This window comes from Sus scrofa, chromosome 17 (genome assembly GCF_000003025.6).
Source record: "Sus scrofa isolate TJ Tabasco breed Duroc chromosome 17, Sscrofa11.1, whole genome shotgun sequence".
NCBI lineage: Eukaryota > Metazoa > Chordata > Mammalia > Artiodactyla > Suidae > Sus > Sus scrofa.
The window spans coordinates 14,924,204-14,977,800 of record NC_010459.5 but is presented as its reverse complement, the minus strand read 5'-3'; the positions used below and the strand labels follow the sequence as shown (position 1 = coordinate 14,977,800).

The 53,597-nt window shown below is 38.7% G+C and overlaps 1 protein-coding gene across 1 annotated transcript; it reads left to right on the top strand.

Moving 5' to 3' along the window:
• LOC100513319 (ankyrin repeat domain-containing protein 26-like) lies at positions 5,335–52,950 on the top strand. The gene is given in 17 exon segments (XM_021077547.1): positions 5,335–9,525; positions 12,609–12,913; positions 14,970–15,124; positions 17,688–17,861; positions 19,901–19,934; positions 20,805–20,877; positions 26,602–26,745; positions 26,748–27,559; positions 29,264–29,416; positions 32,266–32,336; positions 32,680–32,773; positions 35,019–35,131; positions 36,760–36,889; positions 43,392–43,555; positions 44,852–45,090; positions 51,409–51,454; positions 52,627–52,950. Coding segments are annotated over 15 exon segments (2,478 nt in total). The 5' UTR covers positions 5,335–9,521; the 3' UTR covers positions 44,904–45,090; positions 51,409–51,454; positions 52,627–52,950.

Genomic DNA, 53,597 nt, shown 5'->3' with positions numbered 1-53,597 from the left:
AGGGTGTGTTTCTCGTTCATTGATTTACATGCGGCTGTCCAGTTTCCAGCACCTTGCTGAAAACTTCTTTTCCCATTTTATTTCTTGCCTCCTTTGTCAAGATTTGACCATGGTGCTGGGTTTATTTCTGTTCTCTTTCTGTTCCATTGGTCCGTCTGTTTTGGTACCATACCACACTGTCTTGTGATGGTGGCTTTGTAATATGCCTAAAGTCTGGAGAGTTATGCCCCTGCTTGGTTTTGGTTCCTCAGGATTGCTTTGGCAATTCTGGTCTTTTGGTTCCATATAATGTTTGAATTGCTTGTTCTGTGAAAAATGTATGGTATTTGATAGGAATTGCATTGATCTGAGATTCTTTGGAGTGTGGCCATTTTTACGATATATTTTCCATCCAGGAGCATGAATACTTTCCTTCTTTGATATTCTTAATTCTTGATTATGTTTGATAGTTCTCAGAGAAGTCTTTCACTTCCTTGGTCAGGTTTACTCATACAGTTTATTTTGGGGGGTCATTTTAAAGGTTTGTATTTTTATTCCTTTTCTATATTTCAGTTAGTATACAGAAATGCAACAATTTCTGAATGTTATCTTTATCCTGCTACTTGCTGAATTGTTGTCAGTCAAGTAGTTTTTGTTGATCCTTAGGGTTTTCTATAATTATCATGTCATCTGCATCAGGAAAGTTTTACCTCTTCTCTTCCATTTGGGTGCCTTTATTTCTTCTGTGTGTCTATGCTGTGGCTAGACATCCAATACGATGTTGAATAACGTGGTGAGAGTGGGCATCTCTGCCTTGTGCTGGTTTTTCAGTCACATCCTTAACCCAGTGCCCCATAGCTGGAACTCTGAGACCAAAATCTTTTTCAGGGGATTAAGGATCTGGTGTTTCCATGGGCTGTGGCATAGGTTGCAGATGGAGCTTGGATCCAATGTTGCTGTGGCTATGGCTAGGCAGTAGCCAAGGCTCTGTATCCCTGGCCCAGGAATTTCCATATGCCGCAGGTACACCTCCCCAAAAGGAAGTTCTTAACAAGTTCATAAGAGAACCAACCCCTAAAACACCAGTGCCTAATAATAAACTGATGAGAGTACTAGTATGGGTCATAATAGATGGCCCAGAACAATGCTGTCTTAAATGTTCAGCAGCAAGAAACAAGGAGAGGACTCCATGTAGGTAACACCCTGTCAGGGCAGTTTCATGGAGGAGGAGGTGGGGAAGGGCAGGTGGGGTCCACACAACCAGGTGTGACCAGGAGAGGACCCTGCTGAGCAGTCAGGAATCCAGTGGACAGCTGTCCTGCCACAGGGATGAGACAGGAGGAGCCCAGACATTAGGATAGATGGCTGGGTGGGCAGGATGTGGCTGTGGCTGTGGGTTTTGCTGAGAGGCTAAGACTGTTCACCTCAGTTATTTGTGCAGTACCCACCTCTTACCCTCTAGTCTCCTCTAGGAGGAGCCAAGATGCTGAGCAGTTGGGGGGGGGGAGGGCCCTCCAGGGAAGACCTGAGCCTTCCTCACCTTGGTCAGCTTTTGGTGATTTGTTGACATTTTGATTATTGTCATATTTTCTGGCACAGGGCTAGTACAGTCAACTGGTTTTGGAAAGCTGGTGGCTAAGGAGGAGCGGTCCCAGGGTTTCTCTAGACAGGCATGGCTTTCTACATCCCAGGGGCAAATTCCATCCTGCTTGTGCTGGTAGGATCTACAAGCTAAGAATGGTTTATGTTTTTAAGTGGTTGAAAGTAATTTAAAAATATTACTTTGCAACACATGAAAATTATGTGACATTCACATTTCATTATCTATAAATAATGTTTTTGGAAACACAATTATACTCCTGTATTTACCCTGTCTGTGGCTGCTTTGTGGCCACAATGACTGGGATGATTAGATACAACAGAGGTGAAATTGTCAAATCTAAAACACTGATCTCTCTCTGGCCTCATTTGCCAGAAGTTGCCAACCCCTGCTCTAGAAAAGTGGTGGTGGTTGATCTTGTTTTTCAGGTGTGCTGGGAGTTACACTCTAAAAGCAGTTAAACTTTTAGTGAATCTTGCCCCTTGAAATAAACCTCCGTTGTGTAGCGGTAAAACTGGTTGCATCACTCTCAGTAATCTCAGTTGGAATGAAGCCTAAACCACGAAATGTGCGATTATTACCTCACGAAGAGGGAAATCCACCTGCTGCTGTCTTTTTCTCATCTCAGACACAACCACAACTCTAGCACCTATCTGAATTAGGGTCAACTACAAAACTGCTAGATATTTCCAAGTCTCAAACTAGGGCATCATGAACCATAAAAGTATTTATTTTCAACTCTGGAGACTCTCTTGACTGTGCCGGTATGTGCAAAGAGAAATGATCATGAAGAATTTCACATATAGTCATGTTCCAAGAGAAACTCAGGAGTCGTAAATTATAACTGACACTTGGAGTAAAACCAGAAAAATGTCACTGCTATTCAGAGCATGTAGTTTCTCTTCAGTACTCTACATATTCTTTGCCTGCTCTTTCAAGTCCATCTTCATGACAGAGACCTTGGAGGGAGTTCTGTAAGGTTCAGATTCATACTTAGCATCTGTTGAGAAAAAGAATGAATCCTTTATCTAAAATACTTCCTGTTAACTAAATATAAATTAGGTAAGAAGAGCTGAGACCTTTAAACGTGTTAAGAAAATGAAAAATATCTATATTCAACTATAACACAAAATACACCATGATTATTTCATCATTCCCCCACCCCCGCCCCTGGTTTCCTTGCTGAGCTAACTGCTCTCCAGGCTGGGTATCAGAGCTTCTGGTTTTCTCATTTCTCACTCATTTACTTAACAGCCAGGGCTAAGGTACTGTGACAAGCATTGGAATTACAAGGGGAAGGAGACACAGGGCCACCCTGAAGAATCCCACACTATAATCTGGGAAAATAGACCAACAGGAAATTTCCACATAGAGTCATAAGTCCTATGAGGGTGCAAAAAGGGGCACAGTTGGAACACTCAGAAGGGACATCCAGCTTGGTGTTAATATTGACAGCTTTTTGGTGGAGGTGATATGGAAGTAGATACCTGAAGGATAAGGAAAAATGGGTAGAGCTGTTTGGAATTGTAAGCTGTCTATCTGACTGGATGCCAGCCAGAGGAAAGGGGCAGAGGAGGGGAGGAGGGCAATCTGACTTGGGTGTTTTATTCCATGCTAAGGAATTTGGAATTTTCCTGAGGGCAAAAACTAAACCAAAGACAAAGTCAATGACAGGAAATGCAAATGTCACCCAAATGAACTCTGATTGCCTGAGCCTCTCTCTCTCTTTTTTTGATGCATGAACTCTGCCTGAGCCTCTCTCTCTCTCTCTCTTTTTTTTTTTTTTTTTTTTTTTGCCTTAATCACTACCAGAAACTTGAGAAGTTGGTGAACCCCATGCTTTCTGAGGACAGTGTCAGAGTGCAGGCGACAGGTCGATGGGGACGGCAGAAGTAGAAGAAGGATATAGCCAGGAAGGAAAAAGAAATATCTAGACTTTTTTGGAAGCTATGGAACATAGTGAATAAAGGAGTAATAAGAATATTTTTCATGATGAATATTTACGTTCACGTTTTTCGTGAGGTAATAAGAAAATATTTAATGCAGTATCTGTTCTGCAAACAACTGAGGTGCCATTTACTGTTTACAGTTGATTTCAGAAATCCTTATCTAAATTTAATTCATAAATGTTGAAAACATACCTTCTGCTAGTCCTCTGGTTCAATTTTCTTCCCACTCCTGGTAAATGTGAAATAAGTCAAATAGTATTTAAAATGTTTAGGTTAAGAGACAGTATCATATAAAAGACATATAGCTTATGAAATGTGGCCTATAAATAATACTTTTAGAGAGTTGATCTAACTTAGAGATTGCTCAAATAGAAAATTAGTCACATGAATAAAATAAAATAAATTCCCACTTATTTGGATTGTAGATAGTAGAGAACATACATACGTAATGCTATTAAGATTAATCTGATAAAAAGTAATATATATATTGGTCAACCGAATATACATAATTTCAGAGGATGCTGTTTGATCTTTCTGGTATCAGGGCATTTCAACAAATGCTTTACTTTGCAATTTTTAGGAAAACTGGCCTTTATAAAAGTTTAATTAAGGAGTTTTCCTTAAAATGAGCTCTCCGTCCCTCTACTTTATGGAACTAAGATTTTAAGGCATGCCCTATGTCAATTAAGAACTTGTCAACACAGAATCTTAAATCCATAAAATGAAGTGCCATTTCTGTTGCAATGGCATGTGAAAACTCTACTGGCAAAAAAATAAATAAACATGAAAATAAAAATCTGCTTGAAGAAAGGAGAAGAGGAGCTAAAACCAGTTTTCAAACTGGTTTCGGACTCATGGCTTTCTAGAATTAGAAACAAGGAAAACAATACAGGATTCTTTGATTCTTTACCTGTAATTTTGTTTCATTCTAGAAATTAGGGCCAGTTTTCGGCAACATCAAATGATAGCTCTCTACTTCATTTTGTAATGTGTGGGAATATTTCAAACTATATTACAAGTTTCTCTACCTGGAGTGTCCTTTTTAAGGTTTTCTTATGAAAGGCACTCTCTCACTAAACAGTGTCTAAAATAGTATCCTGAACCTAACACTGTGCTGATAGTGACAACATGACAGGCAACACCCTTGGTTTAGCTAACATAGGTTCCAATATTTTTAGAATGTTTTCCATAACATTTTTCTTACACAGCATTACAGAGAGCCGAATAAATGAATAATGTGACAACTTACCTAGATAGATCTTGTGAAAGCCATAGCTTCTAACAGATAAAGGGAGAACACTTTATAGAAATAATTTATATTACATTAATAGACACTATGCAAAAATGTAGATCACATTTATACAGGAGTTGAATTAGGGAGACCAATGTAAGACTATGATTCTTTTCCACCCAGAGCTCTCCTAAATATGTACTTTGGAGACCTTGAGGTTGATATCTAGGGCAGGATGGTGTTCAGGTGAAGGAAGATGTTTGAATCCAATGTTAGCAAAGAAACACACCCACAATGTTCTTTAAATGTTTCCATTTAACAAAAAAAGAAAGCTGAGAACATTAGATAGGAAGAGACTGTATCTGCAAGTTATAATTCTAAAGATTTTTAACTAGAAGGATTCCTTCCTAACCTGTAGTTTCAAACAGTGTCCCACAGAAAAGGCATGGGGGCACTGCAGCATTGAGGGGCAAAGAAGTCTCATCTTCAGAGGCTCCTTCCCTCCTTTGGCTAAACAGCTCCATGCTTGTCTTGTTCTGTAATAATTATAAGACACAGTTTCATGGCGGATTTTTTGCCACTTCCTCTGTGAAAAAATAGTGCCTTGAGACTTAAAACTGCGATTACATTTGGATTATCAATTAGATCTAGATCTTCAAGGAACATATCTGGCGAAATAAAAGCCTGACGATAATAAAGACTATGTCGGGTCATGATAAACAAGAGTTTGGTGTAGAGATGTTTGACTAAGTACAAACCACTTTGGATAGTCAAAGTGGCATGCATTGAGTACCTTTATGGCAGTATTACCTGTTCTAAGGTGACAGCTCTGAAAAGAGGTAAGAAGGGCCTGATCTCTTAGACATAGGCAGCTGCTGCAGAGTGGTGCTGCGCCCTGCTTGGAGTCCAAAGACACAGTAGCATCCTGGTTCTATCACTTACTAACTTTGGGATCTTGGAAAAGCTTGTCCAACCTCTTTGAGTGTCAGCGACCTTGTTCATAAAAATGGTACTGATTCCTGCCTTTCAGGTAAGTATCGTAAATGGATGTGGTAACAAATGTGAAAACACATTGTGCACTGTAAAGGTTGCAGTTAAGTAATGTAAGACAACGTGATCACAGTGGCAGAGTTCCTGTTACGGTGTACGGGTTAGGGATTCGGCCTTGTCTCTATGATGGCACAGGTTTGATCCTCCCCTGGAAATCCATATGCCTTGGGTATTTCTGAAAAGAAAAGAAAAGAAAGAAAAGATCACAGTGGCAATTAGCGGCTTCCTGAATGTTGAGGGTATTTTTTGTTTGGGTATTTTTTGGGGGGGGGCATGTTTGCAGCATGTGAAAGTTCCCAGGCCAGTGATCAAATCAGTGCTACAGCAGAAACCCGAGCTACAGCATTAACAAGCCTGATCCTTACCTCACTGTGCCAGAAGGGAACGCTGAGGATACCTTATCCAACCTGAAGGAAACTAAAATGATAGTGGTGTTAAGAATGGGAACGTTAGAACAGGCATCTTGACTTCTAACTTGGGCTGTGTTAGGTTTCAGTAGACTATGACCAGAGATTTCCTACAGGTAAATATTGCTTTGGTACTTGAGGCCCTCTCAAGATCTTAAATGTTTTGACCTTAAACAATTCCTACAATGATCTGTTTCTACTCAGCAGGGTTTATACTCCATGGTTCCTTTTCAGGCCAAGTAAGTTATTTTAACGTTAAATGTTTTTTCTAACCTTGGAAATATTTCAAATTTATAGCGGATATACCTCTTAAAGAGCTTGTTTAGATCTATGTATTTTTACAATATCCTCTTCTTTTGGTTGAAATTGAAAAGTAGGGTTATGTGTTAATACTTTGTTGAGATGTGCGTGTAAGTCAGTATTTTGTTAGTGAAAGTTTTTGCTCTGGCTTTCCATGGTCTTGTTTCCAAAGTCAGTTGTCAAATGAGAATAAAAGATCGTCTTGGTCTGGAGAGCATATGTGTCAAGTTTTCTATTTAAAGGTTTGTGTTTTCCATCCATGCTTCTGTTACATTGAAAGGAGGAAATTACAAATATTCAGTAGGAAACCCAGGTACTTTCTTAGAAAGAGATGAGGAAATCTTTATGCAGCTCATTATCAATATTAATTTTAACAGAGTATCTCTGAGAGTCTTCCACAGAAGTATGCTGATCATTTACCTGGAGCTGCAGGTCAAATAGGTAAAAATAGAGTAAATGGAGAAATAGAAGGTAAGAACTGTATTTTGTAAAAAGACATTTGACCGAATGATGATTTAAACCAGGTATTTTGATATCTTCTTTTTTCAAACATTATTCTGTATTGGTGTTTTATGACTTGCATGCTTTATTTCCTTGCTATTTATTATTTGTTTATTGGCTGCACCTGCAACATAAGGAAGTTCCAGGCCAAGATTGAACCTGAGCCACAGCAGTGACAAACCTGAATCCTCAAACACTAGGCCACCAGGGAACTCCTGATATATTCGAATAGCCAAAGAAAACACCTGTTGAATGCGTGGTGAAGAAAAAGACCAGAAAGGAAAGGAAGTTGTTTGGCTTCTCAGGTGTCTGTCAGCAACAGTTTAAATTGAGAGTCCTGTTTAAGTAGCTAAATGAGTAACTCCATTGCAGGATGCTCTACAACCTAAGGGAAGTCAGGGAATAGGGAAGAGGAAGAGAGAAGTAAAGGATGAGTGAGACAGAGATTGCAGGGAGGAAATGAAGGAAGAGGAAGCAGGAGGCTGTGGTGGAAGGCAGCAAAGTAAAATATTTGTACACTATTTCCTAGAAAAAGGAAGGGAGGGTATTTGAAATGTGGCATGAATATCCAGCAGCAGAACCTGTCAGAGAAGAACAGCAAAACATTCCCACTCTTACTGTCCTGATGGTTAGAAGGCATCCAGGATGCAAGTCCTTGGTCGAGTGTTATCCTCCGCAGGTGGACATGGGCATATGTGCTCAACTGTAAATGTATATACATTAATGTCATAGGAAATGCTGCTGCTTTGTGGGATGGTGTCCTATGGACCACAGGAGAGAATTGGTAAGAATAGAACAGGGTGCCTTATGGAGAGATCGAGGAAGCTGTCGCATGATAAGGAGTCCATTTGAAATTTACAACTTCTAATGCAGATTGAGGTTTCCTGAAGTGTTACAGTAAGGACCTTGAGGCTAGATTTCAGAAGGATGGTTTAAGTTGAAGTAATATAGAAGCAGACTTAGTATAGACCAGACGTTCTCAAGTTTTAATGAGTGAACTTGCACCTCATGAAAAGTGTACCTCCCAAGCAGCAGATGTTGGACTCTGCATTTCTAACAAGCTCTCAAGGGATGCCCAGGTCGCTGGATTTCAGGCCAGACTCACAGTCGCCAGGGTGTCATCTTGGATTAGAGAAATCTGGGAGAAATGCCATTGGATAGTTCAAGACATGACTTGATCAAGGAAACGTGTCATTTTGTTTTTCTTTCTTTCTTCCCTTCTTTTTTTGGCCTTGCCCCAGGCCTGGGGAAGTTCCTGGGCCAGGGATGGAACCTGTACCAGAGCAGCGACCCAAGCCACTGCAGCAACAGTGCCAGGTCCTTAACCTGCTGGGCCACAGAGAACTCCTGTTTTTCCTTCTGACCATGTTTATAGCCAGAAGGAAGCGAGGAGTTGAAGTGGAAATTATCCATGTAGAACACTACTGCCAAGCCAGAAGGATAAAAGACATGGTGGGGATGAGCCATCAAAAGCAAAGCATGTAAAGGGGAAGAATTCAGACCACAGATCTAGAGATTGTCTTTGAAGAGGGAAGGACATAGTGAAAGGAAGGAGGGAGGAACGAAAGGCATGAAGTAGACGATTTTGGAGGAAACTCGAGAGAATACCTTATAAATGGCTTTAGTGTATTTGCACGGAAACGAAATAAGATCATCGCTGCTCCAAAGAATACTGGAGAATCGGGGTAAACCACAGCCACTCTTCATAACTGTTTGGCATCAAAGATATATGCTGTATAGGTATTGATTTTATGCACATAAGCTTCATTTGCATATGGAAGCATTGGCAATTGTTTTTATTTTTTTATTTTTTTTTATTTGTATTTTTTTTTTTTGGTCTTTTTGCCTTTTCTAGGGCCACTCCTGTGGCATATGGAGGTTCCCCGGCTAGGGGTCTAACCGGAGCTGTGGCCGCCGGCCTATGCCAGAGCCACAGCAACACGGGATCCGAGCTGTGTCTGCACCCTACACCACACCTCATCACAATGCCGGATCCTTAACCCACTGAACAGGGGCAGGGACCGAACCCGCAACCTCATGTTTCCTAGTCGGATTTGTTAACCACTGTGCCACAATGGGAACTCCTGTTTTTGTTTTTAAAGATAGCTATTTTTGTTAATGCAGCTGTTTCCCCAAAACCCTTTTCAACATTAGCATGTTAGACCAAACCAAGTTGATTTTGGAAATGAAAGAAGTTAATAGTGTTCATTCCATCAATGCTAAATTTGGTATTGTCAGTAAATATAAACCTGATCTTCAAATAAAAAAAGATCTTTAAGAATGCTGTAGCAGAAAAGAAAATCATGAACTTGGACGGGGAAAAAATTAAAAAAAAATTAAAAAAAGAATGCTGTAGCAATTTTGATAATTGTATTTCAATATCAAAAATTTCATATATGTCATTTCTTAGATGTGTGTTATATACCTTCTTGCACGAATGGATCAAGGAACATTCTGATGGCTGAAGCAGAGGATCCAAGAAATGGAGGCATACCAGAAACCCCATGGGTATGCAGAAAAATGAGGTTTTTTTGTTTGTTTGTTTGTTTTGTCTTTTTTGCTATTTCTTTGGGCTGCTCCCTCAGCATATAGAGGTTCCCAGGCTAGGGGTCGAATCGGGGCTGCAGCCCCCGGCCTGTGCCAGAGCCACAGCAACGAGGGATCCGAGCCACATCTGCAACCTACACCACAGCTCACGGCAACACCGGATCGTTAACCCACTGAGCAAGGGCAGGGATCAAACCCGCAACCTCATGGTTCCTAGTCAGATTCGTTAACCACTGCGCCACAGCGGGAACTCCAGAAAAATGAATATCTTTAAGAACTGTTATTCTACAAGTGTTATCTCCAAGCTGACCAACTCAGAACACCTTCTCTGATGAGAAATGCATTCAACAGTCATATTTTTATGACTGGCTAGTATTCCATTGTGTATATGTACCACATCTTAATCCATTCATCTCTCAATGGACATTTAGGTTATATCCATGGCTTCACTGTTGTGGATAATGCTGCAGTGAACATAGGGGTGCATATATCTTTTTTAATGAAAACTGTGTCTGGATATATGCTCAAGAGTGGGATCGCTGGATCATACAGTAGTTCCGTTTTTATTTTTCTGAGGAGTCTCCATACTGTTTTCCATAGCGGTTGTACCAATTTACGTTCCCAGCAACAGTGTTGGAAGTTTCCCTTTTCTCCACACCCTCTCCAGCATTTGGTATTTGTAGACTTATTCGCGATGGCCATTCTGACTAGAGTGAGGTAGTACCTCAGTGTAGTTTTGATTTGCATTTCTCTATAATTAGTGATGTTGAGCATTTTTTCATGTGGCTGTTGGCCAGCCATATACCTTCTTCAGAGATATGTGTGTTTAGGTCTTCTGCCCCTTTTTCAATGGGCTTGTTTGCCTCTTGGCTGTTAGGTTGTATGAGTTGTGTGTGTATTTTAGAACTTAAGCCGTTGTCAACTTCATCATTTGCAACTATTTTCTCCCATTCTGTAGGTTGTCTTTTCCTTTTTTTTTAAATGATTTCTTTGCTGTGCAAAAGTTTGTCAGTTTGATTAGGTCCCATTTGTTCATTTTTGTTTTTATTTTTATTGAGTTGCAAGAAACCGTTTGTACGGTTGATTTCAGAGATTCTTTTGCCTATGTTCTCTTCTCGGAATTTTATGGTATCGTGTCTTATGTTTAAGTCTTCAAGCTTTTTGAGTTCATTAATTTTTTTGCATGGCATGAGGATGTATTCTAATGTCATTGGTTTACATGCAGCTGTCGAGTTTTTTTGCTGGCATCACTTGCTAAAGGGATTGTCTTTTTCCCATTTTATATTCTTGTTGCCTTTGTCAAAAATTAATTGTCCATATGCATCTGTGTTTATTTCTGGGCTTTCTGTTCTGCTCCATCTGTCCATATACCTGATTTTGTTCTGGTCCCTCATTGTCTTGATTACTGTACCTTTATAATGTTGTCTGAAGGTTATGCCTCCTGCTTTTTTCTGTCCCCTCAGGGCTGCTTTGGGAACTCTGCATCTTTTCCAATTCCATATAAATTTTTGGATTGTTTGTTCAAATTCCGTGAAAAATGTCATGGGTAAATTGTTAAAGATCAGATTAAATCTGTAAATTGCTTTGGGTAGTACAGCCATTTTAACGGTATTAATTCTTCTAATCATGGGGTATCTTTCCATTTCTTTGAATCCTGTTTAATTTCCTTGCTTATAGTTTTCTACTTCTCAGCCTGAAAAACTTTTAATCTCTTTTTTCAGATTTATTCCTGGGATTAATTTTCAATGGTGTGATTTTGAAAGTTATTTTTATATTGATTTTATAGTATATCATTGTTAATGTGCAGATATGCAACTTATTTCTGAATGTGAATCTTGTATCCTGCTACATTGCTAAATTGGTTGATCAGTTTGAGTATTTTTTGTGTGGAGTCTTTGGCATTTTCTATATAGAGTATCATGTCATTTGCCTATAGTGACAGTTTTACCTCTTCTCTTCCAATTTGGATACATTTTTTTTCCTTTTGTTTGTCTGATTGCTGTGGCTAGGAATTCCAAGACTACGTTGAATAAAAGTGTTGAGAGTGAGCTTACTTTGGGCTTATTTTCTTATTCCAGATTTTAGCAAGAAGGCATTGAGATTTTACCTGTTAAGTATTATATTTGCTGTGGTTTTGTCATCAATGGCTTTCATTGTGTTAAGATATGTGCCTCTGTACCCACCTTGGTTGGTGAGGGTTTTTTTTATCATGAATGGATGTTGGATGTTCTGCAGTGCTTTTCCTGCACCTCTTAAGATGATCATGTGGATTTTGACTTTTCCGTTGTGAGTGAAATGTATGACATTGATTGCTTTGGGTTATGTTGAACATCCTTGTGCACCTGGGATGAATCCCACTTGTTCATGGTGCATGATTTTGTTTGTGTGTTGATGGATCCACCTGGGCTAAAATTTTGTAGAGAATTTTTGTATTTATATTTATCAAAGATACAGGTCTATAGTATACTTTTTCAGTATCTCTTTATGATTCAGGTATTATGGTGATGTTTGCTTCATAGAATGTCTTGGGAATGTTCCTTCTTCTTCAGTCTTTTAGAAAAGTTTAAGAAGAATGGGTTTAAGTTATACTTTGTATGTGTTCTGTATTTCACCTGTGAAGGGATCTGTTCCTGAACTTTTTTGTGAGGAGTGTTTTTATTACATATTCAGTTTCATTTTCATTTGTAGTGATTGGTCTGATTTAGTTTTGGCGGGCTGTATGTCTCTAGAAAGTTGTCCCCTTCTTCTGTGTTGTCAAATTTGTTGGCATATAATTGTTCATAGTATTCTCTTATGGTTTTTTGTACTTCTGCAGTATCCATTGAGATTTCTCCTTTTTCGTGCTTCATTTTGTTTATTTGAGCTCTTTTTCTCCTCTTCTTGGTGAGTCTGGCCAGAGGTGTGGCAATTTAGTTTACCCTTTCAAAGAACCAGCTCTTTGTTTTATTGATTTTTTTCAATTGCTTTTTGAATCTCTATTTTATTGAACTTTATGATTTCCTTCCTTCTGTGACTTTAGGTTTTGTTGGTTCTTCTTTTTCTAGACCTGCCTCAGTCTAGTGATGGCAAAAGCCCTTTTGATTTGCCACTTGCCCACTCCAAGGAGATGAACCGCATGATTCAAAGAAAAAATCATGATGTTTCTGCTGTTAAAAAAACTTCTAATGAGATCACACCAGTACAAGATTGGTCCAAGAAGCCGTGGCATGCAAGTAATGTCTGTGCTAAAGAAAGTAAAAGCATCAGACCCAAATTAGAAACTTGGAATTTTCAACCAAATAGTAACAGAACATCCAAAATATATTTAAAAGAAGAATTACAGCAAGATGTGCAAAGGTTTAAGAATGAGGTAGGCATGTTACACGTACAGTTCCAGGCTTTGGACAAGAAAAAAATCAACTGCAAAAAGGTTAAGCTTCATTTGTATTGACTTTTTTTAAATCATTATCAGTTTTCCAATCCATTCTGATTTTCCACTTATGAAGATAACTTCTGTATAAAACAAGGTCATCCAAATATGTACTTGAGTGGAAAGAAATTATTTCTGCCATCTAAATAACAGGAGTTCTGGAACCTATTTTCATGGATTTTTGTTCCTTAAACCCAAGTCTCTCTCTGTCAGTCTTCCATGTGACTGTGAAACTATTGTAGCAACCATGTGACCTTCTGAGCCAGAATAAGCACAAAAGAAGTTGCTTAAGAAATATAATAAGCTGGAGGTTTTTTCCCTTTAAAATGTTGTGGCTTAAAAATAAATTGCATTTCCATAGAATGAGAAGGAATCAGTGACTGAGAGAAGGGACATAAACATGTATTTCCACTAAATTAATCTCTTCCTTGTGCTTTAATGCATGCAAACTTATCTGCTTAACTTAGTCCCTCAGTACTTAGAATTCCCACATGGCCACTTTGAAATATTTTGAATAACAAATGCTTGTACCCTTACATGTTACATAATTACCACTTTCAGGTGTTTCTGTTGAGTCAGACCTTTACCTTATGTTGTTTCACAAAATACAGTAAGGTTTGCTACATTTTACTCCCATATGAATTTATCATATAGGTAGTGTAAACCCTCAGCAAAAAAATTCAGTGTTCATCTCCAAAAGAGAAAACTGAGTATTGAGTTACATTGAATTTTTTTTTCTTCCAGCAATAGATTTTTTTTTAATTTGTTTGGTTGTTCTTTTTTATAAGAGGTGCATTGAGTTTTGAAGATAGACAAACATAGAGATATTCTCCTTTAAAAAATAAAGGAGATGAGCCCTGCCCCAAGGAAGACATTAAATTATTTTGCCAAAGTCACACTTTTAACTTAGCTGATTAATTTGATGAGTTTATTTGGTAAATTATCAGATTTGATGTTACAGAATTATATCATCTCTTGCTGCTATGAAATGCTAGGGACTCTCCATTAGGGCCTTTGGGCAAATCATTTATCTTTCTTGGTTTTATTCCCATTATCAGTAAGTAGTGGGGCTAAAGTAGATAATTACTTCTGTACCCTCTAGCTGTCAGATTTTATGGTTATTGAATATGAAATTGGGAAGCATTACTCATTTTCCACAATTCCATACTGACTAAAAGTTCATCAGTTTCAGTCTTACTTGTGTTTTGGCAAACGTTGGTTCATGTATTTTGGTGAACATCATCACTCTTGATGTCCCCGGGACCCAAATAGAAAAGAATTGTGGGAGTTCCCGTCGTGGCGCAGTGGTTAACGAATCTGACTAGGAACCATGAGGTTGCGGGTTCGATCCCTGCCCTTGCTCAGTGGGTTAAGGATCGGCATTGCCGTGAGCTGTGGTGTAGGTTGCAGACGCGGCTCGGATCCCTCGTTGCTGTGGCTCTGGCATAGGCTGGCAGCTACAGCTCCGATTCGACCCCTAGCCTGGGAACCTCCATATTCCGAAGGAGCGGTCCTAGAAATAGCAAAAAGACAACAACAACAAAAAAGAATTGTAAAATGCATTGGAGGAAGCATAGATTTAATGTGGAAAGAAGAATGTTTCCTTTTTGTTCCCAAGTGGCACAGCCTCTAAATCTGGCTGATTCATAGAAGATCCAGGTGGGAACGACAGAAGAAGACAAATTCTGTGTCCTGGCCTTGTTATTTCTCTGTCTCTGCCAGTCAGATGGGGAAGACTGGATGTGACTGAGAAACATAACACAACCTTAGAAAGCTCTTTTTGAAATTTTGGAAATTCTATTTCTTTTCCTCAAACCAAACAAAATAGAATTTACAAAAGTTACCATGGCTTGTAATGAGAAAGTAAACATAAAAATATTTTTAGCAGTTAAAACTAGAGCATACTCTGAGGTGAATGACAAATAATGATGACAGAAAGTTCTTTATGGTGAATAAAGTAGTAACAGTCATCCTCAGTGTCAAACTTTCATGAAAGGTTGAGAAAGAAAAGAAGCAGCACAGAAGCAACATGATGGCAATATCAGAAAACAGACGTGGCGCTGATGATGACAGTGGATTAATGCAACAGAGAGAGAGAGGCAAAAGTAATCACCAGTGGTTTCCTACTGTGGAGAATGAAGATTCTGATAGGTAACTACCTATATCAGTATTTAACAGTAGGTTATTGTTATTTTCTTGTAAAACCCATTGTATTTGAATTAATGTTCATGATTGACAAATTTTATCCCTAATGTGACTTTTAATATTCTTGTGCCTTAGCCTTCATATTAAATTGTTTAACACTCCACCTTATTACAGTATTAGAGTATTCTGTATTGACTATATCCTGACCTTTTCCATGAGTTGTCTATTTAGAGACGTTTAATGTTACTGGTTAGCATCCTTTCATTTCAACTTGAAGACTCCTTTCAGTATTTCTTGTGAGGCAGGTCTAGTGGTGATAAACTCCATCAACTGTGGTTTGTCTGGGAAAATGAATCTCACCTTGATTTTTGAAAGATAGCTTTTCTGGATAGAGTATTCTTGATCGGCATTTTGTTTTCCTTTTAGCATGCTGCACATGCCATCCTACTCTCTTGAAATCCATTGAGGCATTTAGTGGGGTTCCCTTATAATTTAAAAGCTTCTTTGCTCTTACTGCCTTTAATATTCTTTGTCTTGGACTTGACAGTTTTATTGTAATGTCTCTTGGTGAAGGTTTCTTTATGTTGAGTTTGGTGATCTATGAGGTTTAGGAACTTGGCCGTCCAAATCTCTCCCCAGGTTTAGGAAGTCCTCAGCTATTTTTTTCTTTAGGTAAGTTTTCTGTCGCCTTCTCCCTATCTTTTCATCTGCCTGTCTTCACCTTTCTCCCTATCTTAACTGCATTAATTCAGGAAGTGTTGCTTTTGGTGGTACCTGGTAATTCACATAGGCTTTCTTGACAATTTTCATTCTTTTTTACTTTGTTCTCCTCTGATTGGATCAATTCAAAGTTCCTGTCTCTGAGCTCAGAGTTCCTTTCTTCTGCTTCGATTCTGCTGTCAGTGCTCTTGATTGTGTTTTGCCTTTTATTCATATTCTTTAGCCCCCAAATTTCCACTTGGTCCTTTTTAAACATTATTCTTTCTTTCTTTCTTTCTTTCCTTTTTTGTGTCATTTTAGGACTATACCTGTGGCATAAGGATGTTCCCAAGCGAGGGGTGTGATTGGAGCTGCAGCTGCCGGGCTATGCCACAGCCACAGCAACGCCAGATCCCAGCCACATCTACGAGCTACGCCACAGCTCACGGCAATGCCGGATCCTTGACCCACTGAGTGAGGCCAGGTGTTGAACCTTCAACCTCACGGTTCCTAGTCAGATTCATTTCCACCGTGCCACTGTGGGAACTCCTAATTATTATTATTTCTATCTCTTTGTTAACCTTTTCATTTCATTTATTATTTTCCTGATTTTGTTGAGTTGTCTTTCTGTGTTTTCTTTTAGCTCCCTGAGTTTCCTTAAAACTGCTCTTTTGGCTCTTTATCATGTAGAACGCAGATCTTCATGTCTTTGGGATTGGTTAGTGGGCCATTATTGTGATCCTTTGGTGGTATCATGCTTTCTTGATTTTTCAAGTTCCTGGAAGTTTTGCGCTGCTGTCTTTGCCTTTCAAGTAGCAGTCACCTCTCCTAGTCTTTAATAAATGCCCTCCCCAGTGTGTCCAACCTTGTGTTTTTTGCCCCAGTGGTGTGCTGGAACTTCTCTGCTGGAAACATGGATTTCCACCAAGGCTGTCTAATCTATGTAAAATGTTTCATGTGGGGCTTCCTGAAAGTGTCTAAGTGTGGCAGGAGCCAGTTCATGGGTCAGGCTGGGTCCAAGGCTGGAATGTGCTCTGTTTGTCTCTTACTCGCTATATAAGGTGGGCAGGACTCTTTCCAGGACCTTTGGTGTCTTCTGATAGATCCTGTAACTTCCACGAAGCCATTTTTGTCCATGGATGGATTCCCCATTTTGTGTGGCGGGGGAGCAGGATGAGGAACCTCTTTTTGTAGCCATGATGCCACTGTCACCCCAGAATGTGGATATTATAAAAGTAATTTTTCCACCTCAAGACATTTCCTTGATTGCTTTTTTCAGGTTATATGTGCCCTGTGCTATTTTTTAAAAATCGTTTAAATTGAGCATTATTATACTTGAAAACAAAAGAAAATATAGTATACATCTAAATATTACTCCCATGTCTGAATCATTTGTTTTAACCATTGAACTCCAGATTTTTAGTGTAACATTTGAGGTTCTTCAGAATGTCTTTCCAGACCCATCTCTCTACTTGTGTCCATGTATTTTGTGCTTTACCTTCCAGGTTCCTTGGAAACACCTAGATGTCATGTTCCTAATCGTTGTGCTCACATTCTAATCTCCAAGTAGAGAGCGTTTCTACCATTTCTTTTCCTCAGGATCTCCTCTGATTTCACCTCCTCTCTAAAACCTTCCTTACAATCCCTTACAACTCTTACATATCACATTGCATCAGAATTGTAAACTGTCTTTGAAGCAAGAGTTGTGTTTCCTTGAATATTGTTGGTACTTCATCGCAGGTTTTTTTTTTTTTTGAATTAATAAATTGCTTAAGGTGGATAAGAGTAGGAATTTTATTAAAAAATTTTTTTATTCTCTGTGGGTCAAATTATTAGAAAACATTGGCTTTAAAATGGATTTTTTTTAAAGCGGCAGTTCTGGCATGCATATGAAAGAAGTATGGAAAAATGAAAGAGAAAAATGGTCATCAGAAGAACCTGTGGTTCCACCAATATTTGAGAAGGCTGATTCACCACTGACTGTTGATTCTCTCCACGTGAATGATGGCAGACGCTTAAGTGAAAGAGATCAGGATGATGGCAGGTAAAATTGACAGATTCTTTATTTCTAGGTGAAAAAAAGATTAGCATTGACTACTTTTTCTAGGAATGGAATAGCATAATATAATATACAGGCCAAGGCAAGAGAATTCTCAACTATTTCACTTGAACACTGCTGAATGGCTAACTTGAGGACGAGGGCCTTTGACTGGAAGTAGTTGCAATGGCCCCACGGAAGCCACACTGGAGTGAATATGAGTAAACAGCTCCTTAGAGAATATTGACTGGGAAAAGGGGTAGAGAACCGTATGATAACTGAAGAGGAATGTGAGTTCACGGGCGTTTTCTTTCTTTTCTTATGTTAAGATGGGTCTTTTGTGGGTGTTTTGTATGTTGGAAATGATCTGGTAGAGGACATTTGCATTTGCCCCTGAGGAAGCGTACTGATGGTATGCCATTGCCTTTAAAGTAGTAGAGTAAACCAACTGTACACAGTCCTTCTGTTCATGTCGTTTAATGCTAAGGATTTGTTCACTGGATGTGAATGTAATACTCTTAAATAATTGAATATGCAGATGATTACTTAGAAGTTATATATATGTATTAAAATTATATAAGCATCAATATACAAACATCTAGGCCATCCTGAATAGGATTTAATCATTCCTTGATGATTCTAGATATTACAGGGTCCTCGATGGTATCATCATGCATTACTGTGATTTTGTGAGGTACTCTAAAACATCAGACTCTGTTAACTGCATAATTGTTTAGATTCTAGGGAATAAGGGACGATTTTGTTTAGATACAACAGACAAGTAAACTATGTAACAGTCTATTGCAGATGACTCCTTTTGGATTATAAAGTTCTAAATGACAAAAGCCGTGTTTCCTGTGCCAAAACTGTCTTTGACACATATCATTTGCTCAATAAAGATACAGTAAATGCGTGAATAAACAGCTCAATGGGTGAATGAATGCCCATTGATGAACTTCTTTTGAAAAAGTAAATCTTCATTGAAAGTAGATCTCTAGGAGTTCCTGTCATGGCGCAGTGTTTAACGAACCCAACTGGGAGCCATGAGGTTGCGGGTTCGATCCCTGGCCTAGCTCAGTGGGTTAAGGATCCGTCGTTGCTGTGAGCTGTGGGGTAAGTCACAGACGCAGCTCGGATCCTGTGTTGCTGTGGCTGTGGCATAGGCCGACGGCTACAGCTCTGATTAGACCCCTAGCCTGGCAACCTCAATATGCCGTGGGTGCGGCCTTAGAAAAGACAAAAAATAAAAAAATGTAAAAAATTAAATAAAGAAAGTAGATCTCTAATACTGCCTAGGTCTAAAGTCTTTATTTTTAAAAACATGAGCAAGATTCAGAAATGAGTTGTAATTATAGCTAGACATGGCATAATAATGTAGATTCATTTGCTATCATGTGACTTTAAAACACTTAAAAATAAATGTTACTGTCTCAGCCTGCTCTGAAACACAAGTGTTGAAGGTTTCCTGGGTTTGAAATCTGGGTCTGTTCCTAAAGAGCTCTTCGGGCTTGGGCAAGTTGCTTGGCCTCTCTGTGCCTCATTTTCTCTCCGTGTAAAGTACCCATTGTATCACCTCTCTCCCAGAATTGTTGTGAGGATTAAAATGCCTTTTAGACCTATAAAGGGCTTATAATAATGCATAGTAGTTGCTTAGTTAGTCCTTAAAAAATTAATACCGTGATTTTTAAAAGGGTTTCTTTCAGAAAAAGTCTTAAGTGATACTTTCCAAATAAGTGAGTGCCATAAAAGCTAGTTTTTATTTAAAATGACAGCGAAAACCCCTATTATCCGTCTTCCTATCACGTAATGCAAGTAATGTTCTTACTGTTTTTCTTTTGTCAGCTTGATCTAACATTAATGCTTTTGTTAATATTATTATTGGTATGTTTGCTTTGTCCTTAAATGTTACTGTTCATTTTATAGAAATCCCTTTTGTAGAATCTTTATTGCCAATGTGATGATTTTATATAAAAAATGACTTTAGGTATTCTTTGTATTTTAAGTATTTAATATTTGCCTGAAAAGAATGGTTTGTTATTTTTCAGGCCTATAAAGAAAACACCTAATGAAAAGAACAAGGTATCGTAAAAAATTAATTATAAAAAATATGATCCTGTAGTAAAAGGTAGTTGGTCAAATGTATGGTGGAGGGAGTTGCTGTGTGGTCCAGTGTGTTAAGGATCCAGTGTTGGTGCAGCTGTGGCATAGGATATAGCTGAGGCTCAGATGTGATACCTGGCCCAGGAACTTCCATATGCTATGCATGCAGCCACAAAAAAAAAAAAAAAAAGAAAGAAAAAAGAAAAAGGGTGTAGAGGAAAAGTAGAGAGGAGTTCATTTGCAGCCCAGCAGGTTAAGGACTCAGTATTTTTATGGCTACAGCTCTGGTTGCTGTTGTGGCATGGCTTTGATCCCTAGCCGGGAATTTCCACATGCTGTGGGCAGGATAGAAAAGGAAGAAAGAAAGAAAAAAGAAAAAATAGAAAAGCTTGCTTTGTTGCAGAGACTTTTGTTTTGAACAAACAGTTTAGGCATTCCTGTTGTGGCTCCGTGGGTTAAGGCCCCAACGCTGTCCCTGTGAGGATGCAGGTTCAGTCACTGGCCTTACCCAGTAGGTTAAGGATTCCAGCATTGCCACAAGGTGCAGCATAGGTTGCAGATGTGACTTGGATCCCTGTTGCCCTGGCTATGGCAGAGGCCTGCAGCTGCAGCTCCCATTTGACTCCTAGCCCGGGTACATCCATATGCTGTGGTGTGGCTGGAAAAGCAAACAAACAAACAAAAGTTTAGAAACCCTATTAATAAATGTATCCTTTTCATAAAAGTTATTTTAAAGAAGTATCTTATGTTTTTGCTTTCATAAAATATGGATATTTATCATCTCTGTACACCTATTATTTTTTTATAAATATTTGGGAGACTTTGTGAAAGATTATTATTTATTTGTAGGTCAAAGAGCAAATTAATTCTGTGGATGACCTTGAGGACTTAACTCAGTTCCCTGAAACGGCTTCCAAGGATCGTGAGTTGCTTTCCTCTAAATCTATGAATGCTATGTTGCTAATTGAACAACTTGGCACGGAGTGTAAAAGTAGGCCTGTTGTATACATAGAAAGCCTTTTTGTGTATAGTGTAGTAACACACACACAGCTTGTCTAGTACTGCGCATGGGCTACAGGTATGTTATTGTGCTGTCCGTCTCACAAAAATGATTTGTATTAATACATAATGAGTTATTATATGCTCTCAGGCAAAGGGCTGTGATAATTCCCACTCACTGCGCTTTTGTGATTCTCCTTTTCTCCTGGGCCTTCACCCAAGGTCCGGTTATCATTTCCCTCCTAGAATACTGAAGTACATGACTTCCGTCATTTCCCTCCTAGAATATTTGGGTAACCTGAGAACTTTTTTCCTTGCCAGTCCATCTCCTGAAACCTTGGTCTCTACTGTAACCATAATTATTATGTATTTTGAAAATGTTGGTTTTGTCATGGTACCCCCTTGCTTAAAATCCAGTTGCTGCTTCTCTTTGCTGTCTGGTTAAAGCCACAATCCTTTAACTTTATCTTGTGCCCGTTTTATACCCTTCTTTCCGCATGAATTTTAGAATCAGCTTGTCTGTTTCCTTAAGAATCATCTGCTCATCTATTGGAAATTAGTTTCGGATTATGTTGAATTGACAGATTCATTTGGGGGAGAATTGACTTCTTAACAGTGTTGAATTTTCAACCCTTGAACATTTTTTTCTCCATTTATAGTGATCTTCCTTGATTTTCTCAGGAATATTTTGTAGTTTTTAGTGTACAGATTTTTTCCATCTTTTATGAGAGTAACTGGATTTGTTTTTTCTCAGTGCAGTTGTAATTAGTATATTTTAAACTTTAATTTCTGCGTGTTTATTCTGATTATAGAATTAGAGTTGGTTTCTGTGCATGGATTCTGAGTGCTCCAACTTTAGTGAACTCATGCATTATAAGTCCTAGTGGATTTTTGTAGATTCTCTCAGATTTTCTAAGTAAGCAAAGGTCGTCAAGGTTTTTCATTCGTAAACTACTATCTGACTAAAGATAGTTCATATTTAAGACTTGCAGCCAGCACATTCTCTGTCCAGCTAATCAGCGCTGCCATTGAGCCATGAGTACATAACCACAAACAACAGGTAAATTAGTGGACATGGCTGCAGTTCAGAACTTTATTTACCGAAGCAAGCAGCCTGGCCCACAAGGTGGAATTAACTAACTCCTATTATGTAGCCATGTTGCCTGCTGCTTAGCAGACTGTTTTACTTCTTCATTTCCCCTCCAGTGCCTTCTGTGTCTTCATTTTGATCCATTGCACTGGCCAGAAATTCTAATATTGTGCTGAATAGGAGTAGAAGGAGCTCTTCCTGTCTTGTTCCTTAACTCCTGGGAAGATCATTCAGTTTTTCATCATTACATATGATGTAAACTGTGGGATTGTGGTAGATCTTTATCAAATAGAAGTTCCCTTGTATTCCCAGTTTGATGGAGGGTGTTTATCAGGAAAGGAAGTTGAGTTTTGTCACCTGCCTCTTTTATCTACTGTTATGGTCCTAGGATGCTTCTTTTTTAGTTGGTTCATATGGTGATTAACATTAATAGATTTTTAAATGTTAAAGCAACCCTGCATTCTTAGGCTATACCTAATCTGGTCATGATAAATTATCCTTTTAATGTATTTTCAGGTTTAATTTGGGGATTTTTGGGGTTTTTTTGTTTGTTTGTTTTTGTTTTGGTCTTTATTAAGTGCTGCGCCCATGCCATATGGCAGGTCCAGGCTAGGGGTCAAAGCAGAACTCCAGTGCAGGCCTATATACCACAGCCACAGCAACGTGAGATCTGACTGACTTCCACAACCTGTGTGTCAGCTTGCAGCAATGGTGGATCCTTAACCCACTGAGTAAGACCAGGGATCAAACCCACATCCTCATAAGATATTTTTCTCATTCTTAACCCACTGAACCACAATGAGAATTCCTGCTTATTTTTAATTTAGAATGTTTACCTCCATTTTCATGACATAGTTTTCTTTCTTCTAATACCCTTGTCCGCTTTTGTTTTCAGAATAATGCTAGTTTTATAGAACGTATTGGAACATATTTCTCATCTTCATTTTTTGAGGGGAGTTTATGTGGAATTAGTTTTTTTTTTTTTTCTTTCTTTATTTTGCACATGGAAGTTCCCAGGCTCAGGGCAATGCTGGATCCTTAACCCACCGAGTGAGGCCAGGGATCAAACCTGCATCCTCATGGATACTAGTTAAATTTGCTACCACTGAGCCACAACAGGAATTCCTGGAATTGTTATTTCTTACTCAAATGTATGTTAGAATTCATCAGTGTAGCTATTTGGACTTGGAATTTTCCTTGTGGAAAGGACTTCAACTAGGACTTTCATTTGTGTTTTAGATTCAGGGCTCTTTAGCTTATTTTTTTCTTCCTCCCTCTTCCTTCCTTCCTTCCTTCCTTCCTTCCTTCCTTCCTTCCTTCCTTCCTTCCTTCCTTCCTTCCTTCTTTCTTTCTTTCTTTCTTTCTTTCTTTCTTTCTTTCTTTCTTTCTTTCTTTCTTTCTTTCTTTCTTTCTCTCTCCTTTTAGGCCCCCACCCAGGGCTTATGGAAGTTCCCAGGCCAAGGGGTTGAGTCAGAGCCACAGATACCAGACTTTGCCACAACCATAGCAACCCTGGATCTGAGCCACATCTGCAGCTGACAGCAGCGCCAGATCCTTAACCCACTGAGCAAGGCCATGGATCAAACCTGTTCGTCATGGATACTATTCGGTTTCTAACCCACTGAGCAAAAATGGGGACTCCTATTTTTTCTTTCTTGATTGAGCATTGGTAATTTCTCTCTTTCAAGCAATTTACTCACGTCATCTGAGTTTTCAGTTTTATTTACATAATGTTTATAATATTACCCTGTCATTCCATTGCTATTTGTAGAATCTGTAGCAATATCATATTAGCCATTTTGGAAATTGTTAATTTGTGCATTCTCTCACTTTTTTTTTCCCCTCACCAGCCCGGCTTGATGTTTATCACTTTTATTCATCCCCTGAAAACATGTGGTTGCATTGATTTTCCACATTGTTTTATTTGTTTTCTTTCTCATTGATGTTTATCTTTGATCGTTATGATTTCCTTTCTTCTGCCTTCTTGGGTTTGCTTTGCTTTTTTTCTGATTTTGCATGGTCGAGGTGAAGGTCATTGATTTGAGACTTTTCTTCCTTTGTAATATAGACAAGCAGTACTATAAATTCTTATGTAAGTAAGCAGCATTTCCTAAATTGTAGTATGATATGTTTTCATTTTCGTTCAGTTTAAAATACTTTGCAATTCCTCTTTTCATTGCCTCTTTGACTCGAGGGTTATTTAGGTGTGTGTTATTTAGTTTCCGAATATTTGAGTATTTTCCAGAGATAGGTTTGTTCTTGATTTACAGTTTGATTACTTGGTAGTTAGAGAACATACTTAGTATGATTTCGATCCTTTTACCTTACTCCTTTTGTTAAGATTTATTTTTACGACCTAGAATAGAGTCCTTTTTGGTAAGTGTTGCATAGCCACTTTTAAAGAATATTGATGTTCAAGTCTAATATCTGTGTGCTGATTTTCTGCCTGTCCTTTCTCTCACTTAATTGAGTGAGGGGTAATGAAATCTCAGACTATGATTGTGAATTTGTCTGTTTCTCTTTGCAGTTCTCTCAATTTTTGCTTCGGTTTTTTTTTTAATTATTTTCATGTATTTTTTATCAATTAATTCACTTTTTGGCCCTGCCTGTGGCATAAGGAAGTTCCCAGGCCAAGGATAGAACCCACATCACAGCAGCAACCCAAGTCACTGCAGTGACAATCCCAGGTCCTTAACCCAGTGCACTGCCAGGGAACTCCCTCTCCTCTCATGTTCTGACCTAAGATCTCCATCTGCTTTGCTTTCACCAAACTCTCAGCATCATCCCTTCCACTTAGGGAGCCTGGTGGCCTCCACTTCAGTTCCTTCTCCCTGTGTCATGACCTGGAAATTCTCTCAAGGCAGTGAGATGGGGTGTTCTTTGGGCTAAGTTCATGTGTTTTCAGGGATCATTGTCCTTCATTGCCTGAAGCCCTTTGTCTTGAATATCATTTTTAGTGTATTCTGTTTGTTTTGCTTTTGCTTATTTCAGGTCGGAGGGGAACTTGGTACCTGTTCCTCTGGCTAGAATCAGATTGCAGGAGCATGTGGGCATGTGCTGCAGACTGTCTGCAGTGTGCTTCTTCCTCCTTTGCTCCGTGCTTCTTGCTCAGCCTTCTTGTCTCAGTGTAGCCATCTCTTCCTTGGGGAAATCTTCCCTGACCTAGTCTACATCAGGTTCTGTGATATGAGCCTAGACCTCTCTTGTCTTATAGGACCTATCTGCATTTATCGTTATGTGTCTTTCTCTTCTACTAGACTTTAAGCTAAATAAGAGCCAGTCATCTTATCTGTTTTAACTGCTGAGCTTCATAGCCTGCCTTCCACGTCATAGATACTCGGTATGTATTTGTTCAAGGTACAGATGAGTGAATGTACAAAGTCCTTTATCTACAAAAATTACTCATATATTTTATTTCTCTTTTTCTTTTCTTCTGAATGCAGATTCTGTTAGCTTATTGAAAAATCAGGAGTTTGCAGGCAGATCCAAGGCACCGCAGTTGCAGGTAACAAACCTACATGTTTGCACCGCTGAGACACTGCCAATCCCTTTGAGCCCCAGCGGGAACTCCAACAAAGTAACATTCTTGATTCAAATCCCTGTGTGCATTTTGGTTTTTTGTTTGTTTGTTCTGCTTTGTTGGGGCTGCCCCTACCACATGCAAAAGTTCCTGGGCCAGGGACTGAACCCACACCACGGCAGTGACCCTAGCCATTTCATATCTATTACTATTTAAAACATTTTAAAGAGGCATTAAAGTTATTGCAGCAGCAAATAATCTCATGATTTTCTAGAAGCGCTCTATAAATTTTACCTGATTGACCATTCGTGTACTCGCCGTTAGTGAAACATAAGGCTTATTTTGTGTTTATATATTTATACCACAGAAGTAGTTGTGGTCTAGTGTAGAGGACTCATAGTAGAAACAGAAGACCTGGGGGACATCCTGCAGCTTGCTCATATGTTTAAGTTCTTCATTCCAGAGTTGTCATAGTGAGTTAACTGCTGTTGATAGAAGTTCTTAGCATGGTGACTAGATTTGTCAGTTGTCAGTGGATGTAACTCCTGTTAACTGTAAAAATATTAGGAAAGTGGAGTATTTAGGAAACTTTCTCTGGAAAAAATGTTTGGGAAATTCAGTCTGTTCAAACTATGTACAGAGCTAATGCTCTCCCTGTGGGGTGGCTGTATAGCTGAGATGCCAGATGGAATTCTTCAATGTAGTCAGATGTATTCATCTTTTCTTTTAAGCCTTTTGGGTTTCTTGTAATTCAGAGAAAGGCCTTTCTAATTCTGAGCTTTTTAAAAATTCTCTTTGGTTTCTTTTTTATTCTCTTGGATTCATTGTCTTCAGTCATTTTTTTTTTAATTTGGGGAGATTCCTGCTGTGTAAAGTTTGAGGGATGTACCCCACTTTCATTTTTTCCTGTTGGATATCCATTTACTGCAATCTTCTCATTGTATAAATATATAGTCTAGTCTTTCATTTCAGAGGAAATCAGGTGTCAATTTGAGTACTTTTGAGTCCCAGCTAAACGTCTCCTTTGTTTTACTTAGGAGCTGAGAGTCTCGAGAAAGCAAAAAAACTGTTGTCTGAAAACCACATGTCACAGAATGAAATTGCCATGTTAAAACAGAAAATAGAGGTAATAAAAAATCATAGCCAGGAAATGGGAAAGAAATGTTTTAGGGACATTAAAATTGCAAAAAAAAGTTTGCTAAACTTCAAGAGAGAGTAAAACTTGAAGACATATTAACAAAAACAATCTTGGAATGCAGTAGACGGCTTAATGTTCTGACAGCTGAGAATACAAGGCTGAAGTCTGAACTGGACAATGAAAGACAAAATAAAGAAAGACCGGAAAGGCAAGTTGAATCATCCCACTCTGGATTGGCTGCTGCCACACATGATCAAGAACAAAGTCAGACATCGGAAAGAGACCTGGAGCTTGCCTTCCAGAGAGCAGAAGATAAGTGCTTCCCCTTCCAAGATGAAATAAATTTGGATGTGTCTAACCTGAAAGATAGCAAGATGCATTCCCAGCAACTGTCTACAACTGAAGGAAAATCCAATAGCCTAGAAACCGAGCTCCATCACAGGAGAGATGCTCTCGGAGAAAAGTCTTTGGTGTTTGAACCTGTACCTGTACAGAGAGACCTAAGCCAAGCACAGTGTCAGAAGAAGGAAATTGCACACATGCCTCCAAGTGAACAAGGCAAAGTGAAGAAGTACATGGGCGAGCAGCAAGAGTCCTTGAAGGAGAGATCATCCCAACTAGAGAGTGAAAACCTGTTGCTGCGACAGCAGCTGGATGACTTGCAAAAGGAAGTCGACAGCAAGGAGAAAATGGTAAATAATCTCCAGGACCAGTGTCTGGATAGTATCAAAAAACTCCAAGCTGAAAGTGAAAAACCACATCTGATGCTGAAGGAAAGAAACAAGGAGTTACCCGAGGAATGCAGTCACCTGAAAGAGAGGAGGAATCAGTATGAGAATGAGAAAACGGAAAGAGAAGTAAGTATCCAGAAAGAAAGAGAATTGTCAGACTTCCTGAGGGAAAATTCAGAGTAATATTTGATGATGGCCACATTTGACTCTAGCTGAATATAAGAAATAATATAGGTTTATATAGGCTATATAGACATTTTATATATATATGTATATGTGTGTGTGTGTATATATATGTATAAAATATATTTAGGCTGTAAATCAGCCTAAGAGCATAGCTTGTATCCAGCAAACAAAAATTAGACCTGAGAGTGCTTGATGCTGAGTAAAGACAAGATGTCACCTAAGAAATTTTAAGAGATTAAGTTATAAATTGTTAATAGATAGAGACAGATATTAATTTATTCTTACACTGCTGGGATGATCATTTCAATCTTTATTGTCACTCATTGTAATACCTTGGTGGAAAAGATAAATGCAATGCTCATACCTAGTATGAGTATTTTGATACTAATATTCATTTGGGTGGACGACCTTGACAGCCCCATCCAGATTCCCAGATGGACTGATGTGTAGGTGCTGTACCTCATAGTGCTTTTTTCCTTCAGTAGGTTTTCATACCTTTTTCATTGGTACAGTGTTATTCATGTTCATTTGAATTAAATTTGGAAATAGTTCAGTCTCAAATCATGTGTTCTTATAACCTCTCTACTCTTTAAAGGCATCCGCTTTTCATTAAATCATCATTTGGGACAAATGTGGTGCGTTTTAACAAAACTGCATTTGATTTCATCTTCCCACTGCTACTGATAATTTACTTTGAACATTTGTACCAATGATTTGCTCAAATTCTCATTTTATGGCTCAATTACTATTATTCGGCTATGAGTTTGTCCAACAGAGAGAACTGTAGCTCTCTGATTGATTACCTTTGCCTTGGATTCCTATCCTCAGAGTAATGAGAGGTGGCAGGATTCGTGAGAGGCTGGAATAGAGCCGGCTGGGGGGAGGGCTGTAGGGGCTGTAGTCAGGGAGGCAGATGGAGGCCCGGTTATCAAAGGGCCCTGAAGTCCATGGGCATGACCTCATTTGAGCACCAAATTGAATCTGTGAGGAACTCTGGTTTGGTTTGGTTTGGTTTGGTTTAGTTTGAGTTTTACTGAAGTATATTTACGGTGAGAACTCTGAAGTTAATGGAATCAAGGAGGGAAAATGTTCAACAAAGTGGAATTTACCACTACCTCTTAGGACTGCACACCTATTTTTTTTTTTCCTCTTTTTTTTTTTTTTTTTTTTTTTTTTTTTGAGGTGGGCTGTACCCTCTGCTTGGGGAAGTTCCTGGGCAAGGGATCCAGCACACACCACAGCAGTGATCCAAGCCACTACAGTGACAATACTGGATCCTTAAAACACTGGGCCCAAGAGAATGCCTTTATTCTTTTTTATTCTTTCTTTTTTTTTTTTCACCTCCATTTCTTTATGAGACTTCAGGAGTTAGTAGAGCTCTGCAAATTCATTGGTGGGGTTGGGGGAGTGGGTAGCAGGCCTGAATCTGTCCTCTAATAACTTAACATCGATAAGGCAGGAGGGTAACATCTGCTGTAACTTTAACCAAATTCAGTGAGCTGGAAGGTGTGCATGTGAAGGAAAGGAGAAGGCAAATTGATGTCTGTGGGGATAGTTTTCAAAGTACATGTATTGGAGTTTACTGTTACTAATGTAACTAATAATAAGGTGATTTATAAAACCAGTGACAGAGTATCTTACTAGGTGGTTGTGGGACAACTTCAACAAGAACTGGCTGATTCTCTAACAAAGCAGTCCCTGTCTGAGGCTTTATTGGAGCTGATGTCGCCTGATCATGCTAAATTAGAGGATGAGACACAGGATTTAAAGAAGAAGCTACGTCAAATCACAAGTCGAGTATGTATGAGATTGTTAAATGTTAATGAAGACATAAAATGCTTTAGGATACTAATTCCCATGGACAGCTTTCTTTTGTATTTTCGTTACAATTATTTTATTTCAATTTTATTATCTTAATTACACACATTTCTTAAACACTGCTTTTTATTCTGCTCTTTGTATGCTATATTTTTCTTATTCTGTTTCCCCTTTGGAAAGTAGACAGTGATGCACACTCCTCAGAGAAGTTGAGAGACTTTGCTTTTTCTGTTAAACAGTACTTTTTAGTGATATCTCTACAACGATGATCAGACAAGCCAGATAAAATCAGAGGAGAATGTTTAATGGCATGATTGGAAAAAATTGTAATTTCTTACCTTCACTTTGGTGAAGGGTATGGCATCTGTGTATATTTATTTTGTTGATTTCAGATTAACTTGAGCAGAGAGGTCATTCTACAAACCAGTTGAAATTAGGCTTTGCCTTTCTTTTCTTTTCAATTTAGCTCTGTTTTTGAAATAGGGAGATATTCAGATCTTGTGTGGCATGTGCTCCCAAAAGAGAGAATTAAGAAAATTATCTAGATCCTGCCATTGGATTTTTTTAAAAACTTCAGAGACATAATTCATGTATCTATAATTCACCCATCTAAATTGTATATTTTGGTATTTCCTATTTTAGAGGGTTATGCTACTATCACAACAATCAAATTTAGCATGTTTCCATCACCCCAAAAAGAAGCCCTGCATCCCTTAGCGATCACCCACAGCTCCCCACCTCCCTCAGCACCAAGCAGGTACCAGGCTAATTTCTCCACAGATGTGCCCATTCCGGGTGTTGCATATAACTGGAATCACATGGTATGTGGTCCTTCATGATTAGTTTTTTGCATTTGACATAAAGTTTTCAAAGTTTTACCATGTTACGGACCATTATCAGCACTTCCGTTTCATTCATTGTTGAGCAATACTCTGTTATATAGTTAAAACATTGATCCCTTCATCCGTTGATGGGCCTTTGTGTGCTTCCACTTTGGGGCTATAAAGAATGCCACTGTAAACATTCATTTTCAAGTTAGGGTGTGGACCTGTGTGGATAATTTCCCTGCTGTTGGATTTTATCCTCTCAGTGAACTGGCTGATTTCACCTGTTCCTGGCCTTTCCTTGTGCTGTCCTTTCTGTCTTTTAAGTTTCTTTTCCTCTCGCCTAGTCCTCCATTTGTGTGGACCTGCTCCCAGTCTCTCCTTCTGCAGAAAGCTTGTTTTTTCCATCGTTCACCCTGTCCTCTTCGCCCTTGTCATCTGCTCTGTGCAGGACAATTTAGCCTTTCATGTCACACTGCTTTAATGTGTTGTCATGAGTGATAATCTTGTCTTAGTATACATTTGTCTTTCAGGGAATGTTACAGGATATGCATGGCACCTGTCCTTGCATAAATTGAACATATTTTATCCTAACAGTTATTAGGATAAAGTACTTAATGCCATACCAATAATTCCTTCTTAGAGATAAGATATAATGAAACTTTTGTTAAATTTTTTTAAGCATGAAATATAAAATCAAAAGCACTTAATCTAATAGAGAAGAATTGCTCAATTAAATGCTAATTTTTCTCCCTCACTATGAAAGAAAAATTCTAATTTGCTTTCCTTCATTATGCAGCCCAAACTGGGATTTACAGATTGAGAGAATTTCACCATTGTAATGCTCTGGGGGTAGCAATTCTGATTTTGAACTCCACCAATTGTACAGCTCTGGGGGTGGCAATTCTGATTTTGATAGGCCATAACCTTAATTTTCTCACCTGAGTACTTGCTAGAGCAGCCGGACATAAACAGTTGCTGGGAATAAATTGGTTCAGAACTTTGGGAAATATCCATGCCAATGAATTAACGTTTCCTCTAACAGTCATGTACTATCAGTCAGTACTACTCAATCAAGATGCTCTTTGCATCGTAGTCCTTGGTCACTGACCAGTGAGTAGGACAGAGAGGAAGTAAGTTATAAATTATTATAAGTGGAAAAAAATAGTAGTGGGTTGGTGGAATTAGTGTAAGTTTTTGAAGTTCTGGGCATCTGCTCTGGGCCTCAGGCTCCCCAGTGTCTGCCACTTTGAATGGTGTGAAGGGGGATTTCCACGTGACTTGTGGAGAAGACCGTGTCCATTGGCATGCTCTCTGCCGAAACATTAAATTGTTTAGAACATACACCAGAGCAACAGTTGTGATGCTGATTGCAAACACTTAGCACTTCCTATGTGCCACCTGCTCTTCTAAGGACATGATGTGTATTCCCCAGTTTAAGCTTCCCAACATCCCAGTGAGGTAAATGCTATTATTATGTCCATTTTACGGATGGAGAAACTGAGACAGAAAATGTAAGTGGTATGCTCAAGGGCACACGGCTAATAATGGGTGGGGTTGGGACTGAGAACCACACATCCTGGCTGCTGTGTAGATACTGTCTCTCTAACTAGTCCACAAGACTTTCATAATGCCTGGACTGGCCATGGTCACTCACATATGTGGATATTTAATGTTGTAGTTGATATGGAACTTGGAAGACCAAAATATAATTGTTTACTCTAAGGTAATTCTGTCTTCTCCCCCTTTGGCCAGTTTATCAGTGAGTATATGCATTTGATAAAATATAATTTAAAGCATGAATAATGTTGTGTTTTAGTACTAGAGGAGAGGTCAGTAACTTGTAAAGGACCAGATGGCAAATATTTCAGGCTTTGTGGGCCATAGGGTCTCTGTCATAACAGTTCAGCTCCATTCTTATGGCACAAAAAAGGAGTCATAAAAGACAGAAATGGGTGAAGGTGTATTTGTAGGTAAAACACAACTTCGTTTTCTTTATTTTAGTTGCAAGAAGCACAAGAACTACATATAGAGGCCGTGAAGTCTACCGAGAAGATGAAGGATCACATGCAAAAGTACAGTAGAGCAGCACAGAGAATAACTTGAGTATAAGTATAAAGCAGATAAGCAGTATAGTATAAGAATTATATCAGGAATGATAATAAAGAATGCATCATTGTGAAGCTGGGTAAAAAATTCAGTTTTGGGGTGTTTTGGAATGCAATGTACTTCCCCATTATTTCTGAATTTTTCACATTATCCACAAAACACAACTTGAAAATTGGCACGATTGCCAAATCATCTACTTTTCAAAACTTTAGAACTTATATAAATGACTCTGTAGATGTTGGTTTACAAATTGTGAGGTATTTTTAAAATCTATGTGTGCAAATAATTATTGTAAAATACCCATTTTAGCCTTGAAATTGAATCTGCCAACTTAAAAGTGACGAACAAAAAGCACGTGGGCGAAATTGAACAGCTTCATAGAAACCCGCCAAGTGCAAGTGTGGTAAGTCAGTCTTCTAATTCCTGTCATACTGAAAAGGAATTTTAATTGTTTTACTAGTAGTATATAAGGATATTTTATAAAATAGGAACTGTCTTATTGATAAAATGTATTTATTGGATTTACATTGATGCTCCTTGCTACTATAGCATAATTTCTCTCTATCGAGGACATTAACTGAATTCAGAAAGTTAGTGATTTTTGTACTAAGATTTTAAATAAAAAATTGTGCCGGAGCTCCCTTTGTGGCTCATCAGGTGAAGAACCTAACTAGTATCCATGAGGATGCAGCCTTGATCAGCGGGTGAAGGATCTGGTGTTGCCATGATCTCTACTGTAGGTCTCAGCTGCAGCTCTGCTGTACCCCCTAGCCTGGGAACTTCCATATGCCACAGGGGTAGTCATTAAAAAACAAACAAGCAAAACAGTATAGAAAGGTTTAGGACTGAACCCCAAGGGTTACTGTCATTTAGACAGGAAGTGGGCTTAGAGAAGCATGGTTTTAGCTTATCAGTTGCTGCAAGAAAAGTAAAGCAGGATCAAAGAGTAAAGGAAAAGGTCATTGATGACACTCAAAAAAATGGTTGGTGAAATTGCAAGGCTGACAGTCAGATTTTCCTAATTAACTCGGAATTCAGAATTCTCTTTTGGCCCAGCAATTTAAGGATCCACTGTTGTCACTGCAGTGGCTTGGGTTGCTTCTGTGGTGTGGGTTTGATCCCTGATCTGGGAACTTTGCCGTCCCAGGGGCACAGCCAAAAAAAATCCTGTTTTAGGGTAAAAGAAGAGAATAATTGATGAAAACCTAATTTGCGAATGAGACCATTCATTAAAGAATGTTAAAATCCAACGGAAGGGAGAAATTTAAAAAGCTACAAGAAGGAGTTCCTGACGTGGCACAGTGGTGAACGAATCTGACTAGGAACCATGAGGTTAAGGGTTCGATCCCTGCCCTTGCTCAGTGGTTGACGATCCTCCGGCGTTGCCGTGAGCTGTGGTGTAGGTTGCAGACGTGGCTCGGATCCAGCGTTGCTGTGGCTCTGGCGTAGGCTGGTGGCTACAGCTCCGATCAGACCCCTAGCCTGGGACCTCCATATGTCGCAGGAGAGGCCCAAGAAATGGCAAAAAGACAAAAAAAAATAAAATAAAATAAAATAAAAAATAAAAAGCTGCAAGAATCAAGGAAGAGTTATATTTTTATATACTGTATAGGAAAGACTTAAACTTTAAAGAGAAAAATAGCTAATGAAAAAAGGAAGGGAGTTTTCTTGTGGTGTAGCGGGTTAAGGATCCTTCATTGTCACTGCAGCAGCTTGGGTCACAGCTGTGGCTCAGTTTTGATCCCTGGCCCAGGAACTTCCATGTGCTGCAGGCCCAGCCCCACCCCACCCCCCAAAAAAAGAAAGAAAAGAAGAAACTGAAACTTACGCAAGAAGGCCTATGGATAATGTATCTAATCCCATGGCCATGTGATCATAAAACAAAATGTAATGGGAATTGAGTGGAAATTCTTCAGAGATGATTTTAGTAAGATGTGATGAACAAAACCTGGAGTATTATGAACTATGGATGAAAATGTTGCTAGGGCATTTTTAGAAACCGAATTCTAAATATAACCACTCTTTGAAAAAGATTTTTATCAACTTTAGTCTTTTGTGTGTCAAAACCTCTGTTTTTAACACATAAATTTTGGCAATTTCAGTTCCAGAAAAAATGAAGAAATCATGAAAATGAAAAATCAGTTAAGTTGTTTTAACAAAAGCCATTATTTATGAATTCTGTACTTATGACATCAAGTTTATGAACTACGGTTCACTGTAAACACTTATGACTCATGGACTCATAAGAAATATATATGTCTATATAAATACACATATATGTTATGTAGGTATGTATAACATATATACACATGTCTGTCTAGCATATATGGTATGTGATGTAATGTGTGTATAAATATACTTATATATAATATAAAATATATGTATTTTTTCAGACAATCTCCTGGCATATGGAAGTGTCCGGGCCAGGGATCCAATCAAGCTGCAACGGTGAACTACACAACAGACACAGTAACACTAGATCCTTAACCCATTGTACCAGGCAGATCAAACCCACAGCTGCATAGAGATAGCAGCAGATCCTTAACTTGCTGCACCACAGTGGGAACTCCAAAAAAATAACATTTTTAAGAAAGACAAATAAGTGTCTAGATAGGAAAAAATAACTTTGCTTATTTTTTTTTTCAAAGTCTGTGGATGGAAAGGAACAATTAAAGCAACTGAGGGAGTTCATACCGTTTGTGGAAAGCAGTTTGGATCGGGAAAAGAAGAAAACTGATGGATTAGAAAAAGAGCTTACTGGGTAAGATTTTAATATTTCAGATCATTTCAACTATTAATGAATTATTATTTTATTAAAGCCTAGAAACAGACACATTCTGTATATGCATTTTCATAATTATAGAAATTTCCCTTTTGAAAATGTACTGTGGAAACTAAAAGCACAGTCTGAAACTTTTTTGAATGCCGCACTGTCACGCTTACTCTCTAATGATTTCCAAAACCGTGGTGACAGTGCCTGCTGCTTATAGTCACCCTAGTCTTCATCGTCTACCTTGAATTCTTATTTTTGCAGGATATCCTTGCTCTTTTTGGTGATCTTCCTTCTTTTAGTAGTGTTCTTCCCCTTCAGCATTCAAGTATTTTAATATCTAAAACCCCATCGGTGTCATGTTTAATAACATGGAAGATTATCTTGATTTGGCTTATGTTTTCTTTCTGCTCTATTAGTTAGAAAATATACATGCAAATATATATATATTTATGTATTTGAAGTGTGACTTAAAGTACAATAATCTTAGTGAGCATGTTTGACCACTCAGAAAATAAAGAAAAGACTAGTGTTTCCCAGTGTCTGTGAAGCCCCCACCTATTTGCTGAGTGCACTTCACCCTCAACATCCCTGGATTCAACCAACTTCAGAAAAAAATTCCAGATAGTTGCAAAAGCAAAACTTGGGTTGGGCTCAGGCTGGGCACTATTTACATAGTACTTACATTGCATTTACAACTATTTGGGTAGAATTTACATTGTATTAGATTTTAGAAGGATCTAGAGAAGATCGAGTGTGTATACTTGAGGATATGCAGGGTATATGCAGATACCGCACCATTTTCTAGAAAGGACTTGAGGATTTCAGTATCCACAGGGTATGTGAGGGTCTTGGAAGCAAAACGCTGTGGATGCTGAGGGTTGATTCTACTTAGGGTTGTTCCCTGATTCTCAACAATATTGTTTTCTCAAATAACTTTCTCTTTGTTGCTTTGCATATTGTTAACACCTCACTAACCAAGATTTCCAGATCTCTTAAAACAGTCTTGAGGAGACTGTTACACATGCTCTCTCTGCTGATTTCCTTCTTCTAAAGCCTGGCGGGTTTTTTTCCCCGCAACTCAGACTCCAAAGATTTTTCTCTCTTGTTTCTTTTTTCTATTTTGAGTGAGTGACTTGATGTTTTCTGTGTGAGCTTTATTTTCTTCTTGTAGGCTGTGATCAGTAGGTACCCAAATGTATTTTTGTATCTTTTCAAAACATTCACATATAAGTATGTTCTTCTTCTTCACCTTGGGTGCTGATCTCTGGTGTATTACCAGTATTTAATAAGACAGTAAGTTAATGTTTCATATTAACATACTAAAAATGGATGTAAATAATGACATATATAAATAAGAAATCTATATGAATTGTGATATGTACATGCATATACTAACACTTTCCCTACTGTATATGTTTCTAAAATTCTTGATGTTATTTATCTGAAATTATAATTTAGTTATTATATTTTCAAACCATATTAGAGCAAACAAATGAGAAAGGACCATAATTTGTAGGTTTGTTTACATTACATGGTAGAAGATATATCTGTTTTAAGTCATTATTAAATATTTACTCTTAAAGAACTTGACTTACTCATTCTATACATTTCTATAGATTGAAGGAACGCTTGGAAATGGCAAGAAGGGAAGTAAATGAACATGAAAAAGGAGAGCTTAGTGCCCAAGGTGTTGTAAAAAGCAGTCCAACTGAAATGGATATTCAGATAGATACGCTAAAACATAAGGTAATTTGTATTCAGTTTGGGGCCCCAAAAACTCTTAATTTGGGGAATTATAAATCACTCAGTGCTTTGAGCAGTGAACCACAGATTTTCCCTTTAATTTTATAGATGTTATATGAGTAAGACAGACACCTTTTTCCCTATTCAAAAGAGCACACTGTTAGTTCCCTTCTGTCTTGAACCCTGGCCAGTGATGTGAAGCTGAACAGCACACCATTCCTGATCCCAAAGCATCAGCTATTTTTTGGTAACAGCTTTAGTGAAATATAAAACATTCATGTAAATTGTACCGTTCAGTGACATAGAGTGTATTCCTAGAGTTATGCAGTTGTCATCACAGTCAATTTTAGAACATTGTCATCACCCAACAAAGAAACCCTATACCTTCTAGCCAACACCCTGTGCCAGTGTCCCCTTCCCCACTCTTCCCAAACCTGGGGAACCACTACTCTCTTCCCTGTCTCTGTAAGAGGATTTGCCTTTTCTGGGTGTTTCATATCAATAGAATCACACAATGTTTTCAAGGTACATCGATTTTGTAGCAGGTATCGGCACTTCATTTCTTTTTATTGCTGAACATTACAACATGTTAGGGACAGACCACATTTATTTATCCATTCATCAGGTGCTAGACCTTTGAGCTGTTTCCACTTTTTGGCTATTGTTAATAATGCCAGTGTGAACATTTGTAATATAACAGCAGGTTTCGGTATAAATGCATGTTTCCTTCCTTTTGGGAATATAGTCATGACTGGCCTTGCTGTATCATATGGTCATTGTTTAGCTTTTCGAGGAACTGCCATACTGTTTTCCAGAGTGGCTGCACCATTTTACATTTTTATCCAAAGTGTGTAAGCATTTCAATTTCTATACATGCTTGTCAACACTTACTGTGACCTGTTGTTTTGCTTATAGCCATCCTAGTAGGTGTGAAGTGGCCTCTCATTGTGGTTTGGATTTGCATTTTTCTGATGACTAATATTGTTAAGGATCTCTTCATGTGCTTATGATGCACTTATGTATCTTCTTCCAAGAAATGTCTGTTCAAGTGTTTGCCCACTTTTAAATTGGTTTTGCTTTATTACTGAATTGGAAGGGTTTTTTGGTATCCTGGATACCTTTTTTTTTTTTTTTTTTTTTTTTTGCCAGGTACAGGATTTTCACATGTTTTCTCCCCTTCAGGAGATTGCCTTTTCAGCTTCTTCATGGGGTCTTTTGAAGCACAGACGTATTTGATATTGAGGAAGTTCAGTTGATCTATTTTTTGTCTTTTGGTGTCATATCTAAGAAACAGTTGTCAAATCCAGTCATGAAGATAACACCTGTGTTTTCCTCTAAAGAATTTTTGTAGTTATAGCTCTTGGATTTTGAATTAATTTTTACATATGGTTTGAGGTAGGGGTTTCATCTTATTCTTTTCTGTGCGGATATCCAGTTGTCCCAGTACCATTTGTTTAAATGGAATTACTTGTCACTCTTACTGACAGTCAACTGACTGTAACTGTGAGGGTTTCTTTTTAGATCCTCAGTGGTGATGCACTGATCTGTATGCCAGTGTGCCAGTACTAAGTGCCAGTACTGTCAGATTTTATGGGAACGCTTTCCCCAGTCATCCTACAGGTTAACAGTTGTTTTATGTGATAATAACAGGTCAGTGTAGTGGGATGATTTTTAACTACTGCTGTGGAGATTTTCTGCTTCTGAAGGAACTGTGGCCAGCTTAGGCCTGCTGACTCCATGACATGATGGAAAGTAGGCTTACAAAGATAAAGTCCATTTCTCTTCTGCCCTCTATCAGAACTACTTCTCTAACCCAGTGCCTCCCCTTCACTCCAGTTTTTCTCAAATCTTGGTCACAGGATCTGCTGCCTTGGTCCTCTCTGTGCGCTCTTATGTTTAACTCATTATAATTCACAGACTCATCCATAAATTTTTTTGCCGTCTGGGGGAGAAAATTAAGTCTGTGCTGTCAGCTTTCCTCTTTGGTAGTCTCTCTATCCAGCCTCTTGCAGTTCACAGCTCAGTCCTCTTTTGACTTGGTTCTTGTGCGCACCACTCCTCCTGATCGTGTTCTTGGCTCTCAGAATTCACAGGTCCTTGTTTCCACCTCCTTTTACTTCAAGGGATGCGTAGCCGTGTTTATAACTAATACATAATTAATGGAATAAAGGTTTCATGCCATCCAAAGAAAAATACTCAAGAGTGCAGCTGTTAAAAATCAGATAATATTGAGAATTTGCTTGTGGCACAGCTGGTTAAGTATCCAGTGTTGTTACAGCAGCGGCCCAGGTTGCTACTGTGACACAGGTTCAATCCCAGGCCCAAGTGCGCCCCCCCAAAAAAAACAGGTAATATTTAATCAGTTTATCAGAGACAAGTAATAAATCCATAATTTGTATTTCACAATTTCAAAGACTGTTTGTGTGATATGGAGAAGCATTGTGGTAGAACATAAGAGGAGATAGTGTTACCTCCTCATGCGGACAAGCTTTAAGCAGAGAGAAAATTGTATTTAACTTAAATACCACCAAAGGACACTATGTATGTTTTACTAGTGTGGAAATTAAAAATGCTTCCATAGGGTTTATTTCCTCCCTGAGGAAAGGAACATGAATGCAGATTGAGTGCTAGATTATTAAATACTCAAAGCTGCCTATCTCTGGAATTTCAGTTAAATGAGATGAGTTAAAAAGTCTGATTTTGGTTATTTTACTGACGATTTCTAGTTGTTTTTCAGGTGCTGTACTTCAAATCATGTGCCTCCTTGCTTACAAGTTTTCCTTAGCCTCAATCTTGAGACCTTTTAAGGTGGCTCACGTGCCAATTTATAAGAAATTGTAATTAAAGGGAACCCTAAAAAGCTTCCTCCTCAGAAGTTCTTAAGTGTCTCTTCTAGATATCTGCTTCTTCTCCTCAGTGTTTTTTGTCATTAAGAAATTAATCTGGTAGATTTTTTTTTCTTTTTGTCTTTTTAGGGCCAAACACAGCATATGGAATTTCCCAGGCTAGGAGTCAAATCGGAGCTACATACAAATCAGAAGCATCCTATGCCACAGCCGCAACAATGCCAGATGTGAGCCGTGTGTGTAACCTACACCACAGCTCTCAGCAACACCAGATACTTAACCCACTCAGCGAGGCCAGGAGTCAAACCTGCGTCCTCACGGATGTTAGATTCGTTTCTGCTAAACCACGGTGGGAACTCCTTAAAGTAATCTCTGCATTTATTAGATTCCTGGTAATAGGATCCCAGATTCTACTGTGTTTATGAGATATTTCTTATGATCATTTTTAATACAGTTTCCTGTTTATCCGTTTTTCCCTGACAACTTCCCAGAGGTTAGTGGCTTAAATAAACAACATGTATTTTGTTCATAATCTACACTGGGAAGAACATGGCCAGGACAGTGGCCTCTGTCCCCTGAGCTTCAGCTGGGGGAGCGAGAAGGCCGGGGTCTGGAATCACTTGAAGGTGTGTCCACCCACTCGTCTGATTGGTGGTGGTGGGTGGCTGGAACTTTGGTTGGGCCAGGCGAGTGCAACCCCTGCCCTGAACACCTGGGGTCTCTTTCCGGCCTGAGCTCCTTCACAACAGTGGCCTGGGATCTCAGGTTAAGGGCCAAGGAGAAGCTGTATTGTCTTTTCTAACCTAGGCTTGCAGTTCACAGAGCATTTTCCCCGTGTTCTGCTCATTAGGAGCAAGTCACTTAAGGCTGCCCCATGTCAGACCTTTTTTATAAGGTGGGTTTTCTAAAACTTATCTTTACATTTAAAAACCAGCCTTATATCTACTCACTGGTCACAATTTTTTATATTCCATCCACATGAAAAAGACACTTATTCCTACCTAGTTCTCCCACAACTCTCAGTTATGATGGTGTCAGGCTCAGGCTCCAGTCCCAGATTGTACCATCTTCATCAGATACAGATACAGCTAAGGTACCTGGGTGTGGTTTTTAGTGTTTAGCCCCTTGATTACAGTCCTCTCACTATGAAGATGTGGGAAATAAAGGGTCCAGTTATCTACCACCCACACACCCACCATTCTTGGCCTCTTAGTCAACAGTGGTAGCAGTGTTTTTACTTCCACAGTTCTCTTTAAAACTTTGAGTTTCCTCTGAATTTTATTGGGGTACATTCCATTGCAAAAGCTGCCCTTACATGAATCTTTTTGAGGTAAGCTCTTCACCTTGAGCTCCCTGTGAAGTTCTCATGGGACAAAACCATTCAATTCTTATGCTTTAATATCTTTAACAGAATTTGAGGCAGACATGAAATCTTTCCAAGGTCTTAACAAGGGGATTTACAGTCTTGGCTCATCTGTAGACCATGGTTTCCTGGCAGTACCCTGGGTGTGAGCTTAGCCAGGAAGCCATTTCTTTATTTTAGTTGTATTTGACAGCTGGACACATGCAAGTGCTGTAAATGGGATACAGATATTTGAACCCAGTGAGTCCTGGTTTCTTTAGGTTAATCATCTTTTCTTGTTGGCTGTCACTGTCAGCCTGTTCAAGGGCCATCAGTCTTCCTTTAACCGTCTTGCAAAGCCCTTGCGTTTTTATCCTTACTCTTCACGACATCATTGTACCTACAGCCAGTGAGTCCTTCCCAACTCAGTGTCACTGAAATACCAGTGAGTACTTTGGTTTGTTTTGGTTTCATTTGTTCTCTTATTTTCTGGAAAGTAACAAAGACTTACAAACCTTGAGGCATTGTTTGGTTCAGGAAACTTGTGTGCATCATCTCACTAAACTTTTACACTGGGAGATACGATTTCTCCTTCACTCTGTGAAACATTTCTCCTTGGAATGCAGGTCAAATGAGTATAAAATATTTGTAGTTCTGAAAAAAGGCTTATGGCATTGGAATGCAGACTAAAGAGATTATTTCATTAGAGTCTTGTTTCAAAATGTTGTTTGGGGAGCCACTTATTAACTCACCTCTAAAGAATTCAATATCCCTACAGCTTCCTTAAAAATCATGGACAGCTAAGCTAAGGGGGAAGTACTAAGGGACTTTTTACTAAGAGATGACTTATAGTCATTTTACGGAGGAAAGATATGCAATAATTATAGACATAAAATATAAAATCAAGTGCAAATGTTGTGTGATACAGATAATGACAGGAATGGGAGTTCCCGTCGTGGCGCAGTGGTTAACGAATCCAACTAGGAACCATGAGGTTGTGGGTTCGATCCTGACCTTGCTCAGTGGGTTAGGATCTGGCGTTGCGTGAGCTGTGGTGTAGGTTGCAGACACGGCTCGGATCCGCTTGCTGTGGCTCTGGCGTAGCGGTGGCTACGGCTCCTTTCAACCCTAGCTGGAACTCCATATGCCGGGAGGCCAAGAATAGCAACAACAACAACAAAAAGACAAAAGACAAAAAAAGAAAAAAGAAAAAAAAAAAAACAGATGATGACAGGAATGATTTTATTTTTGTGATTCTCGGTGGTTTGAAATTTTTCATTTTCTGCATAATTCAAGATTCTACATTCTACAGTGTAGATAGCATTTTATTGTAACTGAATTTATTTCAAATGTGATATTGGTTGTGAGTTAAGCTGTTCTCAACCTACTTCCCTCATTACACTGTATTACTCAGTGTCATTATTATTCTTCACTCTGTCATATCAGAGTGATGGTCCGAGAGCACAGCAGTAAACTGCATGTTCCAAATGTCTACATCTGGATGCAAAAAAATCAAGTTCTTCAACAGGAATTGTTATGTACAAAAGGAATGCAGAAGAGATGTGGAAAACTCGAGGAGAATAAAAAAAATTGGAACAGGCAGTAGTAAACCTCAAGAGTCACATAGAAATGAATATGGTGGAACGCAGTCAGGTAGAGCACTGTGAACAGGAGACTGAAGAAGGAGCAAGACAGGAGATAGAAGAACAGTTAACAAAAGTCGCTTATTCCTACAGGTGGATGTATTGATCTTGAATGTGCTATAATTCACTTCCCTCTAAATTACAACATGGATGTATACATTTTATGTGTTTCCTCTGCTTCTCTTCTAATAGTTGGTTTTGTAGATTTCCGAGTGGAAGATGGCATTTTTTTCTCCCTTAAGATATTCCAGTTTCCGTCATTATTATCACTAAGTTGAGCTTTTAGATTACAGTGATTCAGATGACAAAATCACACCAATTGGTATAATGCAGGGCTATTTGGAGGATAAGAAAATATTGTGATTGAAAAATTGTGCTGTACTCTTGGATTACTCATACATTGTATTTCTCAATTTTTTTTAAATTTTAAAGTGATCCTATGATTCTTTATGTTATCACATGACATGAGCACTAATATAACAGCAATTCAACTTTAATTTTATAATTCAGATATAATTCAGTTAACATTGATGATAAACATTTTAAAGTGAGCTTCTTTTTCAGCACATTTACATTTGCTCTCTGAATCGTTGACTCCAAACTAAACGAGTAAATATACTAGAGTTACTCAGGTTATAATTATTTTTTAAATGTTTCCTTTTAATTTGCTTTAGACACAAGCAGCGTCTCAAGAAAACTTAGAGCAATATCTGAAATCTCAATGCTCCAAAGAACACACTTTTCATGAATCTTCTAGTAAAATGAAATTGGAAAAATATAAGAAACTCTACCTAGAAGAATTAAAATTGAGAACGTCGCTGGGAAAAAAACTGAACAAGTAAGTTAAAACATAGAGTCATAAGCTAAGTGCTTTAGCGTCTTTGCAATGTAGAGAGTGATATTATTATAAAATTTCTTGTTGGAATTTCTATAAACAGGAGTGTTATCAAGTTGAACTATTTTTTGGAAGATGATACCTTAAACCAAAAGGGTTACATTCTGGCTTTTGATAAATTTACTTTCTTGATTATGATATTTGCTTTCATCACCAGAGGGTGCTGTGAAGGCAAACTCTGATGGATCCTCTTAAATTTTCCTAACCTACATAAAGGCATGCATGTGAAAGGGGGAAAATTAACATAGGGGTGAAGGGCAGTATACTTCACTTAGTGGCTGAGGACAATACAGTGGCCTGCCTGTGGAAAACAGCAAGGGCAGCTCCCACCTCCCATACTTTGGTAACTACTGTTATGAGCTACAGGTGTCCCCACTATCCAAATGTAGAATGTTTCTATGAAATCTTTTTTTAAATTCTTTTGATGGCCACATCTGCAGCATATGGAAGTTCCTGGACGGGAGGTCGAATCAGAGCTGCAACTGCCAGCCTACTCCACAGTCACAGCAAAGCAGGATCTGAGCCACGTCTGGGACCTACAGCACAGCCCACGCCTACGCCAGATACTTAACCCACTGAGAGAGGCCAGGGATGGAATACGCATCTTCGTGGATACTAGTTGGGTTCATTAACACTGAGCCACAATCGGAACTCCCCCTATGAAATCTTTCCTATAACCCAAATGGCATAAAGCAAAGAAGCAGTTAGCTGAGGACACTTCTTGCTAGTGGGTGCATAAAATAAATATGCATAAATAAAGCACAGAGGCTTCTGGCACAGTTAAAAGCCACGGAGGCTTGATGCTGAGATGCTAAATGTACTTCCTGGGGGAGGAGCTTCATGGGTCTGCTCTCCCTGCTTGAGTTGCAGTGCCTCTGAGATGGCTCTCTGCAGAAAGAACACTGACCACTGTTTTGGGTCTTTGCCTCTTTTCATAAAATCGGAAATCCTCTTCAGATTTTTTTTTCCAGTTATCATCAAAAACATGCCCATGTAAACCTTCCCTTAAAGCAAAGAACATATACTTTTGGGAAGCAGGGGATACTTGTAGCTACCTCTGGAACTGTCTCCGTTCTTTTTGATCAAGGCATATATGTCCTTCTGCCCTGAGACATTTTCTGAGTCAAAACATGGTTCAGTGGGACATTCCATTTATTATTATGGGGGCAACTTAATAAGGTGCCTATCAGTTAGGAATCATCTGAGGAAAATGAAATGAATGAAATTTGCATTTTGCAGACTTCACGGATTAAGGAGAGGCTGGCTGAGACCAGTACGAAACCTCTGTTGAAGAAACAGCGGAACAGATCTTTACCCCAAACATTTACTACAAGTCCAGTCCTGGAGCCACCTGGTGCTGAAAATATTCCCAGTAGCTCCGTGTGTTCAGAAGAAATCTTACAACAAGAGAAACCTTAACGTCTTCTACCTCACGTTCACGGCCTTCTTTTGACAGCATTGTGACTGACTTGATGAAGGTTAGTTAAATTATCCTTTCTTCCTTGCGTTTCAGATTTCTGATATAATTCGTGTTTTCAATTGGTGAAATTCTGAGTTGTTTATTTGACTTATGCACACTTAGTAAAAGCCATAATTATTTGTGCTAATAAAGAAGAAGACAAATTTTGTCATTTTTTAAGTCCCTGGATATCTCCTTTTAAGAGATACCTATCATCAACTTTATTCAATAAATGTAACTAATTGACAAATTTAAATTTCTTGAAAAGCTGCATTTAAATGCTTTTTTTTTTTCTTTTTAGGGCTTCACTTGCAGCCTATGGAAGTTTCCTCTGCCACAGCCACAGCAGCGTAGGCTCCAAGCCGTGTCTGTGACCTGTATCACAGTTCAGGCAGCCCTGGATCCTCAACCCACTGATGGAGGCCATGGAGCAAAGCTGCTTCCTCACAGATACTAGTTGGGTTTGTTACTGCTGAGCCACAACAGGAACTCCTTAGATGCTACTTTAGAAATTAAATATTATTGCCGAATAACCAAAGATACACTTTCAGATGTTTGGCATACTTGATTACAGCTTGGCCATAGTTGACAGTAATTTTCAAATTCTGTTGCACGTTAGTTTTCCTACCCCTCAGCATAAGTGAATGGTTGGCATTCAAGCACTGAACCACACATGGATGTTTATTACTTAAAGGAAGCGATGATAAAGCCTTTGTACGAATGAAGTGAACTTTTAACACTAAATTAACAGGTTTAGTTCCCATCATGGCTCAGTGGGTTAAGAACCCAACACAGTGTCCGAGAGGATGCAGGTTCAATCCCTGGCCTTGCTCATTGGATTAAGGAGCAGGCATTGCCCCAAGCTGTGGCATAGGTCACACATGTGACTCAGATCTGGTGTTGGCATGCCTGTGGTGTAGCCATCAGCCTCAGCTCTGATTCGACCCCTGGCCTAGAAACTTCCATTGCCACTGGTGCAGCCATAAAAATAAAAGGTTCATTTCTGCTTATTTTTTTTTCTTTTTCTTTTTTTCCTTTGTGGTGACCCTGCAGCATTTGGAGTTTCTGAGCCAGGGATCAGATCTGAGCCACAGTTGGGACCTATGCCACAGGTCAGGCAATGCAGATCCTTTAACCCACTGTGGGGTCCGGGGTTAAACCTGCGTCCTGGCATTGCAGAGATGCTGCCCATCCCATTGCGCCGAAGCAGGAACTCCCTCATTTCTGTGTTTAACTTAAAACTTTGGTCATTTTCTTACATGAAAGTACATTCTTAATTTCTGTTTTACTGGTGGCATTTCAATTTCAATTTTTATAAAATGTCTTGCTCAGCAATTGTAGTACATTCCTAAATATATGTTAAATAAAGGCCCTATTTAAACTTTTTAAATGAAGTTCACCTATGTCTCTGTCTTGCCATGACTTAGATGAATGATGTCTAAGATGGCAATGATGGGGCGTCTGTAAACTGCAACGACTTTACATTGTGTGTGTCAGTGCTATTAAAATAGCCTCTTTAATCAGGGTGTTTTCATGATGTTCCTGATGTAAAGTAGCTTGGGCCCTCCTTAAATGATGTTTCAACTTGTTTCCTCACTTGGCGTCATGTCATAATAAATCATAGAAGAGCAAAGTTAAGATGCTTAGCACTGCAGCTCAGTTGGGCCTGAATGCTTCAGAGTGTTGAAACTGGACTCTAGGGTACAAAAATAAAATACACGTCATACTCTTCTGTCAGTAGATAAGCAGGATGCAAACTTAAAATATTCTCATTAGTTGACACCCAAAAAATCATGACATGCATCATTTTACAAGATGAGAAAGAAAGAGGGTTTGTGTGCAGAAGACAGAAGTCACGCAAGAGAAAAAATGCTGAGGCATTTCACACTTTAATTTTTTGGATGAAAGAGTGTTTATTGTTTAGTATTTCTCGTTAAATTGAAAGATAGTTCATTTTAAACGTAATGTAATTCTGAGATTTACATAGCTCCCTTGTGGGGCCTTCTCTGTCAAATCATGCTGGAGTTAATAAGAGAGATTTAAAAATATTCCCTCAAGAGGCAAAGACATGTCTCCGTGATCACTATAGACGGGATGCCTTAAAAGAGTTCTTCTACAGGTACTGTTTTCTGAATTCTCAGTCAGAAGGAAGGGGCCTTCTAGAATTGCTGTGGCTGTAACTATTTCTACTAGGAAAACATAAAATAATCCTCTGAGAGGAGTTAACATACTGTCTAAAATGTCAGAAAGGGGTGGGTTTTGATCAAGGAGCTGAAAAATGAAGTAGAGCAGGACCTCATTGCTCATGCCCTCCAAAGGCCATGGTTTGCATCTACTAAGCCCCAACTCCGCCCTCATCACACTCCCTCCCCCTCCATCTTGGCAGCCACAGGTCTGTTCTCCATGCCCAAGAGCTTGTTTCTTTTCTGTAGATTGGCTCACTGCTGCCATATATTAGATTCCAGATAGAAGTGACATCATCTGGTATTTCTCTTTTGCTTTTGACTTAAAGATGAACGTTTAGCATGACACATGATGTGTCTCAACAGAATATTGAGTCACATTTCCTTTCAGAAATAAGCCTCCAGTTTACATCACCAAGGCAGTGCCGTCCACGCTGAAGTTTAACTCTGATCACACGATCACAACAGTTAAGCGAGTTTCTCAGAAGTCAGAGGCAGAGTTCAGACAACGTGTTTATTGTTTTACTTCTGTGCTCCATATAATCCCACATGTCCCACTTCGTTTTGTCCACATGGACCAGTGAGCAGGCATTTTATCTTTTGAAAGATAAGGGTAACTGCTCAACTTCTTCCAGTCCTTTTTCATTCATTTTTCCTCCCTGTACTTCATTTTTCAGCAGCTTAATCAACAGAGTCTTCCTCAGTACTTTTCTCTGCAGCAAAATAGATGTATTTAATGCTAACAAGCTAACCAGTGTAATTTCCTTCACACATGAACCTACTTACAAGTGGATAATGAAGTGGTTTACATGGCTTGGTTTTATTATATTTCCCTAGTTGCATTTACTTTTATAACTTTCAAAATAAGAATGATATCAAATTTTAACTTAAAAGTATCAATAATTACTGAAAGTATATTAGAAAGGCATGTGTATGTCTATGTGTGTGGCATGTATGCTTTTCTCAAATTAGTCTCAAAAAGTGCAACCTTATTTTCCAGCCCATTACCTGAAATTTCATCTAACAGGAATACGTTATGGTTGGTTGAATGGACGTATATTTGTACTTGCTCTGCTTTGTACTGTGATTGGCTCTACTATATTTCTCTGTCAGAATTACTCCTTACTAATTTTCCCTGGTTCAGAATAGGGTTTGGGAGTTCTATGGATCCTGTAAGCTGAAGCATAGGTCCAGATGCGGCTCCAATTTGACCCCTAACCTGGACTTCTATATGCCACAGTTGCGGCTGAAAAAAGAAAGAGGAAAAAAAGAAAAAAGAAAAAAAAAAGCTAGGGGTTGTTTTGAACAGCGTACATTAATTGCAATGTCAGGGAAGAAGGAAACATTTCTATGAGTGTTTTCTGGTCATCGTCCTTGTTGAAACTGTGATGAGGTAGCTAGCCAATGACACTTCTCCTTGTAAGGACAGAATGTGGGAAGGAGTCAGGCAGGTGGTGATCAGCTAAGTAGCCTCATCACTAACACATACTGATGAATTGTAGGACAGAGTTTAGATGTGCAGCCACCCTGGGCTTCGGAATTCTTCATCCCCAATCGGGCCCTTTGCCTCTCAGTCCTAAAGGGAGGAAGCAAATGCTTGACACCTCTGCCGGGGGCGTGCTGCTTCCTTCCTGCAGATGTGAGACCCAAATTCAAGGTGCTCTGGGAAGACACATCTTTTCAAAGAAAAGATTCAGAACCAAGCAGGCTCTCCTTAGTTCCTTCTTACAAACTCGCCCACTAGGTAAATCTCCTTTCCTCTCCTGAGGTGGGTGGAGGAGGTCTAAGTCCTCAGGTGGAAACTTTAGGCCAAGGAAGTGAAGTTCACCTGTAATTTCTGACTGGATTTAAATTGCAGTTGGGGTTGAGCTCCTCTCTCTTGTATATACCAGGTAATGATGAGAGATTGGAGAGAAGGATGCTAGGTGGTCAAGAGAAATCTGTTTTATATTCTAAGTATGGCCATAAATTACCTCCAAGGTGGATAATTCATTTGTTGGCTGACTTTGGTAAAATAAATTTTATTTGGAGGAAATGAATATTGTTTTAAGGAAGAATCTCTGTTTCAGCCGGCTTGATACCATTAAAGATTTTCTCCTTCAAGTTGCCTGTCCTTTGGTTAAACAAAGGTGTGCTTTAGAAATTGAGTGTATTGACCGCATATAATAGGAGTTGCATTGATAATTTACTCTTGTCCATGCCTTTAAAACATATAATTTAGTTAGAAAGTTATCATTTCATGTCTCATACCTCAAACATTATTTGTCTACATGACACTCTTCCATATTTTCTCTCAGTTCTAGTTTAAAATCTGTCTTTTTCCCTAATCCGAGGAAGGAGCTGTCATACATCTCTAGACTGAGCAAGAAGGCCTTTTGCTTTGTGACCCCAGGCAAGCTGCAGTCTCTCGGCCTGCCTCACTTACCTCTTGTCAAATTAAGTTCTAACTAAATCAGTCACTTTCCTCCCTTAAATTATTTTTCAAAAAAACCCCTTTCTTTCTGAAAAGTATTTTTTTGCATGAAACTGTATTATATAAAACAGAGACAAGCATAGAGCTGTTCAGCCAAAGGAAAGAAGGAGAGTCTGAAGCTGAAACTTCTTTGGCCCTCAATCCTGAAGTGCCCCCCTTCTTTTTCACTGGGACAGAGTTTGGAAACTAAAGGTTAAGAGGGAAGCCTTGTAGTTAAAAATCTTACACTTACAGCCTGCAGATTCCTTGTTTCCTTACCTAATTTTCTCACCTTTCTTTGACTTTGGGAAATGGAAAAGTTGAAAGAACATTGCAGGTGTGTTCCTTTGATTAATGTTGGACTAAACTACTTCCTTCATCTGAACACAGTTCTCACCTAGAAATCAACATAAAGGTCTCAAAAGTACACACTGAGGGCAAGAGCTTTGGGCAGAAACGACAGTAATCTTACACTGGTAGTTCCCTAATCCAACATGTATAAAATGTGATTTACATTTTTGCATAGTGTTTATTATAAAACAATTTGATAAAAATATAAGTATGTATAGGCAGTATAAAATTCTTTCAGTAAGGCTTTCTCCGTTCACCTGTTATCAGCTGTGACTTTCACAAGACCTATCTAGGAATGCAGTCACATTACTCACTTTATTTGGCCTCTCTGTAATGCTGCTGTAAGAAAAATGTTATGGAGAAGAGTCTGAAAATGTTGGAAAACATGTGAGGCAGACATTTGTCTTGGCACGTACACTTGACCAGGGCATTGTCTGTCATGGTATCCTTATCACCTCAGTGTTGGCTTCAGTATGCTATTTTAGATCCTGCTGAGCGAGAGGGTGCGTTTTGTATGAAACCTATAATAAAAATAATACTCTAGGTGGAGGCACTTGCAATATAGTTTGAAATAGCCTCAGCCATTTCAGAACAAAGTGGATAAATATAAATAGATGTTTCCAAAAGCCGGCCCTCATTTCTAGAATGGAAACAAAGTTCCAGAGTTACAATTCAAGAATTATATATTGTTTTCCTTGTTTCTAATTCTAGAAAGTCATGATCAGAAACCCAGGGTGAAAACCGACCTAGCCCCTCTCTTATTCCTTTCTTCAAGCAGGTTTTGGGTTTTTTGTTTTTGTCACTAAAATTTTCACATGACATTATAACAGAACCACTTTCTTCATTTTATGTATTTAAGATTCTATGTTGAAAAATTATTACCATGGAACAGACCTTACAATTTTAGTTTCATAGAAGTGTAAGAATGGAAAGCTCATTTTAAGGAAAAATCCATTGGTTAAACTTTAATAAAGGGAAGTTTTTCTAAGAATTGCAAAGTAACACATTCAGTGTAAAATTTGACTTGAATAGTTTAAACTTCTTTGTCCCAGAAAGATCAAGCATCAGCCTCTGAAATTATGTATATCCAATACACCAATATTTATTGTATTTTGGATCAGATTAATGCAAACAGCATTACATATGTATGTTCTCTATTAGTGAAAATCAAAATAGGTAGGAATTTATTTTATTTCATTCATTTGCTTATTTTTCTATTTGAGCAATCCCCAAGTTAGGTCTCATCTGAAAGTATTATTTACAGGCCATATTTCATAAGCTATATATAGCATTTGTACAATAATGCTCTTGTTTAACTTCAACATTATAAATAACATTTGACTTATTTCAGAGTCAGCGGAAGATGGAAAAATATATAAATAGAGCATTAGCAGAAGGTATGTTGTCAAAATTTATGAATTACATTTAGACATTGATTTCTGAAATCAACTATAAATAGTAAATGGCAACTCTTTCCATTGTTTGCATAACAGACACTACAGTAAGTATTTTTCCTATACATATCACATGAAAAGTATAAAACAATAGGCATTTATAATGAAAAATATACTCATTCATTATTTATGCATCATGTTCCTTAGCATTCAACAAATTCTCAAAAAGCCGATTTGTTTTTCTTTGTGGCTCTATTCTTTCTCTATTCTGCCTTCCTCATGGCCCGGTCCGCCTGCACACTGACACTGTTCTGAGAAAACAGGGGGTTCACCACCTTCTCAACTTTCTGGTAGTGATCGAGGCCAAAAAACCCAGACTCAGGCCATCACGGTTCATGCAGCTGTCACTTGGTGGGTGACATTTGAATTTCCTGTCGTTAAAGTTGCCATTGGTTTGGCTTTTGCCCCCAGGAAAAGTTCCAGACTCCTTCCCGTGGAATAAAAACACCCAAGTCAGTCTGGTTCCTGAGGAGGCATTCCGCCTTAGCTCCCTCCTCCCCTCCTCTGCCCCTTTCCTCTGTCTGGCATCTAGTCAGACAGACAGCTGGCAATTCTGAACAGCCCTTGCTCACCTCTGCTCTTTGTGTTTGCCTCTTCCCTCCAGTTCCCATAGTTTTGCCACATCCTTCAGGTGTCTACTTCCATATCACCTCCACGCGAAAGCTGACAGTATTGACACCAAGTTGGATGTCCCTTCTGAGGGTTCCAGTCATGCGCTCTTTTCTGCCTGTCATAGGACTTATGGCTCTGCATGGAAATTGCCTGTTTGTCTAGTTTTCCAGTTTAGAGTATATGATTATTCAGGGTGGCCTGTGTCACCTTCCACTCGTAATTCCAGTGCCTGTCACGGTACCTCAGCACATGGCTGTTGACTAAATGAGTGAGGAGTGAGAAAAGCAGAAGCTCTGAGAGTCGGCCTTGAGAGCAGTGAGCTCAGCATGTAACCATGGGCAAACGATAAAATAGTCATTGTGTATTTTGTGCTGTAATCGTATATAGATATTTTTCATTCTTCTTAACACTTAGAAAGGTCTCTGTTCTTTTTAACTCCCTATATTTTGATTAACTAGAAAGGATTTTAGATAAAGAATGCCATTCTTTCCTTTTCTCTCCAGGCATTGCTGAACTTGATTCTTGTGTACCGGAGAGCTTCTCATCTAAGATCTAGTGATGAGCCCTTTTGTAAACATGACACAATATGTACAGATTTTGAAGAAAACTTACATTGTCTGAAAAAGAAATAGTAGAACTTTATATCTGCTGGACAGTTAACATAACATTTTTGTTTGTTCCCATTAAATATGTTGTAAAAATCCTTATCGAAGCAAATATTTTTGTGTCATATGTGTACAAGAATTTTTATAGTATTTTCCATCATTTTTCTCTGTATGTAACATTGAAGGAGATTTTGTGAATAAAACCCAGCACTGTTGAGTTTTTCATACTCCAGCTGAACCCAGATACCAGCTATTTAATCAGCAGCCAAACCACCAAACCTGTCGTTAATCTTTAGCTGTGTTGGGAGTTCCTGTTGTGGCACAGTGGAAGTGAATACGACTAGGATCCACGAGGTCACCGGTTGGATCCCTGGCCTTGCCTAGTGGGTATGAGCTGTGGTGTGGGTCACAGAATTGGCTTGGATGCCATGTTGCTGTGGCCTAGGCTGACAGCTATAGCTCTGATTCGAACCCTACCCTGGGAACTGCCATATGCCACAGGTACAGCCCTGAGATACAAAGCAAAAAGAAAAAAATATATATTTAGCAGTGTTGATTAAATAGATTTCTTGTAGTTTCCAGTTTTATCGCTATATATAAAGATAAAGATTTAGACAGACATGATTTGAATATACTGAGGCTGTGGCTGTTGTCAATGTGTTGATGTATTACAGTTGTTGCAGAGTCATAAAACTCATTCTATATAACTTTAAACTCCAACACATAGATCTTTCCTCATGCGGCAATAAGATTTGCCTAAGGCTTTTCCCCTTTTCTAATTTGTTTTTAAATTTACTTTTTGGAAACAGTTTTAAAATTAGAATTGTTCGAAGCCCCTGACTCAAATAGACATCATCACCAAACTACCA